This window comes from Falco punctatus (assembly GCF_963210335.1).
Source record: "Falco punctatus genome assembly, chromosome: 4".
NCBI lineage: Eukaryota > Metazoa > Chordata > Aves > Falconiformes > Falconidae > Falco > Falco punctatus.
Genome location: NC_137583.1, coordinates 60052154 through 60124242, shown reverse-complemented (window position 1 = coordinate 60124242; position 72089 = coordinate 60052154). Strand labels below are relative to the sequence as shown.

The following is a 72089-nucleotide window of genomic DNA, read 5'->3' as shown; positions in this document are numbered from 1 at the left end:
GAATTGGATAAGATCACTCTGGCTATGTTTCTAATATTTTAGAGTAGCGGTTGCCTGCTATGCTCAAGCCTTTGATCTCATAACTTTGCCAGCTGACAATGAGATAATGAGTGTTAAGGACAATACAGCAAGAATAAAAATGCATTTTCTAGGGAGGTGCTGAGATGTGATCAGAGAAGCCAAGTGTGTATGAAGGGAAAATTTTGCTTTCAATTGTCTAACGTACATGCAGAGTTCTGAAAATGGCCCGTTGCAGGAGGATCAGTTCAAAATGTTAATTCAGCAAATAAAGGAAAAAGCAGTTGTTCAACCTTGTTTTGTAATTCCCTGTGCTGATGGGACATGTTATGCACACCTCTTGCGGCATCTGTTTGTTAATCACAGAACATAGCTAACGCTGCCAACGGAGGACAGCAACTGTGTAACAAAACAACCCCAAAACTGTCCTCAAACTGAAGAAAAAGGTGGAAAACCAGACTCCCGTTTTATATGTTTTCTGGATTGAGTGAAACTAAAGCTCATCAGGTCCGTGAGATACCATTTCAGAGTTTGAGAAGGACCATGAAGCAGAGCTCTGTGAGCCACTGAGCCCGGAGAAGGCTTGGGAGTCCTAAGCCCTCCAGACCCTGGTGAGGCAGTCACAGTTGTGCCCAAAGTGGCCATGGAGGTTGAAGGTGGATGTGTAGCCATCTCAGCATCCTTTTCAGAAATTCTAAGCAGCCACAGATGAAGCAAAAGTGAGATGGTCTGCCAGAGGCCACAGAGAGCAACTGGGTAGCTTGCATCCAGGGAGCCCTTTGTAGCAACCAGTGGAAGCAGGACAGTCCCAGGCATGGGGAGGGAGAGCTCCTGTGTGGTTGCACAGACAGCACAGGCAGTCCCTGCCTGCATCTGCCCTCAATGCCTGTGACTAACTCAGGGCAGAATTTGGATCACAACCTGTGCACAGGTCCGAGCGGTGCAGAAACGCCAGTGGTCAGGGTCCCCCACCGCCTCTGCCTAGCTGTGCCCCTGCCTCAAAGACTGTGATGCAAATGTGACTGTGGCTCAGCCAAGAGGGGCAGCTGCTTTTTTCCCTTCAGCTCTAGGTCAAGTCAGGGATTATCTTACAGAGGAGCCACCTAGTTCATCTGCTGCTCCCTTCCTGGGGCTGTGAGCCTGCTCGGGTACTCCCAGATCCACCAGATTTTTGGAGTGAAAAGATAGATAGGAATCAGCAACAGAACAGCTGGTAAAATCAACTCTGCTCTCCTGCTTTACTACACTAACTGCAGCCAACTGGCTAAAATAAATGGATATTACTGGCCCCTCAGCTTGGTCAGTAGAGGAATACATTCTTCTGACTGACCTGCTTAAACACAGTCTTCTGTAGGTAGCACTGTACGTATAAGATGAATAAGAATAGGTTGAAAGGAATACACACATATCTTTCTAGCAGTATTATAGAAAAACAAAATTTCCTTTTTCTCCTACTAAATAAACACCAATGACACTCAAAGCCAATATTCAGCAAAGGCAGAATGAGTTCCAAATACCAAAGTCCTAGGACCCTGGTTTTTCACCCCTATGGGATTTTCCAACGGTGTGTGACCAAAGTTCAAAGTAGAACTTGGCCCTGGACCAAACCCAAGGCCAACAGAGCCTGAGTTTGTAGTTTTTTAAGAGATCCAATCCTGCCATATGTTTACCAGCGATATCATAATTGTCTGTGCAGTACTCAGTCTGCTATGGATTTTGCAGCAGCTGTCAATAGCACTCATTCATCACGGGCCCAAGATAATTGAAGCGCTCCATCTGCTGCAGGGCCACTATTATCAACAGTGATACTTGTGTCACTAACTTACTGAAGAAGGGCCTGAACTTGCTCCGAGTGAAAAATCAATAGAAGGATTCCTGTTGGCAGAAGTGGAGGCAGCCCTAACCCTTTCAGTACTGAAACCCTTCGTGGCTGCTCAGCATCCGACTGCACAGCACCCATCCCCGTTCTGCCCCCGCATCGCTGGGAGAAGCCGGCACAGGCAGAGCTCTGCTAGGATCACACAGCCTTTGCCAACTAGCCCGGCAAAGCACTTCAGAGCGTAAATCCCCACTGAGGGATAGAGCAGGCAAAGTAGAAAACTCAGAAATAGGCTAAAGAATCAGATGATGTCAGCTGACGTGCACAGGAAAGGCAGAATTCAAGTTATGCATTCAGTTTAAAGCCCCTGACTGTATAAACAGTCAGGCATGTTTACGGGAAAGTGCTAAAGGAATTAATCTGTTACTCAGCAACACTAATCAAGACTCCTACCCCATGCAGTTCATAAAGTCCTACATCCATGCATACCTTTATATTCATGTTCACAGGCAGCCCCATTCCATCTTCTGTCTACTGTGCAAAGGAAAAAAAACAAGTTCTGTGAAATAAAACTAGTTATTCCAATAAAGCATTATTTTTTTTCAAATAAAAAATTATTTTCTACCATTTGCAGTTCTCTTTTCCCCTATTTTTATTGACTTGTAAAAAAAAAAAACCAAACCCAAACGTTTTCCTTTTGCATTTTCTTCCAAGAACATAACATACTTTTGAAAACCGAAGCAAGTTATGACCTCTTTACCAAAGAGGGAAAACCAGAAGTTGTTGTCCTGCTGTTGTGAGTGGAGATGAGATCAAACTAGAACTTTAAATCAGAACACTATTGAAGTTTCAAGGTCAGGTTCACGTCTAAACTTTACTGCAAAGGCGAGTCAAAGCCTGTGCTCAGATAGCTGTGGATAGCTCCCACTGAGCTCAGGCACCATTTGTTGATTGTAACTTTTAATACTTTTGTTGAATTTCTTTACTCCAGTGAAGATTCTCAAGGATCTAACTTCATTCTTTCTTGTTAGTACTCAGTAGATAAGAAAGGACACTTTCTTGAGTACGTTTAGGTGCTCTTTAGGCACAGAACAAATTAATATTAGGAAAAGGAGAACTTCACTGAGGACAACTGTCCTTGCAGTGTCGCTTCAATGGCGAAACACAAAGAGTGCCAAAGGTTCAAAGAAGATAATACTGCAAGATCTCGAAATAGAAAGCAAAACCATGATTTCACTTTTAATCAGAGGAACACAGAACGTAAGGCACTCTTCTGCTGGGCAATGTTTTAGATGGTTTTTGAAATGTGTTGTTGTTTGGCACATGCCAGACCTGCAAGGTTTTAAGGGATGGGTAACATTTTTTGTCAGAGTGATGGGAATGGTTGGAAAGGGCAGTGTGTCTTTGAGTTTTCTGCCAGTGCAGGGATGGAGTCCTCCAGATTGTCTTACAGCATCACAAGATGGAGGAAGGTCATATAAGATGTCTGTATTGAGATGACTAGGAAAGCTGTAAAGGAAGTTTCCTATGTTATTGTCTTTTATCTTCTGTGGATGTCTCCTTACTTCCTCAAACACACAAGGAGTCAAGGTAGCTTTTTTTTTAAGCAAGATGGGCAGGGGCAAAGGAGAGATAAAAAAGCAACGATGAGGAATAGTTTGATGACTGTCTGATATCAAAATAGAGATGACCCCAAGAAACACATATTCCTTTGCTATAGAGCATCGTTTCATACCACAAGGAAGAGATGAGATTTTCTTTAATAAACTTTGATTTTTAGAAGAGACGCAAATATTCTGGCTTAAAAAGATATCTTTCTTTTCAATATTTAATGAGCCTTTATTTTTGTCCATCTACTTTCAGTACATGAAAACAAGCCTCTAATGCAGGAACACACTCTCCAGCTGCAGTGTAACAGATGTGCAAACCATTAGTATCTGCTACCCATTCCAAGTCATTAAATCCAAAACCCTGCAGGAGGAGTCAAAGGTACCATCAGGGGACCTGTGGCAGTTATGGTGTTTCTACTTAGCTGATCTCACTGGAAGGGCCAGTGTTTTACCTTCAGGCATAAAGAGTAAGGAACTCTGAGCTGGATTAACTGTGGACAAAATTACTATGGAAATGTATAGATTGAGTCATAAGAGTGGTTTCCCGAGTCCTTCACTACAGTGAAGGGGAAATGGATGGTGTCTCACTGACAAGGGGAGGTGTACCTAAGATCCAATGAACTTACAAACAGAGTGGAAGCAGAGAAGACCCTAGGCTAAAATGCTCCAGTGTTTGAGGAAAAAAGCAGTGCCAGAATTTCAGTTCATTAGAGGTTAGCTCCAGCAGTGTAGTGAATAATTCGGGTTGGACACCAACAGGGCAGCAAGGGAAACCAGTACAGAAAGTGGTAATTGTCCAGGCAGGGTCTCCATCCCCAGGGCGATGGATGTAGAGATCCAGGATTTGGGAACCACCCTGTCATTTGCATTCAGTGCTCCTGAAACAAGCGCCTCATCACAAGATAACCAGCACTGCAAAGGGACACTCCAAGGAGTGAATGGAAAGATGCACCTGCCTGTGAAAGCAGCGAAAGTGCAGGCTGGAGAGCTAAGGTGTCTTCTTCAGAAATCCTGCTGGCCCTGCCCACTGGGAACACAGACAGCCCTGGTGGGTCCTGAACCTGGACCTTGGCAGAACCTGCCTAGTCAAACAAGAGCAGAAACCTCATGCATCTTCCAGAAACCCAGGCATCTCAGTGTGGCTCAGGCATCCGAGTTCCCTTCCCTGTAGAGAAGACGCTGTTCCTTCTGGGACAGAATTTCTTGGCCTTAGAACGCCCCAAATTCACAGCATTTTTGTAGCCTGCATGGCATTCCGGCAGCCGGCTGACTTTCTGATGTTGCACGTGGGTGAGCTTTTGCTCACTCTTTTGCCATCTCTCAGCAAGCAGCGGGAGCTGGAGTGGGGCAAGTGTCACAGGCAATATTCAGAAGCAATTCCAGAAACTTTATTGCTCAGAAGTGGCACTAGGCCAGCAGAGGAGAAAGAGAAGAGCTTATAGTTGTGTGCTTCCACACACTGACAAAACTGCTACTGATGAATCAGAGAGAGAAATCTGGAGAGGTGACCTTGGGAGGTCACAGAAGACTCGTTTTTGCCAACAAATATGAACATTTGCAATCAGACTGTGGCCTGGTGCCAGTCACTGTTTTATGTGCTATCTCATCAAAACATATGAATTTTCAATAGCTGGTTTAGAGGCCTACTTGCTGCAGTATTATATCTCTCAAACTCCTACAGGTTTTGAATTGTACAGATACAAAAGCAGGGTATTGAGGAAAGCTGGCACTTGGATTTGCATTTTTCTCGATGAACATTTTCGTGCATTCTGAAAATCGCCAACTGGTCAAGTGCCGGAAGGTCACTAAGCAACATGGCAAATCTGATGACAGAAGGGAGGCAAAAAATCTCTGGAAAATGAAACTCCTCCATTGTCCGGCCTGGAAGGTCAAAAATTGCCATTTTAAGATTGCTTGTGCTAACGGAGGCTCACCCACCCTAGGTGTCAGCCCTTCAGAGACAACTACTGTAAATATCGCCATCTGTGATGTTCCTGGTGAAGGACTCTGCTGATGTAAAGGTTATTACTCATTTATAAACATATGGCTGTTGTAATCATTCGGTCCTCTGTTCATAGTGGGATATGTGTTTTGATGGAGCTCAATTTCAAAACAAAGATGTTTTTTCGCTGCTCAGGATTAAGGGGACATTATCAATTTAATTTATATTAATAAAAACAACAGCAGCCCACTGTGGCAAATTCTTCAATCAATAGATGTGATTTGACATTGAAAAAAAAAATTCCCATTGAAAGCAGTCGGTCTGAATGAGCACTACCCAGTGCAGCCTGAAATCAAATCTACAGTGACTGTGAAAAGGATTGTGAACAAAAATACAGAGGATTCTGCTGTTCGTCATTGTCCCAACTAAACAGATTAATAAAAGCTAACAGAAAATGTATGCCTTTTTTGGCATTATTTCCATTTTGAAAATCTTGTGAGGAAAAATACTGTTTACAGTACTTGTGCTGATGATATCTTTTTAGCAATACCGTGGTAGTGAAAGCTCTGAAAGTGTGTTTTCAAACTATGGATTTTATTGCCTCTGTCTGTGATGTGTGAATATTTGAGCATGTGCATTTGTGCATATACATGCCTTTCAAATGAGCCCTTTAGATCTAAGATCCCATTTCCTCCATATAGTCAACAAAGACCATAAAGCAATTTCTGAAGGAGCAAGAGTTCACCTAGAAGACCTGAAAGCTAAAAATTCCCACCAAACCAGTTCAGACACAATGCATAGCTTACCTGTTGTCTGTCTGCTTCCAGAAGCAAAGGGACCGGTTCATCAGACTTATTGTAAATGTCTAGCTCAGGCTGAGATGAATTGCTTCCTAACCTCCATTGACTTTGTAGAGAGTTTTTATTAGGCCCTTGATTACAAGTTTTGATGACAGTAGAGCCTGTGTTTGCATGGCTGCCCTAATATTATGCAAACTCTGCAAAAAAGAGTATTTTATTCATCGCTGTATTGAGATATCTTGCAGTAAACCACACCCTCATCCACAAATAGGCATGGCTGGATTGCACACACCAAGACATCTCTCTCCATACTGCTCACGAACAGATCAAATAAAGTAAGAATTACCAATACACCATCCTGTCTCCTCAGAAACATTTTTCCTGACAGGAGACTCATCTGCCGTATTTTAGATAATGTCTAAAAAACCTTGTCACTGATATTGCCTTGGATTACTCCAACACAATACTTTAACACCCAGCCCACATTTCGTCATTAATAATATTTATGTAATGTAGGTGCAAGTCTAAGCAGCACGTTACATCATCTCAGCTGAATGAAGAGCAAGTTGCACTTTCTAGAGCACAGTACTGGGATGTTTGCATTACATATGTTGAAATTCAAAAACGAAAAAAATAAAAATAGCGGAAACAGCTATATTGGCTTTGGGATTTTTAAAACTAAGCATGAGGAATGAAGATGAAGATGTACTTCAGCATCGGGGGGTTAACTTTTTTTATTTTAAATCAGCTTAAAAATCATTTTGGTTTTTGGAATGCTGAACAAGTTATTTGTATATACAGCCTTAGGGTAGAACTAATATGTGAGTCCCTGAAATACAGTGAAAATCCATTGGAATCCATTGGAGAATCTCCATATCCTCAAGAAAGCTTCTAGTATGGAGATCTGGAATTTTTTTATGTGAAAGTGTGGGAATATCCCTGATTTATGGCATCTGAACACCAAACCTTTATGGTCCTTCCCAGAGAGCTGTGGGACATTTGCACTACAGCAGAACTCCCTGCACTATCTTGTAGCAGAATTAAGTATATCGACACAGTTAGAAATTTCAGTTTCTAACCAAGTGTGTAAAACTTCCATGATTTGGAATTTTGTCAATGGTAACAGCTAGTATGTTGAAAAACTGCACCTGTACATGTTTATGGTTTTCCTCTAATACATGTCATTTGGTCTTTGAACAAATATGGTTTCACCCTTGCTACATGCCTGGCAGAGATATATTAATTACAGCTATTTGAACAGTAAAGAATAGAAGCACCGAGAGGATAAATCATTTTGCAGAGCCAGAAATAGAATCAAGATTTCCTAAAACCCGTTCCAGTGCCTCAGCCACAGACCCATTCCTTGGGAAAAGACCAGGAAATTTACCATACTTTTTTTCCCCTGGTTTATTCCTTTAAACCACCGCAAAAGGTCTGTGGACATTCTTGCTACAGTTTAAACAGTAGCTTAATTCAGTTTATCTTGAACCTGTTCCCAATAGGCTTGAGATAAATCAAAACATCTGTGCAATGCAGGTGTAAGTTTTATTTTTAAGCCCATTCTTTAGCTGTTGATTTCTCATAGCCCTGAGACATGGGTCAGAAGAACTCAGGTCTGCTTCTCACACTTCTGCAAAATTCAGAGATATTTGGGTTTAGGGACTTTTGTTCAATTAATAATTACAAGCAGACCATTCATTGCAGATCTGCTTCTCTGCGAATTAACATTAACATTAAGGTCTTAGCTATAACTACTCTCCCCAAAGCCCAGAAAATCATTTATTGCTTTAAAAAAATGCTTAAACTCCTTGTTCAAGAGTTTTTATAAAACAGCTCCAGAAGCAGTTTCATCGTTCCAAGGCATTGTGACGGGGAAAAATACCTGCAGTCCTTCTTTTACTTCTCTTCCCCAAAATTCCATAATAAACACTAGAAGTGAGTTTGCCAAGTCTGTACTTAGAGGCGTAATCTCCTATTGACACATGTGTAAATTACAAGGGGAGAAGCACTACCCAGTCACAGTGTAACGCTCTATCAGTGAGATTTCTGGGATTTTTGAGTAGTGTACTCTGTATATGGCAACTGCTGGCTAGTGTTTGCCTATTCTTCACTTGCTTAAAGCCTCTGGTTTTGTCTTGAGGGTCCACGTAAGGTCAACTTCCCACCCCCCAACAGTGGCATAGAAAACTGCTCTGAAGGTGGAAGAAAATGCCTCTCCTCACCGAGCAGGCAGTGTTGATAAAACAGCTCTCTGTTAGAACAGCTCTAAGGGCAAACAGTGAGGAGGTTTACCCATTCAAAGTTAAGAGTGAGCAAATTCTCTTAAAGATGTACCTATGTCTGAGATCTTCGTTTCGTTTTCAGTTACTTGATAGAAAATAAAGATAAAGCCAAGAGCAGACTGCAAGGAAAAAATCCTCTGTGCTCCTGAAAATATTTCCTTTGTTTTCAGGAGAGCAATATAGGAGAAGGCCACTTTAGCTAAACTGGCATTAATATGTTTTAAAAGATATGTAACAAACTCTTACAGATATTTTTTTTTAATCCCTTTTTAACCTTTGCTTTCTCATTTTTTTCTGGAAAAGAACAAGCAAAGGGAATGCACCTGTTTTGCCATGTCTAATTTACTTGCTTTTATGGGCTCAGAGCTTAAGAGGAAGCGATCAAAGGTGAGGCTGTGCAGTTTGTAAACATGAGACTGTGGTTATATTGTGAAATTTGCATATAATTCTGTCACCCGCTTCCGTTTGCTTGTCCTCTCCTCGAGATTCAGATGGCATCTCCACCAGGACTTCCCTAAAAAAGTATCCATTAATGAAGTAGGGCTATGAGGTTTTCTTAGGGGTTGTCTGGCTCAGGGATGGGATTTGACTGGTTGGTCCAGTTTCAAATTTAGACAAGGACCAAACTGGAAATTCAAGATGCTTTGAGGAGAGGACCACAAACGAGGAAGGAGTTGAGCCTGAAACGTGGGGGCAGCCCAGAACTGCCTTTGCCATTCTCACCAGGATCAAATAATGACTCAGAGCTCCCTGAAAGAGACATAAGTCAGGAGCCTGCCCCACACAAAACACACCTCCTCCCGCTTCCAGGGGTGCGTCCTTTGAAGTAGATGTCCTGAAATTCATGCATGCAGCACCAAGGATGATACATTGCCAGGATGTGGACAATGGCTTCACATACAGCTCCTGTTTAAAAGGGGAAGAAAAGAAAACCCTTGCATCTCCTCCAGCCTCAGCCGCAAATAGTTTTACATTTTCTGCTCCTGGGAGGTGGAGGGCTCGTCTCTGCTGTCTATGAACAGACTGGCCTTATGGCCAAACTCACACAAGGGTTCCCTTTTCTCACAGGATGGAACCTACTCTAAGTTATCTCTACTCAAGCATGTGGTGCTCAGCAGAACCCTGCTGCAGACTGCTTGTCCTGCTATCTGTGGGCCAGATCTTCAAATGCATGAAAAGGCTTTAGTAAACAGGCTTGTATAAAGGGTTTTGAGGTGACCTCGGGGCTGGCAGGGCAGCATCATCCTCTGTGCTATTCCCCGGTGGCTGCCCAGCCACAGGGAGGGAATGATCTCTGCTGCCTTTGCCTAAACACCAGCAAACCTGTGGTGATAGCCACAGTCTGAGATGTGCTCTGTGTTGTGTGCCTGGTCTCGCTCTGACCCTGCAGCCCTCCAACACATTTCCATGGACAGGTCCTGCACCATGTGCTGCTCCCCTTGCATCAAGCTCTCTTCAATGGAGCCCTTCCACAACTACATCTGCCCTGCCAGCCCAGCTCTCCCATAGCAGAAAAGCACACTATTGCCCTCCCGATGCATATTCTCGATTTAACAGGTTGTTATGGGACATGCCTATCTTTTTGACTCCTTCCTAGGTGGTATTTTCCATGGCAAAGAGCTCAGACCTGTTTAATGAGAGCAGGACCACATCAGAAAAGGCAGTGCAGACAGAGAACTTCACCTTCTTGAGAGCTATGAGCTCATTTGCAGAGATAGAGCACTTAAAATGAATTAGTGTATTCCAACACAGCAAAAGCTATAAATAGAGTGCTTATAAATAAACCAGTTTTGTCCCTCTCCCAGGCACCAATTCAGCAGTCTCTCCCTACGTGTCTAACGCAGCCATGTACTTACATCCCACTGATTGCAATGGGATAAGGCACTTGCTTTCAATTAGGCACATTTTGCTTAATGTAAGCCATAATGCTAAATCTATCCAGGTACCAACCCTTCTTTCCTGTCAAATCAATAGTGCTTAGGAGCCTATTCCCCCATTAATCCAGATCTTGTGTTTTAGGACAACTTCAATGTTTTATGAATGAGAGGTAGATATTTCCTCTATCCAATGCTTCTGTTCGCCGTTCCTAAGTGACTACCCTCCCTTGCATAAAGGAGTTACTATTTGCATAGGACATCTTTCTTATTCCAACACATAAGCAGCCTCCTTATGTTGTGAAAGAAAAAACATCACAACTGTTACAAATCTTCCAAAACAAGGCTTAATTTGAAAGCAAACGCGTGCAGTTATCGCATGTAAGCAACTCTAAACAGACAGAGCTATCGTATCAAACAGATTTTGGTAGGCCAAGCCAAAAAGCCCTGAACCTTTCAGAGATGTGCATTTCTGGATGAGCAAGAAGAGCTAGGACACATGGTTCAAACACATCTGCTTAGTCAAGCACCCTGAGGACAGGGGTGGCATGCTCAAGGAAGTGGTCAAACATTGATATTATCACATGCAAACTTGGATACAGGTCCATGCTGCTACCTTACACCAAGTAGGCACAGACTGAAAATAGCCACCGGCCGTGATTATGCAGAAATGTTTAAGATGCCCAAATTGATCTCTCTGAGCCTATAAGCAGGTTTTTATATAGCTCTCAAGAAGACCTCAGTGACTCAAGCAGGGAGCGTAATGTAAGCAGACAGGGTTTGCACCACAAGTTCTGCCCCAACATACCAGCTCTGCTAGCAGTATATGATTTTGCAGTTTGAGCCTAGCCTGAAAGCTTATGCTGACTCGCAGAAATACCCTGGGTAATAAACTAGCTTAAATACAGCTGTTATTTACCTGAAAATTGCAAACATGTTTTTGCCCTTGCCATGTTTGCCAGCTCAAGAAATATCAGGTGGATATGTGAGACACCTCTGAGTGCCTGCTGTCAGGTCACCAGCCTCTCCGATGAGTCTCGCTGCCTCTTTAACCATTTTCTCCTTGGCTGATCTTTACATCAGAGTGCAAAGCTTTTTCCTTGCAGAAGTGGTGTGTGTAGTCCCTACTACCCTGTGTGCATTTTAGGTTCTTTAAATTTAGCTGCAAGTTCATTTTCTTCACTTATTTTCTCATGCTTTCTGTACATGCACCAAAAATACAGTCATTAGTGCTTTATTTTGTTTTTGAATACAGCAGCTAGTTTCAGTATAAGCTGGCAAAAGCAAGTGAAAGATCCACCACATTGACACGAGCTGAGCATCAGGCCCAGAGGCTGAAGGCAAAGCAATGCCTGATACCAAGATAAGATACTGGCTTTTGAAATGGTCTTTTTACCCAGCCTTAAAAGCTAGCTCTTCTAATTGAACCATAGCACTGGGAAGAATTTTGTTGCTTTAAAGAATTCTGGCATAATTAAGGCCATATATTAAGCTTAATGGTGGGGCTGACTTTATATACTATGAAGTCATGCATTTGAAAAAGTTCAGTTCCCTTATGGAGATGCCAGAATATGTTGAACTTCAGGTGGCAGAGCAAGACCTTCATCAGGGCAAGTGAAGCAAATTCTGTATTATTAATTATTTCAGTCTCTTTAAATGACAAAATTCTGTGTATTTGTCAGTAGAAAGGGTAGGAATGATTGCAGTATCCCATGGACTGCCAAATGACCACTGCTGGACTCTTCCATTCTGCCTCTAAAACTTTATGAGGTTGCCACCAAAACTCTAAGCACAAAAGCTTCTGTGGAGCCCTCTTGTCTTCTGTAGGATCTGAAGCAGCTATTAAGTTCAACTGTGCACCCCACCATGCAGCATCAAGCCCATTTCTTGCAGGCGATGCTGAAGGTGGTTTCTGTCTCCTGGTAAAAAGTGAGGCAGAAAGCACTTGGGGGGGGGTCATTCACATCTGTGAGTCATTTCAGAGAAATCCGGTCTGCAACAATGGCAGAAAGTATTTCACACACTTAGGGTCCATGCTGATGGTGTCCCAGGATCTTCTGCACTCATGTTCTCTTTAAGAGCACACAGTCTTCTCATTTCTCCTCAAAAGGGAAGTAATTTCTTTGTGTAACTTCAGTTTTTTAATTTTCTTTAAGGAAAACGGTAAGAACATTGAAAATACATTTAATTTTGTCTTGGTCAATGCTAAAAATTCTTACACTTTAAAATATATTTATAGTATCTTCCAGCCATGGCGTCTAGAGATGCTAAAAGTCTGCCGATGTCACCTGGACCTTAAGAACAAACACATTCATCTTGAAAGAAGACAGATTAAAATAAAGGGCCGAACTCTGCTGCCACAGAAATTTACCCAGCAGAAACATTTCTAAGGCACTGAACAAACCCTGCAGTGGCTGAGTCCTCAAATATTCTGTATTAAGTACCATCTCTAGAGAGGTGCTTAAAAATTCATAATACGGTGTATCTATTGATGTATTTAACGGAACTCTGGAGTAGGAAAGTAGAACTCTCCACCACTGTCAAGATAACACTGCCAAATTTTCCTTTGGATCTGTACACCCTCAGATGAAAACCTGAGTTCCCTTGGGACCCAGATATTATAGTCAGAGCTGACAGCTTGGATCTTTATTGTGAGAAATTATTCATGGTATTAGCAGTTCTTTCCTCTTAAGGTAAGCATGTGAAATATTACATCTTCACTCAGATTTCCTGCAATAACCTGATACATAACTCAATATTAGGAGACATTCATCAGCAAGAACAAACGTGTAAGCGTTAGCACAGCAGTATAATATAACAAAACTCAATACCAGGATGTAGCTGTTGAAGTGAACTTTCAAAAAATAGCAACTATATAGACATTACATCAAGTCAGGAGCCTTTTAGGGAAGGCAGCTAGATACATGCACTGTGAGGCTTTCTCACTATATATCAAGTCCTCCCTCTGCATGAGAAGAACTCAGCTTTACAATAGAGCTGCACTCTCTGTTGCACTGTGAAAATATTTGCCCTTTTTTATCTGTTACCCTAGTCTAACACTGTCAATAACCTGTTTGTTGAATATATGGGAGTAAGCTGTGTGTTGCTATTGAAATGCGCCATCTGAAAGCTCTGATATTAGACATGCAAGAAACAAGAGGGAGGTTAAGCCCTGCTTTGGAATAGGGCGAAGCTTTCCTTTGAGCGTGGCTCCTTGGTTCATGGTTTCCTGCTCATGGGACTCCCAGTTCAGAATTATACCCTTCAGGAGTAGTGAGGCACCAGGGTAGGAGACATGCAAGGGATGTACACTGCACATACCTAAATGAAAGCAAATTTAAGCCATAAGGGAGTCTCAGCTTGAATAAAGTACAAATTAAATCAATCGGCATTATTCTCTACATTTGACCAAAAACTGACCGTCCCTAAAACGCTCAAATACTGCATTTTTTTGTCAGCTCCTCATTCTTAAATGTTGAATCCTGCTTTCCCCTGAGCAAATATACAGGGATGCAGTTGCTGATTTGATTTCAAAACTTTTGTTTCAGGTCTCACTGTGTATTCAACTTGCAAAGAGCAGGCGCTCTGCTCGCTCAGGCCCCAGTCATGCAGACTTTGAAACAAAAAGAGCAGTAAAGACTGAGTGCAACCCCTTCTAACTTCCACATCAGAGTGATCCTGTTCTCCTGAAAAGGAGATAGAGGTTTAAAGCAAATATTATCCCGTGGTCTATATATTTTTAAGTAATCATAGGCACATATAACAAGCAGCTGTAAAATCCTAACAAATGAAGGATCTTTTCCCACCCAAAGCCAAACAGTTCTACAGTGCTATTTAATTTATATTTTTGTTTGAATGTGTGCTTGAAAATGAGAGGCATAGTCCATAGCTCATCTCTGCACTACATAGCCTCATACAGCATCTGCTTTCCCAGAATGCAGCAATCCCTGAAGTACCCAGGCAAGTCTATGGTCTCAGGAGGTCACACACGCAAAAGAGTTTGCCTTAAATTAGCTCAAGGCTCCTCAGCACCACCTGTAAAATCAAATATTGCTGGATCAAGGATAAGGGGCAGGAGCACGGAGGCGGGAATGCCTTTGCATGGGAATTAGTGGTAGAGAAGCAGTGGATGTACCAGGGATGGGAGGAGACCTTGGCTTGTTGATCTACGATGGTGGAAGGAGCTGGGGAAGTTGTGCCTGTTGCTTCCTGAGAGGGATCTCCCCCTTTCCCAGCAGAAAAGCTGCTCTGGGCCAGGCCCCCATCCCACCATCAGAAGCAGCCAGGCTAGCTCTCTGGGACCCTGGCATAAGAAAGTGGGCAGTGGGGCCCTGGCAGCCCTTGGCAGCCCTTCCATAGACAAATAGATGCTTTCCTGGCCCCAGATGAATTCACAATACTGCTCTGAAGGGAGTAACATTTATTTCTTTCTTTTTCACAAAATTACAAATGGAAAGATTAAAGAAATTCCTTATGACTTATCTTGTGGCAAGTGGAAAGAACAAAATGTGCACTTCCTGCCTGAAAGCCATGCCTTTGCCCATAGGGCCACCCTTGCGTCCCACTGACATAGCTGAAGAATTACATTGAATGAGTCACCAGTAACTATTTATATTTGAGGGCTTAGAGCACATGCTGCTAACTAGAACACAGAAGTTACGCTGGGCTGCTGCAAAGAACAACTTGTGGATGCCCAGGGAAGGTCTCACTTGCATTTCCAATCCACCCTCCCACGCTATCTTTGTCATAGGGCAACAAGTAGCACAGTGGCATTTTTATGTGTTGCTTTTTTCCCCACCCACTCTGATTTCTGCCTCCAATTTGACCTTTTGTCTGCCACAGATGTCCACTGGAAAGCCAACTGGGTTGCCACATCACATAAGACCAACCACTACCCGTTTTGATGGGCAGAAGTTTAGTGGTCTCCCAGACACTTTTCTATGTCTTTTCCACTAGAGCGCAAAGATGCAACGAGGAGAGCTGAAAGGTTTGCATGGTCCATTGTATATTAAAAGGTCCCATGGATTCGTGCAACATTACGGTCCACAAAGAATGAATCTGGTAAAAGATGTTTCTGTTCTTCATGCAGCATACAGTGTAACACAACTTCATTAAGAGGTTTAAACAAGAACATGAGAAACAGGTAGGTACAGACATATTTGAATGGACTAGACCTTTGGGTGGTGTAAACCTGTATAATATTCTGTAATTCCCACCCACTGGCAGTACCGCCCTCTCCCAGTGTGGTATTTACTATGGCCTATGCATATTAAAAAGTTCAGATTCAAACGGAAAAATAAATAATTGACCATTAAGTTAAAAGCTATAATAAGGCTATGATCGATTATTAAGGTACGTTTAATAAATGGTGATTCAGTTGTTAAGAGTCCAACAGGTTTCATGTAACCAGAGCTCACAAACATCTATTACATTTCCTTTTGATGTGCTTATAACCATTTATAATAATTATGTATGTAACACACTCATAAATCCACTGACTCTATATTAAACCTCTCTGAACCCTTCCTAAATGGAATCTTAATACAAAGTGTGAAAAAGGTACTCCATTATGGAAATAGATCCAGAAAGCAAGAAACATGTAACGCTAACAATTTCAAGTGCATGTGAGGGAGCTACAGTATTTAGCCAGTTGTGTGCAACTATGTACACAAAACATATTCTAATCAAGACTGGAAAAATAATCAAGAAATATATTTTGAAAACAGTGAGTCATGGAGTAGTAGATATCTAACTGCTACCCTATTAATATCTACCTCGCCGTATATACGTAATAATATGTACTTCATATTTGTTCTTTCAAAGAAATGATCTTTTTCAGATATTATTTTTTTAGCTTCAAAAGCAATAAAGAAAAGATAAACATAAATGTGTATTTCTAAACATAAGACAAGGATTAGGCCAAATCCTGCTCTTCACTGCAGCCATTATCCTGAAAGAGAAATCTGAGCACAGAAAAAGCACAGTAATATCTTGGAGAGAAGTTTGCATGGCAGTAGCCATACTGCTTTAAAAAAATGCAAGTTTTGCTTCTACCACAGCAAAGCCATTGCCATAGACTTCAGTGACCAGAAGGTCTAACACAATTTGAGTATTTTAAAAAGAAACGGATGGATTAATGCAAAAGCGAAGCGCTTTGACACTTTTTCATAGGTTTGTATATGGAATTGTCTGCAGAAGCATTTCACCTTTCTTAATCCCCAGCTAAGGAAAAGAGGGATGCATTTTAATTTTTCAGAGATGCGTTTATACTGTGTAATCCTGTCCAAAGATCACCTAAGCTTGATTGTTTAATCATTTCTTTAAAACAATGCAAATGGAAGGCAAAGTTATTTTGATCCACCACCACAGGCTGAAAGGCCTTGGCTGAGATTTCATACCAGACAATAGAAGAAAGACTGCAAAGAGATAACAAGGAAAACATGATTAAATCACAGAAGTGACATAAAATCAATACAAGCAGGCAAGGATCAATAATTCTTTGCTCTGAGTAACAGTCAGTAGTGCTTGTACTCATTTTCAGATTTTTCCAAGATTATTTCCTATTTGATTTGTGTAGACAGAGACTTTCTTTACAATGTTGCTCTTTCAGCATTCTTATTAAGATTATTCTTTTGTAGGTATTTATTGCCTAAATCATTAGCTACATTGGCTTCATTTGTGCTGGCTTATACAGGAGCCTATGACTAATCACAAAATAGCAACGTATAGCAACTCTTTAGGAAAGTTGATGTGAATTTATAGCCATAGTAGAGAGGAATTTTCAGATTTTCATACCTGTATAGCAGGTTATAGTTCTTCCTTTAGTGTGTCAGTTCACAGTATTTGTTACTAAAAATCCAGAAGACAGTGACAATTCATCAGATCAAGATGTTCTGATTCAGAGCAGCTGAAGCAGAGAGATTCATTACCGTGGAGTCAGAAGGATCTATTGCATTTGTGCTGGGGTGAAATAGGAAGAGCATCAGACAAATTGCATTTTGCAAATTGCCTGAATCGTCCAAACACATCACAAATAAACCATTGAAGTCTATTTCTCAAGCTTTCCTAAAAATGCCTGCTACAAAGTAGCCCAAGCCCATACAGTACTTCAGCAGAAACAGCCAGACCTGTAACACCACTGATTCATCCCATGGTGGATCAAGACGAGAATATACATGGTCCTAGTCCTGGGTTAACAATTAACACAATGCTAAACCTCAGCCCCTGAGAACTGTTCATGTACCTGATTGCCACTGGGTCTAAGGGTATAACTGCTCCGCATGTTAGCCCTGCACTTTGTGGGCACTGCAAAGTCTTAAGGTGGTTGCCCAACATTCACAGACCCCAAGGTGGGGTCGCTCAGCCACTGATGTCAGTTTTCATAACTAGCCTCTGTGGAGCTATGGTACTGTATCAGCAGGCACAGGTGTTTAACAGTCACCAGTCAGGCTACAGCAAACCTAAGTCTGGCTTGCAAACCTCAGGAGGTTACGAAAAAGTACTTTTTCTTTGCAGTCTGACGCTTGTCCTGGTAGGCTTCATTCCAGTCTAGTTTCCCTTTGCATCATCCAAGTTTATTTCTTCCTCGTGGAGGAAAGAAAAGAAGTTCCTACCTAGACAACTCTCATAGCTGATATTTAAAACACCATCATACTCCACTGCAGTTGACCCATGTTTCAATATTTTGATCCCGGTGACACCAGGAGTTTGTCCCAAAGACTTGGTAAAAATCATGACAGTTGGTAATATCAAGCTGCTTCACGTCCTAGGAGAAGTTTAGCTCTTACATTTAAAACCTGTGAAGAGCCCCCTTAGTTCATATTAGCGGCTCTGTCTCATCACAGCAGAGTAATCAGAAGGGCTTCATTTCAGTTACAGCAGTATGAATTGGAATAACACTATGTCAAAAAAGTCCCCTAAAAAGGAGTGAGGGGTACAGAGGTATTGCCACCACTTATATCCTACCTGTTGTAGGATATAACCATCTTGGTGTTCCTTCCCTCAGGTGCTTTGATTTTAATTGTTTTCAAACACACCTGATAGTTTAACAATAACCTTACTTAAAGTGCCAAGTAAATGAGCTCTTCACAATCTGGCCTTGATCTTCTGGCCAGGTGAAACAGAAGGTCCCTCAAAAGAGCCCACTGAATTTGCTGGAGGTGGTGGCAGAAATCTAGAAAGAAAGATACGTGAAGGACAAGGAGAACACAACTCTGCAGATGGATATGAGGCTCAAACAGCTGTTCATCTTTGAATGTAAGGACTAGGGAGCCTTAACAACTCAGTCCACACATGTACTAGGTAGCTTCTACCTAAAGAGAGTACAGCAGCCATAGATCCTTCCTGGCTCAGTGATCATCACAAGGGAGGGGAAAAAGAAAACCATCTGAACCAATTGATAACCAAAATTCCCTATCAAGGTGAAGAAAAAAACTGAAAGACAGCTGAGGTGGTAGGACTGTCAGCTGTGTGCTAGTGTTGCCTATTTTAGGTAATAATTATATCCTCAAGGAAATTCACATTTCTGCATGTGCACGAGGCTCTGGAAGTCCTTGAACACTCACTCATCAGTAAATGGTCAATATCCAAGTACACACTAGCTGATCTGGTGCCTTAGGCACATGATATAGGTACCAGAGTTACAGAAAGCAGTATTCTCAAAACCAAAATCCTCATTTCAAAATATTTAACTCAGTAGGATGTTGTTCGTTATAGACAAGTAATAATTACCAACCCAAGCTAGTGAAAAACATCTTGTTAGACCTTGTAATCATCTCCTCTCAAGCCCATGTCCAGTGTTAGATATGGACCAGAAAAATGTGTAGGAGACACCACCAACTGCCAAATTTTGTTCTTTGGAAGCTCCCAAAAAAAGAGCACAAGTCGCCAAGGTGCAGAGGAGCTAAGCAGGTATTAACTTCATTTATCCTTCCCATTCAAGTCTACTCCTCTAGAGGTTAAAAGGCCTTTGAGAATGGGTAAAATAAATGTGCTACAGGGAAGACATGATACAATGCCTATATCAGAGTCAGGGATGCACCTTTAAAACCACAATTTCTTGTCTTTCATTTGCTTACACAGTAAATAAGGTGGAAGAAGTATGTATGTACTTTGGGGATATATAAGTCTTCTAGTGATCTTCTAAAAACAGAAAGAGACACAGTTCCAGCATATCCACTGTTTAGGCAGGACATTAGTATTTGGCAGGGAGATACCAAATTACACCAACCTGTGTGAAATCCCTATTGCAAGAGAACACGTAGAATTATGAGATTTAAGCAGAAGACAACACATGGAAAAGCTCGACCTCTTTATGCCTTTTTGGTCTGTTTCCAGATCAGAAGTGTCCATGTGCCCTAGCAAGAGCATTTCACAAACCACTGTAACGGTCAGGGCTAAAACTTTAGCCCTGTAGATTTCAAGGCTAGAATAATGCTGGCCAAACAGTACGGGACTGGATGGTTACAGTGCTCCTGTATCAACACATACTACAGGGTACACCAGCAAAAGGTTAAGGCAAATTCAAATTCAGCCTGCCTAACTACCCCTCTCATCTCTACCCCTCCCCATCCACGACCAAAGTCTTCGGTGGCCAACCCAGCTGGACCCGTGAGACAGAAGAGTAGGAAAAGTGATGAGTAAGATCATGCGTTCCCTGAAGACTCAGAAAATCCTAAACCATTTCACTTGTGAAGTATGTAACAAACAACATACAATTACATGACAACCTGTATAGCAGCTTCTTTTCACTGACAGTGGAAAAAATTCTTGAACAGTATAGAGTCATTGTCCCTCATATACCACACAGTGGTATGATGGTGTAACACATACTTACTTATCCATACATATACAAACACAAAGGTTTAAATGGCACTCCTAGACTGTCCTGCACCAGCTTGCACTGCTTACACCTTGTAAACTCAGCCCAAAATTGTTTCTATTTTGGCCAATGTAACCACATAACACATATTCAGGAGCATTTTGGAGGTACTCTTTTTCAGGTGTAGACAGTAACGTGTTGGGCTAATGCCGTACTGGGAAATACTACTAACTGATAGATATGGAAATACAATATTTGAGGAAACTAGCTTGGAGAACCTCAAAACGGAAAGATGCTCTTCCATTGTGACACCAAATAAAGTTATTTTCCTCTTCATAAGGCCCTGCAGGATTTACGTTGCCTCTTCAGCAAGGAGCACTCAGGAGCACTCCAAGTTGTTCTGTTGGTCCGTGGTTCTTCTGACAAAATGTGAGAAGAAGGTCTCTTTCTCTCAGCTGAGCACACACTGGGCATTTAAATAATCAGAAAAGAAATCTGTAGCTATTTAAAAGTGGTAGGGTAGCATATTTCTAAAATTGTCTTCCTGGAAAATCTGGGGGAAAAACAAACTTCTAGAAGTTTCCTTTGTTTTGTAGTACAAAAAGAGAAAAAAATAAAGCCAACTAGTTATTGATTATTTTTTTTTTCAAAATACCACATTTTAGTCCTTTATATCTTTCTGTGCTAAACAGACCCTGCCTTCAAGCTGGAAGTTTTCATTTAACTAGTTTTTAATTGCAATCAGAAGTTTATAGTCCAACTATATATAACCCTGTAAATCATCATTAAAATGCCTCCAGTCATGAAACAATGACGAGAGTAATAATCACAGAAGTGAGAAAAGTGAGAGATTTACACTCCAACCGAGACAACAGCACAACAAAGCAAATGTTTGCAGTCTTCAAGAATATCAATGTCATTTATAAAGTATGAGTAATAAAATCAATACTGTTGATATTAATCAGTATCTGGGTGGACCTTGTTCTTGGACTTGAGACAAGCTTTCTGATAAGATAGCTATTCGTATTCCTTTTTAGTAAATAAAAATATATTTCCTTGAAGATATAACTTTCCAGCTATATTAACATACCAGTATGCTGATGATTTATAAACACATTATAAAACACAGCAACACAACAGCTGTGGAAATAAAATAATCAACCTTCCACCTCTCTGTTACAGTAGGTCAAACCTCTTATTTGCCTGTAATGACAATAAGGAATAAATAAATACCCCGGTACCTGATGAGGGGGGTGAGGCTGGCTAGTCTCAAGTATGTGCTTTGCATCGCAATCAGTGATGTGTACTGAGGGAGCTGACTGACACATTTAACCACTCACTATTTATAGGACATGTAGAGGATGTCTGTTCCAGAGACTCTTACCTAGGCTGAACTAGAAAGGCACTTATAAAATTGAATCTGCTGCTCAGAGCTTGCACTCTGCTGTAAATTACAATCTATAGTTCTGCCTGACTGCTGAGCCACGATGAGCTCACCGAGCTGCTCGAATCCTCGCTGAGGCCGTGGTTTCGGTTTGCATTTTATGCAACTATCCTTCTTTGTCAGACGCACACAAGAAATAATAATCAGGAGGCAGAGAAACACGTCACAGGAAGAAAATATTTTGCAAGAGCATCTTCTAAAAGGATGCATTACTTTGTCTTTACAACACAGTCCTGGCTCAGCAGTCTTGCTGGAGTCTCATAGTAATGTTGGTCAAATTAATCCAAACTTGTCCCAGCGTTACGAAGAAAAGAGAGGAATAGATCCTTTGCAGGTTACAATCTTCCTCTCTGTTTTCCCTCTAGTTTGTACCTATTTTATGGGGCTCCATCATACCGTGGCATTTGCAGGTCACAGTAGCATTCATTGGGTGTAACACTTATTTAAGCTTATCTGCAGAAAAGAACCTGGCAATGATCTACCTGGAGCTCTTTTACTGCTGGAGATGATCCAGATTTTCCTTTCCTTCCTTATCCCCCCCTTCTCATCGCACGAAGTAAATACTCAACCTACCTTGCTGAGCCCTTCTTTTGCAGGAAGGGGACTGAAGGTCCAAGGTCAACAGAACAGAACTTCCTTCAAAATGATGGAATTATTTGGGCTTTTACATTGAATTACAGAGAGCGGGTTTCAACCCCGCAACCAGCACTGGAAATAAATCAGAATCATTCAGCTGTAGAGTGAGACACACAGCACACCAGGTAACGCAGCTGGCTAACAAGCTGCAGCACATTACACAACTTTGCGTCCAAAATTGAATTTGCATTACTGCCACTAAAATCAATTAGAGAATGGTTTATTCATTTCAATTCAGTTAAAAGTCTCACAGTAGGGCTTGCATGCTTCCTACCTTCTGATTAAAGTTGCTAAGAATTATCCCCGTTGTGTGGAGAGTAGCAAAGTAAAAGTAAAATATTAAAAACAGTTTGGTCTGCCAAGCACAAATAAGTGTTAAGCTGGCAGAGCCTGGAGCCTGCCAGAACGTCATGATTTCAGTACTTGTCTTTGTCCAATAAAAATAATTCTGAACATTTTAGATCTCAACACAGCAACTCACAGCATAAAAATAGAATGCTTTGGGATATCAGTTTTGCAGGCAGACATGCACTTTCATGGAAACCAGCTAGATCCAGCAGAGCTGGGACTGCTCCTGTGAAAAGTTCATGCTCATCTGAGTTCAGCAATCCAGAACACAGGCTGCTGAAGCGGTGATCTCAGTAGCAAGGTTTTTGTCTTCTCTCACCCCACCGAAATGGAAAATACTGTAGATCTGGAAAACCACTGATTCCAAGTGTGAATTGGCCTGGATGATTTAGAAAGAAATGAGACAGGTCCGCCTTTTTTATTGATGTGCCCTCAGAAATATAAATCTTGATAAGGGGCATGTGGATCTCTGTAGACATATGTACACACAGGTGTAATACATCCTATAACCCTAGAGGTACTTCAGTGGTCATGTGCCCAAAGCCTTTCCAAGTCAGAAATGTAGTCTTAAAGCCAGACAGATTTATTGTTGTCATCCTTGTTGTTTCTCTGAAAACAAATACATGCTTATCTTGTGCCACATTTTCCTCTGTACAGAAATTTTATCCAGGAAAGGTGATCAAAAATAGTGCTTAAGATCAAGAGGACAAGAAGTTACAATCCAGCTGGAAAATTAGGCACAACAAATCCAGCAATATGGCCGTGAGCTGGCAGGGAAGAGACCTTGGAGGACTCTCAGCCACAATTACCTTCTCTTGAATGATTCTGCAACAGGAACACCATTACCTCGGTGAGAAGAGCCGGTTTCTTCCTGGCTCCCCCTAGTGAACCCAGCAACTGGCTCCGGCTTCATCCCACTGAGATACCCTCAGCCTAGGCCAGGATTTACAACAAATTGATATTCTCCTTTAGTGTAGACACTCCTTACATGTAGACATGGACATTATTTTTTTCCCTGAGTCACTGATGTAAGAAGATGAGGCCTTAGGGAGTTAAGGGTGGGATCCAGTTATCCTACCTCTAACTATAGCACATGAGAAGTTGGACATTTACCTTAAACCAGTTGTCTGGGCTGCACCCCTAGTCAGCACAGAGAGACATAAATACCTCCACAAGGCCATTCACTGCAGCCTATCTCTTTTCACTGACAATAGGGAGACCCTAGACAACCCATTTAGATTAGATAACTAAGTGTCAAAGGTATAAATTTAAGCGAGATGAATCCCTTGTGATCTGACTTCTCAGTCTTGACAGGATCTTCACAACCTCACCATACCTGCCCCTTTGAAAAAGTATGTATTTGATTTGGCATGTCAAAACCTGGCCCTTCTGTTACTCTTCTTGTTAAAGCATGTTCTTCTCTAACAGAGTTTGTTCCTTTGAACAAAGCAGAAGCAGAAAAACCTTCTGAGAATGATGAGCCCAGCACCATCACAAAGCAGGCAGTAGGGTACCCACATCTCTCTTTGACAGAAAATAACTCTTGGATGAAAATACAGAACATTTGAGTCCACTGCAAGTTCAGACAACCTTTGAACCATTGACACAGAAGCGTAAATCTCCAAGAACTAAGCAAATAGTTGCTGGGATGAGCTCATCCTTTCTTCTTCTGTGAAGTATCCGCAGGAAAACATTTTCCTGAATATCTTCTTACTTTCACAGATTAGGTTTCTACATATACCTATTAGACTATTCATAAAAATTTCACTCTGAGAATTGAAACAAACAGATTATTAAAGGCTGCAATGCAGCAGCACCCAAAGGCACTGACCGAAACCGAGGTGCCATTGAGCGAGGGGGTGTGTAAGTACCTTGGGGCCAGACTCACGTACTTTTGCTCCCATTGGATAGTCCCAAATAGTCTCACAGAAGCCAGAGGGATTGCTCAAGGAGTATGTTACTCAATGGGAACAGATGTACCAAGATTTGGTTTACCCTGAGGATCTTGCAAGACTAAAGAATATGGGTGAAATATTTGGTGCCACTAAAGACAGTGGCAAAGAAAACAAAACAAAATAATTAATTTCCAACAGCAATATTTCACCCAAAGAATAGGCAAAGAGAGGAGGACACATCATCCACACGATGCAGTCAGAATGGCAGCAGCAAGCACTACTTGTCTACCTGGTTTTCATTCCCAAGAAAAAAACACAGAAACGTACAGAACTTGCAGTGAAATAAGCCATCAAAACATCTAAAAATGTTATTATTAGTAAATCATATATATGCACACGTATCTCCATTGTACACTTCTCCTTTAGTTTGCTTTCTAATTTGAAAACATGAATTACACTGGGTGGTTATATTACACGTCATGGCATTATTCTTCTTTCCTGATGGGATAAACATATCCATAGTCCGAAAGGGGTTTGATCAAAATATTTTCCATTGAAAACCTCCAGTTGGGTGAAAATAGTGCTTGTAAAAAAACCCACACTCATTTAGTAATGGCAAAATCCCAGAGCAGAGGTTCTGATCAAAACAAAATATGCATGCATGTGTATATGAGAAAGTAAAAGTCTTAATAACCTAATGGCTAGGACATAATGAGGGATTATTTAAATAAAATAAATAAAAAAAAAAGTGGGATACTGTCCCTATGGTGATGAATTATTTATACAAATGATCAAGTGCTCGCAGGAAAGGCTGTGAAAGTTCACTTCCAAAACAGCTCAGTGGTTAGGACACACACTGGAAATATGGGAAACCCAGTCCTCGGTCTCTGCTCCCCAGCAGCAAAGCAAGACCTTCCTGCGGTCTTCTGCATCCCGAGTGCAAACAGAGACCGCTGTCAAGTGTGCTTTTTCTGCCTTTTTTTTTTTTTTTTTTGTGAAAAGTCTCCTGGTTCTTGCTTTCACCCTGAGGTGGAAAGGGGTTGAAGTTTTCATTATGCTCTATGGTGGGAAAAATTTGGTCCAAGCTCTGCCACTGAGGTCTCATATCATTCAGACATTTGGGCTGACACCTGTTAGGGAAGCCAGCAGAGAAGCAAAGTTACTGCATTTTGGGAGGAAATCATGCCACTTCAGTATCATTCCTTTTAGAAAAAACAGCTCTAAACTCATCTGCGTAATGGCAATTTCCTCATTTAAACCTTCAGCAGGGCAGGTAGGAGCAGGGCCCAGGAGTGAGCAATACCCACTCTGGGTCATGGGGTGGGGAAAGGACAGAAGTGCACTACTCCAGGAAATACCTGGAAATGCTGGGACTCCTTTGAATATGAGCACTGTCTGATTGCACCATCGCACCTGCCAAAAACCAGCCTGACTCTCAAACAGAATGATGCAACTTTCTGTGCGAGTGCTACAAAGGTACCCTCTAATCCTCGTCTGGGTTAAGTGCCTTCATGTCAGGATTCTTAAAAGCAGCTTGCTGAATATTATCATTCGAACAGCGTTCTGTCCCGTATGAAATATACCACTCACAGCAGAAGTACCCAGGTGTGGGGAAAACACAACTCCCCACAAGGATTGCTATTTGAAATCCCCTTCACTGAAAATCAACCAAATATTTGTGGGTAAACATAAAGGGGACAGACAGAACAGGCTATACATAGCTGTTCTGTTTTGAATCTTCTTGGGTTTTGCAGCATTCACCCAGCGGTTTGTAGGTCATTGAGAAGATAAAGGCTCGCCAACCAGCTGTGGATAAGTTGGGAGAAAGCTGCAGATTTTAACTCTGTGTGTAGGTATGTGTGTGTGTACACGCACACCCTCACACGTTACACAGCAAAATCTTCTAGAGTTTGCAGAGTTCAGCTTTGTTACAGAAGAAGAATTTCAGTCAATGTTAGTGTTAGAATGATAACAGATTGCAGATTTTGATTCATAAACTGGGAAGTTACTGGGAACATTAATCAGGAACACAGTAGGGGAACACCTAGAAAGCTATTGTTTAATTAAAGATAGTTGACATAACTACAGAGAAATCATGTGTAATCGAATCAGAATTCTTGGCTTTTGGATATAGTGCCATCCAAAAGCATGACATCATACACAAGTATGGGCTGAAGGGCAAGCCACTCTTTTGATAAAGAACTGGCCTATAGATTAAGTCCATGTGAAATCAGGTCATGATAGGAGGGCAAAACTCAAGAGGGTTACTATTTGGACGAGAGTTGTTCGTATAGTTATGCCAGTGACATTAAAGAGTCAATGAACCAGGTGATTAAATTAACCAGACTGTACCTGTTTGGAAAGATGGTCATTAAAGAGTGCTCCAAACCTGGGATTAACTTCTTGAATTAAGAACATGAGATGAATGAGACAGAATGCTCATATAGAGGATATATAGACAGAGTGCTATAGAATAGAAGCTAATACTAAGGACAAGAAAGAAGTATTAAATAGAAGTGAAAATTCTTTCTGTTGACCTAACTCTTTCTTTCCAGTCGGGGTGAATTTTAGTACTGCCCTCAGTGGCAGCAGCTGTCAGTGCGATGCCATGTTAGATAATGAAGGACCAGGTTGCTGTAGTGGTTGGTGGCTGCAGAGTCAAGTTTCAGGACTGAATTCTGCAGGAAACTGGACAATACTAAAATGAAAACTAAGAAATAATAATAAAAAAAATCCATATAGCTCCAAGACTTCAAATCAAAGCAAACAGGTTTCAGACAGAAGAAATTATCTACAGTAGAGGTTGTAGAGATATAGAGATATATACAGGCCACAGAGCTCTGCCAACCTGAGACACAGACACAGCAGTGACCACTAAAGTGGACAGTAAAGTCCCAAATCAAAGGGAACTTTGTCACCTCCACCACTGTGCAAATGACTTCTGCACTTGAGTTACAGTAGCACCTTTCCCATGCTATGTTTGTTTAAATAACAAGGTAGAGAGCTGTTTGTGATCTCACACTTAAACGTAGCTCAAAAAAATTGGACCGTGATTTCATTGATGCTTTGTGGTTGTCATTATAATAGAAATAATAATCATAAAAGTTCATTTGGTTTTAAAAGGATGCAGCAGAAAGAGAAGCAATCCAGGGCACTGGGAGCAATGCAGGAAGTTCATCTGCATCAACTTGTTCAGGGAGGGTTGTCCCCACTCGTTCTAAAGGAAAGTAAACATACAGCACATGAGGGGCCTGATACTGTGTCTTTCAAAATGGCAAAGTTCTTCTGATATATTTTTTGTAAGGTTTGGGTGGTGAGAGCGTGTGTTAAAAAGGTCTAAACACACTAGGGATGACGGATGTCTCTGTTACTGCTAGACCTTTCCTGAAGACAAAAAACTTGAGAAGACAAGGCTGAAGGTGACTGCTGAAGGCATCCTCACCTTGACTACTTCTTTCAGAGCAGTTGTAAACAGGAGCTATAACTCACACCCCAGACAGGACGGATCCAGATGGGCCCTTTGGCTTCCTTCCATAATAAAATCTTTAATTTTCCTAAAGAAAATAGCAACTTCATGCACATGCTGCTTACTTCAGAGCAAAACCTCGTTTACAAACTCGAGTAGTTTAAGGATTAAAAAGTTTAGTCTATCTCTGCAAATGAACTTTATCAAAGTGCAGGTAAAATCGAGCCTTCAGGTAAACAGGAGCATTTGCCAAGTGGAAATCCCAGCTCTTTGTATATTTAGTAATGAGTGAAGATAAGATTTCTTTTTTTGACAGCATGATGGATACAATCATAAAAGGAATCATGCTGCTGTAACAGAGTATACTTGAAGAGTGAATTTGGTGGCTACAGCTTTATTCCCAAACATGTCTTACTTTTCTTTTATTTAAAGTACATGAAAGCTAGTTTTTCTGGCATGTGAAAATGTTAAAGCTTTGTTGGATTTTTTTCTTTACTTCCCCCACCCCAATATGGATGCATTATGTTTGTCAAACTCAGATCTGCTTCCCAGTTCAATAATCACTGACTCATTCAAGCATATTTATTTAATTGTTTTATAGATAGAAAGGAACAGTAAGCAAAGAAACACAAGCTCTTGGGCGAACACGAGCTCATAAATTGTTACATGCGATTCTGCTACTGTGGGTTAAAGGAGGGGGCAGCACCAAGAATGTGGTGAAACTAGCTGGTTTGAGCCCTGCTGTTTCAGTATAAAAGCCATGTTCAAATCTGCCATAGATTAAAAACGAAATGAGTTTATTGGTCTCGGCTTGTTACTTTTTGGATGTTTATCCACATCACAAAACCAATAAAACTTGATGTGACCGACTGTCTCTGCTCAGAGAAAAACCTTGTAGCTGCTAGCCACTTGTGACTGAAATCTAATGACCCAGCTCTACTGGAAAGCTAATGCAAAGATAAGTTCTACTGTACTTCACTCAAGAGGTACAGTAGCAAGATAACTATCTTCAATTAGTCTTAGCATTCATCCGAAACTCGAAGGTGCTTGAAGTACTCACACAGAGGACGTAGCTAAGCATAGGTTCCAAAAGGGTGGTGGGCATTCATCGTAAGGGATTCTTTAGTAATTTGTGTGAGATTCTCTTTTCCCTCAACAATCTGTTGAAGAAAGCCCAGGGCACTACAGTTCCTAACACTAATCCCACAAACTGCACAAGTAACAGAGGCATCTTCCAGTACACCGCCTTGGATCCTGTATGCATCAAGTCTTCCCAGCAGAAAGAAAATAAAAGCATGAAAACAGAACACCCCACAACACATTCTTAGTTATAGTCTCTTGTTCATGATTGGCCTCAAAATGAGGTTGTGAAGCTGAAATTAAATTTTAGCTGATGTCAGCGGGCTGAGAGAGTCCAATTTACCTACCTGGGAAAAGGTCAGTTACCTGTGCCTTCTTCTCTGCCCATGGAAGGAAAAGAACAACCTCATCTAAGCCAAGCCACATCCTTCCACCACGCTTAGATCATGCAACAGACATTTGCAAGTCTGAATTTATCTGTGTTTAATTTCTGATCAGAAGTAGATACAGGGCCCCAGTCCAAAATAAGATCCAGACCTCTATACTGCATTGCAGTCCCAACTGAGATCCTTCACAGTCTGGCAGTTGATGGTTTACAAATGAAGAAAAGGTTCCTATAGCAGCAAATGACCCTTTTCAGTCTCCAACTGTGAGAGAGTAAGTAAAATTTGCCATTCTGAAAGGAAAAATCAGACATGCTATTTTTTATTATATTCCTTTTCTAAATGTCTTGAAGTTAAAATCCTCTGCGTTTCTCAGCAATCAGGAACAGAGTTCTCAGAAAAAAATTAAGTTGTAAATGTAGATTTCCATTCATGAATACATGACAAATCACCCACAAAGGTACTCATTGCAGTTTGTTACCTGCAGACCTCTGTTGCTCCAGGAATGATGGTGAAGGAGGGCAACCCAGTGATGATGGGAGCTGAGATCACTGGTAGCAGCATCCCAAGCACTGGCAAGAAAATGGCCTCTCGTTGGCACCTAAGAGGTGCAAATTGTCTTGTCTAAAATGCGTTGGGTTGGGAGATTCCAGTCATTCCAATAACAACTTGAGAGAGGAAGGATTTGAGACAAACATATTTATGTAATTTATTTTTAAAAATATTCCCTCATTAATTTTAAACATTTCCTTTTAAAAAATGATCAGAGAAAAATCATTGGGTTTCTATGTCAGGAAAAAGAATTGCAAATTTTGATGAAAAATGTCTATGGCTTTGCTGCTTAGAAACAGGTCTTTTGAGTTGAGGTCTGTATTTTGGAAAAATTATGTATTTGTTTTGGGAACTTTTTATCAAATGCAAAAAATAAGTCAAGTTCATTGCAGAGGAAAAAAATTACTATTTCTCATAAACTATATCAGGCTCCTGTACCTCTCATGGGGGCATTCCATGGGCTGTGCAGGTATAGAAAATCTGGTCTAACAGTATCCTAATCAAACAGGTTTGTAAAGAGAGGTGTCCATAAGTTCAGTAGATACCGTTCCCACAAAGTGCTCTCCTCAGTGTGGTGAGTGGCATGAAGCAGACACTGTTTTTTCTTTCTAACCTGGAAAGAAACATGTTCCCTGGTAGTTTTGCTTTCATCTCCCTTGATCTCAAGCCCTAACTTTTTTGTTTTGTAGGTGTTCTATAGAAAATCAAGAGTAGGAATAACAACATACCTTAAATACTGTAGCATGGATCTTAGAAACTATGCATTAAGAGTGCTCCTCTGAAGTCATTGTGATATTTTATGGAAATCTACAGTACAAATGCTTTGTCAAGAAGATCTCTGCCTTCCTAGAGTCTGTCAATGCATCACGCTAACATAATCAGAGGTAAATCTTTGAGATGATATAGTACATGAATATGCCAGGTTAGGATATTACTCTTATAATTATTGACAGTATATGAACTAAAAGTGACTTCTATGGAGTCATTCCAGTGAATTCTGCCAATGCAGATCAGGAGTACTGTTCACAATTACTTTCTTCTGGAAGATATGAGTATATAATCTGCAATAGGAAGTTACACATTTTCCTTAGGGGAAAAAAGATTGCATAACCGGTCAAAGGCTGAGGAGGATATAGAAGAACCCTTCAGCCCTGCTCTAAGAGTGCCTAGTCAGCGGTTACCTGTGAAGTACCTGCTGCTGGGGAATCTGCAAAAGGGTTAAGAGATGTTGCAGTTCTCTCTCGATGAAGCACAAAAGAGGATGCACAATGTTGTAGCCAGTAACATGCGTTTGTTCCAAAATCTGCATGTTTAGCAGTGAAGCCATCTATATGTGCAAAAAGGTGCTCCTGGTCTAGCACAAGAAGCAAAGCTGCATGAACTTCTTGGGATCATTTCTGATTCTATCCCATAATTGTGCTAACCAGGTTTTTTTTATTTAATAGCGAATTTGAGGATTCTACTATTTTTTAACTTGGGGGGGGGGGGGGGAAAGACGACCAAGAAAAAAGCTGTCCTTAAGTTCAGGGTGTGAGATTAATTTAATATATTAAAAGGACTACAGTTAGAACTAGCAATTGAGGGCTTTCCAGCATCCAAGCCAGCTGGACGTCGCTTTGCAGGTCTCAGATTGCATGGATCCCAACAGAAGTATGTAGGTATAAACAAAGGCAGAATTTAATTACAAGTGCACATTTTATTGCACAATAGTCTCCCAAAAATGCCTACATGAAGTAGAAAGTTGACGCTTAGTTTGATCATTTGTTCAAGGCTCTTTGTTAAACAGAATGAGTGCAGTGTAATACATGTAATACGCTGACATCTTCTTATGGGTCTGAAATTTACTAAGGTAATAAAGCAATTATGTTAATGTATAATAAATGTATTCAACAGGAACTAAAAAGTGTACTGTGCAAGAACAAAAAAAAAGCAAACCCTTATTTTTCTAAATGCCTGTCATGTACAGAAGACTAAGATCTTAGCAGAGATTTTTTGGAGGCTGTTAATATCTTATAAGCATAACCTGAAATAATCCTTATTTCTAGTGAAAATGTAATTTAAGGTAATGAACTTCAAGACATCAGATTAGAAAATGGCAATACAAATGAAAGATAACCATTCTCCATGTGATGTTTGTGACATGAAGAAAGGCGTGGGGTTCCTTTGCTTCTTTCCTCTGTGGAAGACTTGCCATCCACGGTTCAATTCTTGGTTCACTGAACAACTTGGACATTTTCATACCTAAGTGGCATTTTCAAAAGCCACTTACAGATCTGCAGGATTGAAAGAAGTACTGCAGTGACAAGGCTGAACCAGTTACCACACTGCAGCTCACCTACCATAACTTGGCATGCATGGCCTCATAGCTTACTGCACCTACCAAGCAACATGAGCTTGCCTAGACTGTCCCATAAACCTCTTCTGGTACGTTCTCCACGAGTGAGGATGCCCCCTGGGACAGTCACCGTCAAATGACTTGTGAAGCGGTTGCAATTTGACCTTGTGCCAGAGCTTGCAGATGCACAAATCACTCCCGAAGAAGGGCCCCTGTGCCACCAGCTCACCAGGGGTCTTTAAAACCTTCCCCCCTTGGCCTCAGCCATGCCCAGTGACTACTGTTGGCTGACCCTCAGAATGGGCATTCACGTAACACCGTGCTTGAAGAGCGAGTTTCCTCCTGGCTCCTCGTAATTAATGGAACATTCTGTCAAAAATTACTAAATCTCACACATGATTTAAAACTGTCTGCTCAGCAGAGATACTCCAATTACGTAAGTATCCAGTCCTTTTAGAAACACTCCTAATATCATTGCCTCAGCAATATCTAGAGATGAGGTTGGCCAGAAAACTTTAAAATGTAGGGATGAGACCTTCAGCCAAGGCAAGTGAGGTGTTTTCTCACTCTATGTCCTATTAACAGCAGCTGAGGACTTCTATGAAGTTTCATTTTGCCATGTCAAACTGGCAATCTTAATACTCCTTGTTCTGTAAATTGTTCCCTCACTTCAATGGGTCTTCGCGCAGATAAGGTGAAGTACAAACAGTACAAATAAAAGGGTAGGTTCTGTGAAGGAGAGACCTTCTTGGATTTGTTTGGGTACAGCCTGGTAAAATGGTGCTTGATGCTCTCTTGGCATCTAAGCTCTGCCGCAATAAACAGAAATGAATAAAAATAGCAACACCAAGCTGCACCAGTGTCTGCAGCCTGCTCGACTTGCCCTGGGATTCAACTGGATACTAATAGCAAAAAAACACTGATTAAGGCTGAGTAATTTTGCCCCAAATTGAATTCATTTTAACAGCATAGAGGAAGGGGAAATATTATCCTGCTCTTTGCTCAGCATATTTAGATATAATGACATAATATGAACGCATTCCAAAAATTGCCTGTCTTCAGGTAGTGCATTTTGGAGTGATTTCAAAATTCCCTTAGGTTATATCAGCAAAACGTTTTCCCCTGCCTCAAAAATCACTAAGCTCTCAGTGACCAATTGTCTGTGTCACTTACCTTGTTTACATGGTGGGTTATTTTCTAGCCTATGGTCTGTGCCTTATTTTTTCAGGCTGCCCTTATGGTACTTCGTGATGATTTTGATTTTCAAGCCTCCATGCATAAATTATGATTTATTTTCCTTTCCGAAAGGAAGGCTGAGTGAAGTAATAGAGTGTAGGGGTTTTTGTTTGTTTTTTATTATGAATATTTCAAGAGTGTGGGTTTTTTCTTATGAAGAAAACTCTGCATTTCCAGAAAATTTAATTTTTTGTTCTATATATAAAAATATACACAAAGAAGAGCCGAGATGATGATGATGGTGATGGTGATGATGATAATAATAATAACAACAACAACAATAACAACAACAACCCAGTACCTTTTGTTCGAACCTTAAGAGATGCTAAGTTCTCGTAACTCCAGCACTGGAGTGAGAGGTACGTCATACTCCTCAAAAGTGGCCACCTTTGGTCATTAATGTTATTTTACATATAGCTGGGTACACTGCGCGCTACAATATCGTCAATGTGTTGTTACTCCATGCCCAGAGAGAAGCCATGTGCAGAAAACAGAGTTATATGAATAAAATAAGCATCAACTTCAAAACTGTCTGATTTTGAGCATTAGTGAGGCATATTACTCTTCAAAACTTGCTTAGCTGTTTTTACAATAGCAAGAGCCAAAAGATGAGGGCATAATTGAACTATTGCCCAAAGGCAATTACTGATTGAAATTGATTCATTCTACAAACAAATTTGACCAATAGGTTATTTGTCACGTTACGGCAGTTTGGGGCAATACTTCTGCAGTTGTGAAGGAGACATAACCATCTAGCATGAATAGTTAATACAGTTTGTTGCCCTGTAGAGTTGCTTGTTGAGTTACCCAAAGAAATCTCACCGGGGAACTGAGCAGGGCACGCTACTTTGATGCTATAAAACCATTGTGTTACCTCTCCGCTTTTATGTATGAATCTGAGGAATTGTTAACAGCACCAAAAGCAGTTTGCTCTGAGCAACACAAATGTAATGGACTTAACATCAAAGTGATGCAAAATCCACTGAAAACAACAGAAAGGGCCTGGCTGAATCCAGAGGACTTTAAATCAAGGCCTACCAGGGTCAAGCCTGCTGTCCTAATGGGTTTTCTAAGGGGATCCTGTGGGAAATTGGAAGAAGGATTCCAATTTCTTGAATCCAGGGATTAATGAGGCTTCAAGCTACTGCTTTTGTAAAACCATTGGTTCGGCTTCAGCTTCTTTCCCCTTCCAGCCCATGACACAACAGCACAGGAGCTCTGAGCTTCATGGTGGCACAAAGGACCCTTTGCACCCAAGAACCCTCCCTCCCTCTCCACCCCCCAACCACCCCCACCCCCCCCCCTTAGAAAGATGCTCCGGAAAGCCATTTGAGGTAAGAATGATTGATACTGCTACTGCGTGTCCAGGAAGAAGCTCCACTAAAGAGTTCCTTACACCATCACCTGTCAGAGGATGGTGGGGGTTAGATGCAAATCTTTCTGCAGTTATCCAGTGCTTCCTTGCTTGGAGGTTAAGCTGCTGAATTGGGCATTTTGTGACATTATTTCTGAAACCAGTCTGGAAACTGAACACGATATGGAGTGCGGCAGCCCGCTCCTCGTTCTGGCTTCACACTGATTTCACAACCATAATCGGTGACTCAGCTTCAATGGGTTTCTACACAAAATTCAAGGCTTCAATTTTGGCGTAGAAAGTCCCACGTGGCTTGAGATAGTGACTTCCTGAGCTGTCACACAATCCAGTTGGAGATGTGATCAATGAAAGATGTCCTTATGAGGTTTTCTGATTTTCATATAAGTAACTTCATTACTTGACTGTGTGGAGGACTGGGCCCTTCTCCATTCACGAGGACGTATTAGCTGATGGAGCATCCCACACATGATTTCCTGAGCTTTCATATCTGTGTCTTTCCTTGGAAAGGACAGGGTTTTGTTAAGCTTTCAGGAACACTTCAGAGCCCTTTTTTCTGCTATCAAGGTGTTTTAGAGAGAAAGGACATAAATGAGCAATGTGATAGATATGGGGAGCTCTTATTTTGGTTGGGCAACAGATGAGGCATATGGGTAATTTATTGCACTATAATTGCGTTATGTGATATCGATGCTGCAGTATTAATGACTGCAAAGTGCCCAGATTGATTCAGATGGCCATTTACTGTCATTATTACAAATCTAAATAAATAAATAAGAGCAACTGAATTGATGTATCTAAGAAGTGTTTCAAAGTCACCCGGTGACATATATGTAGGCGCTTGTGAACAGAGAGTGACTCAAACAGTATCAGCAACATTTTTTATTGGGGTCAGAAAGAAATAGAACAATTAAGTCATTTTCAGTCATATACAATATATTAGGAACTGTTTTAACAAGCACATTGCTGAACTGACTGGCATGAACAAAGCATTTTAAAAGCTGGGGTGTAAATATGCCAGGAAAAAAGAAAGAAAACATGTAAACTATGCTCAAAATAGTCTGCAAATGTAAGGAAACAAGAAAAACTAAAGACAATCATGCACATACCTCTCCTGCTACCATGGCCCAGTGAATACAGTGGTTACCATGGCTGGATCTGGCTATGAGGTGGACTTTAGAGGGCAAGCTTTGTTTCTGATCTCTGCCCAAACAGAGAGCCTTGATCCAGTCTGTTGGTTTGTGTACTTTGGGCAAGCCAACCTCACATTGCAAGAGCCAGCAAGTTAAGTTTGAATTTATCTCATGCCTTCAGGTTTCTCTTAGCATCCCCTGTCTGGCCATCATATCATACGGACCGAGAGAAGTATTATCACTCAATATTCCAAAATATGACTCTTCACTTTTTCCCTAAAATGCAACAAAAGTGCAAGTCAGACAGCTAGCATTACTTGCGCTTCACAATGTTATTTATGTATCTCACTCTTTTTTTTTTTTTCTTGAACAGAAAATAGTACCTTAAAACATAGTTATTGCTAAAAGGCAGTGCTTCCATTAACCATTTGTGGAGTATATTAATATATATCAAACATAGGCTCTTTTTTATGTTAAACACTTGTATTAACTTGAGTAATCATTGGTACTGAAAGCAATGAGAGCAAGTCTGTTAAAATAGATAGCTTCTTCATACTCAGAGGTACATTTGAGAATAAGTGGAACCCCAAGACAGCCAAGTAAGAATCTGCTAGTATTGATCTGTGTGGGAAAAAAAATCTATTTTGGCTCTTCATACACCCACAACCTCTAACGATCATTGACTCAGTCGCCCAGATAAATTCTTTAGATAAACAACCAAAACCCAAATTAACATACTAACCATTAGTAATCCAGTTAACAATTTTTATAACAACAACGACAAAAAGAAAAAGATATTATTTCTTTTGATGGTTTATTCTTAGTGATGTTTATGTGATGCAAACATTGGATCTAAGTCGCCTGCCAACGACCAGGAAAGCAAGTCAACATTACAACCAGGACTAAACACTGGATATTCTCATACTCATGGCTGGTGCTTAAGCAGCTGCAATTCAAGATCTCTTTATTTTATGGGTCATCAGAAACCTAAGAAATATGTGCCATGGTTACTTCTCACCTCCAGGCACTCGGGTAAGCTCACAGACACACACACAGACACACACAGCACAATTCAGCGTACAGAGGGACAAGAAAATAACTTTCAGATACTTGGTTATACAATTGCCTGTTATTAAAAAAAAATCACAAATTTTCCAAACTTGCCCATTTGGTATGTTGCTTATGGGTTTTTTTAAGCTTAACATTCACTTTCAAACTTCCACTCCTGGGGACTGCAGAAAGCTGTGTAAGCTGTGAGGAAGATGCTCGGAGGTTACTCCCGACGTGGAGCTCCCCTAGCGGCTGCTTCCTCCCGCCTTCCCGCGGGGACAGAGCCACCTCGGCGAGCACTTGCTCCACTCGTGACCAGGAGGAGGTGGCTGAAAAGGGATGCGGATCACAATCCAGGAAGGGGGGAAAAATTATAATCTTTCCTACCTTGGGCTTTTGGTATGGGAAAATACTGCATTGTTCAAGGAGAAGTGAAAGGATTTAAAAGTGAAATCAAAGGGTTTCTCTATAGATTTATTATCAGATACTATATATTGCCCTGCTGAGCATATAGGGAAACCCGTGGGAAACACTGCTTTAAAGTTTGGGTTAAGAGCAAATATATACACAAAACATAGATAACAATGGCTTATGAATTATGCTGCCTACGTATATTTTTGCATATACGATGGAAGGCTCTATTGACCGTATTCAAGCCAATGATTAGCATTAATCCACAAACAGATGGATATGAAAACTGCAAAATCAATGCATGTAGGCACAGTTATTCTGGAAAGCAACCATTTTCTGCCTCTTCATATGCACAGATATTTTTTTCCAGTAGCAGAAATGCTTGTAAGACCACTGCCAGACTAAGGGCGTATCGAAGCAGATACCAGCTTCAGCTGCCTGACTCCCTGAATTTTGCTGTCAAACTAAAATGGGTGGAAAAGCTTAATTTTTCTTGTTGGTGCCAGGGTTTGGGGGTTTTTTTGGAAGGACATTCCAAGGAACAAGGCTTGTCCTGCTCATCACTGTAAAGGTGTAGTTGCGAGCTAGCCAGTAATTCTGAACTGAAATTTCTAAGTTCATTTTTAAGATAGGTATTGCAATACCACCAAGATAGACAACAAGGGCTGTGTAAGGATTCCTTTAAATAAAATAGTTTAACATTGTCATGAAGGAGGGTGGGGTATATAAAAGAAATAAACAAAGCTTCAGACAAAACGCCTGCCTGAGTCTCCTTCCATTTACACCAGTTTTACTCTAGCTTAACCTCTGTTTTCACTGAAGTTATTCATGATCTACTTCTCTGTCAGTGATCGCTGTGGTCCCACATTTCTTGGGAAACACCACAGGTGCAAAGAGGCTACAAGAATGAAGCTTTAACACTCTGAAAATGGATAATTTATTACAAAACCATATATTAAGCATGAGTACAAATGGGGGCTATTAAGGGGGACAAGTAATTAGGATGCAGTTAAAAGCTACACAAACATTTACTTCTCCGGTTTTCTGAGAGAAACATCCTGTATTTGGGGATTCATCAACCAAAATATATCAGCACAAGAAAACTCGGGGAACTTAACATGGCCAACGAGCAACCTCACCTGTTCAATCTGAACCCTTCCCTGGCTTTATGCAGAACAAACAGATGGCAGCAAGTCCAGATTTTAAAGAAAAAAATGAAGACAAATAATAACTGAGATTCTTAAACAGCTTGTCCTGGGCCCGGGTGCACCCACTGCTGCTCCTCCTCAGCCTGGCCCCGTGGGCATGCCCCAGGCCAGTGTGGCCCCATGGCCCCATGCCTGGCCCTGCAAGGTGAGGGAAGCCTTGGAGCTGCCCCCAGGTTTGACAGAGCCGCTGGAAGAGCCCCTACACCAGCGAGGAAAGCCGGGCCGTGTGGTTGTGGTGGGTGCTTGCACAAGAACAAGAAAAAAAGGACTCTGTGGGTTCGGTAGTAGATGCTTCTGAGATTGTGGTGCTTGTTGCACCCAGGAGGACCAGGGGTCCAGATGACCCAAGAAGGTCTCCACCACCCCACCAGAGCTTTGGGGCCCAATAGGGAGCCTGATGGCAGCTCCAAGAGGGACCTGGCTGTGCAGACAGGGGTGGTGGAGCAAGTGAGCCTGCACTCAGGGGCCTTCCCCAGCACCCTCACCCTGGATAGCCTTGATGGGATCCTGGGGGTCACTCCTCATGGGGGGCAGCAGGAGTTTGGTTTGTGATGGCATAGGCAGAGGGGTGCAAAGCATCTTGTTTCCCCCACAGAAGACTGGGACAGCCCCAGCCTCCCTCCCCAGGGAGCAAAACAATGGCCTGCAAGTTTGGGGGACAACAGGACGCAACATTGATGTTTATAATCCACAGCCAAGGGATTCATCCCTCTAAAGAAGGCATCGGTGCCCGGCCAGGAGCTGTAGCCGTTGCTTGATTTGGGGGTTTTGCTGTTGTTCGAAGGGGAGAGCAGGCAGGGCCGGCGGTGTGTCGGGCACTGATGCTGCAGCAGCTCTGGGCTAGGGCTGCGGGTGCACACGGCCGGCGGGGACAGGGATAGAGACAGGGATAGGGACAGGGATAGGGATAGGGATAGGGACAGGGACAGGGACAGGGCACCCGTCGGAGGGAAAAGGAAAAGTGCTGCGGTGCCTTTTCCTTCTGGTGAGGGATTGCGGGCCGGGGGGGCGGGGAGGTGAGGCGGGGGGGGCGGGGGGTGGTGGTATTTTTTCCCAGACGCTGTGGTATTTAAAGGGGAAAGGAAAAAAAAAAAAAAAAAAAAAAAAAGAAAAAAGCTTAACGTGGGTAGGAGAGGCAGGGCGCATCCCGGAGGCCCGGGGAGCGGCGGGGCGGGAGGGAGCGGCGGCCCGGCCGCCCCCCCGCTGCTCCCTTTTCCCCCCGGCTCCCCCCTTTTCCCCCCGGCTCCCCCCTCTCCCCCCGGCTCCCCCCGCTGATCCCGGCTCCCCCCGGCTCCTCCCGCTCCCCCCGCCCGGCTCCCGGCGGGGCCGCGACCAGCCCCAGCCTGCGCTGAAACTGAGCAGACCCTCCCCGCACCCCCCAGCTCTGCTTTCTTTCACATCTAATTTGATAGGAGGGTGATTTCAAGCTTCCCACATTTACAACTTTTCTTGATTTCTCCCTTTGCCCCCTCCCTCCCCGAGCATTTATTACTTGCATTTAATTAATTCCTTCTTTGCGTTTCCTTTCCTGTTAATCTTTGGGTGACTGCTTTGTACATATGGCAATCTGATAATGAGGGAGTTTATCCTTATTCTCCATACTTCTTCATGGCGATGTCCACCCGTCTAGTGCCTGGGATATCGATCATCTTTCCTTGGGGAGGGGGACAAGGTAAGAGGGGTGATAAAAGATTTGCAGTATCCCACACCATTAAGAATAGCTTTTATTCCTTGGCACTGTTTAATCAACTGTTATATCAAGTCATGCTGTTTAAGCAACCACATCAAAAGAACATACCCTCTTTTGTATAAATTATATATTCCTTGTATCTGTCTTCTCACATGCACGCAGACGGGGAGATAAAACTTAAGTTTGTTTTTTAATAGCATGAAGCAGGTATTTAGCTGTTATACAACTTGTTTCTGCAACTAAGTTGGTTGATAAAAACCTAGAAGCCAAGTTGCTGACTTTCTAACTTTTTACCCATTCTCAAGTCAAAACTCCTAAATGTAAAGCTAGGAAAGATAAATCAATGATTCACCGAAACTCTACAAAGAAACAGAAATAGCAGAAGAAAAGTATAGGTTAAAAAAGAGGGAAGAGCACCAGTTAGAGTCGGCGTGGGAGCTTCTGATCCCTGTTTTCGGCTATTTTCTAAAGTCTACCTAAAAAGGCTACTTTGTCCCTTGAAAAGTCCTGTCCTGCTTGTTACAGTTTATGGATATACAACTGTTTTACCACTAAAGAACTAATTTTAAAGTCCATTTTCACATGGTTTAAGTTGATTACGACTCAGCTCGATGTCACAGACTGGAAAACTCCCATATAATTGCTCGCCCCAAAGAGCTTTTATATATATATATATATATATATATATATATATATATACCCCAAAAAAACCCAAGAACCAAAACCAACAACCTTAAATAAAGTTGATTTTTTCCTGTTTTTCTGAGAGAGTGGACTTTGAATTGCTTCAGCATATAGTCCTGACATTTTTAAGAACTCCTAAAAAACTCCTCAAAGTTTCTAGATCCTGGGACAAACTGTATTCCCTCAGGAGCAAAAGTAACCGGGCTGTTCAGAGGCAGAGAAGTGTTTGTTCATAGGGGATTCTGCTTTTCTGTCTAACCTGCTCTATCAGCCCCATCTCTGCAATTTTGCTCGTCTCTCAACACCTTTGTCTGATTAGTAGCTTTTGGAGATCGGGATAAAGACATCACTTGCCACGCTGCATGAGATAACAATTAATTTAACATTAAACTTATCCTCTTTCCATTCACTTTGCTTGGATCGATCTCTGTTAATTGTGTTTGCGGATGCTTTCAACACTATGCTTTTCTTAAAAACTTAATGACACCCCGCAAGGAGGTGTAAGAGTCTAAAACGCTCCTCTTCGGCCAAGGCAACAAAGAATACAGCCCCAGCGTGCTCAGGGGACCACCTATTTTTAAACAGTTGACTTTTCATGCACTTCTGAAGATATCACGTTATTTTCAACTGGGTGATAGTCCTGGGTTTATTAAAAAAAAAAAAAAAAAAAAAAAAAAGGTGCCATTGCAGTTGTGTGGTACGCAAGTCATACACGCTAACTTCATATACCTGCCGCCTCGCATCAGAGTGACTTGTTTCTGCTTTCAAAGTAGTCATTTATCAGCTAAAAGGGGAGCGTGTTTAAAAATGTATGCCTTCAGGAGGGAGAGCAATCTCCCTTTTCAGGGGGCAGAAACCTATTACAAAACCACTTAGGTGGGTGCGCTCCTAAATGGCATTATTCGCCCCCCACCCCCCATCCCCTCCCAGGCGTTAATATTTCCCCACTACATTTCTATTTGCACGGCTCCCCGATAATTCGGCATTTTATTTAACCGCAACTGCCCTTAGAAACTTGACTTGCACCGAGGCAGCCTGCTGATCTTATTTATTTTTTTTCCCTCTTTCACAGAGGCATCTGTTCCTCTTGCTGACAAATATACCATTCTGCCAAGAAAGTTTTTGAAAAAAAAAATAAAAAAAAAAATCAGCGTGTAATTGATGTTATCCCAAGAAAGCGTGATCTCCACCCCTCTCAGCTCCAAGCCCTTCAGGTAAAAGGAGAAAAAAAAATCTTTCAAGAATTTGTTGCCTTTTTGAGGGTTAAAACATCAGAAGACAAGCTTGTCTCGCCTTGGCCAATCAGCTTGCGGCCCTGGCAGCTATAATATAGAACTAAAGGCAGACTCCTCTCACAAGCGTCTTGCTTTGCTACCATTAAAATCAGACCCTTTTTTTGTCTCTCGATTGCTGTCTCCCGACCAAACTCCGATGTGTTCCGTTATCAGCGACCTAAAGCCTGCCATTCCAGCACCTGTCTTGCTAGGGATCGGTGGATAGTATACGATTCAGAAAGCAGACAAGGACATAGGAGGAGAGAGAGCTCTAGAGACAGCCAGGGATAGGCACAGAGAGCTTTGAAGTAATTGGATTCAATGGACGAAATGCTGCTGTTGACAAGAATTCTTTTGGTGGGCTTCATCTGCGCTCTTTTAGTCTCCTCTGGGCTGACTTGTGGACCAGGCAGGGGCATTGGAAAAAGGAGACACCCCAAAAAGCTGACCCCTTTAGCCTATAAGCAGTTTATTCCCAATGTGGCAGAGAAGACCCTAGGGGCCAGTGGAAGATATGAAGGGAAGATCACAAGAAACTCCGAGAGATTTAAAGAACTAACCCCAAATTACAACCCTGACATTATTTTTAAGGATGAAGAGAACACGGGAGCTGACAGACTGATGACTCAGGTAGAGCCACAGAGATACCTGTATTTGTGTTTGTTAACCTCTCTGAGCAATCCTAAAGGACGCATCTGTCTTAGTATTTTTGAAAGCCCCCCCCCCCCTCCTTTCCCTCTCCCCCTCCTCCCCCCGCCCCTCCAAACTCGGCTAGTTTCCCCCATTGAATGTAAATACCATCTATCCAGACAAGTTAGCAGGGGCTGGAGCTGCAGCTATCTAGATATTTGGTGGGGGAATCTGTGTGATACTTACAGTCATTACCGTGCCATGGCGTTCCCTTAACTTGCTTAGAGATTGCTGTTTGCATTTGTCCCCAAGGATGCACTTTGATCAAACGAATTGCATACAGCTCAGAGGACCCCAAGTGTATAGTGACCGCCAGGCCACTCACTCATTATTACAAACGTAGTCCTCGGTTGCTACGCCTGGTGACTCGGTTTTATATATATATATTATTTTATTTCTTTTTTTTTTTTTTGCTTCATTTCATTTTAGCCTTCATTATTATTATTATTATTATTTATCCCTAGCGAGCATATTCTAAATTTAGTAGGCATGCAGTCGTGCACTCACAAAAGGCAGCTGAAGCCTGATCGACCATTCCTCTCCTGATTCCGTATTATATAGCTCGTATTGCAATACCATCATTTGCAATTGTGCCCATCAGAGCGTAAATATATTGATATTTCTTTAAGGATGCTCGCCGCCAATGCTCTGGTACTTCCATAGGGGAGGGACTTGCAACTTATCGGCATTGCATCACCTTCTGTTTTAAAAAATCTGATGGCACAAGGTTTACAACTGGGTAAATATTGGATCTCGGGTGGAATCAGATTGCGGAACCATTTTATGCAGAGAGAGAGAGAGAGAGAGAGAACCTCTCCGAGAGTCACCTCATAATTATTATTCATGCTCAACAGAGAGCTCGGTGAAGTCAATTGCTCTGCCAATCCCGGAGTTTCTGAAACTACATGCAATCTAGACACTGGAAATGGGTTTCCTCCAAATATAGGTCAACAGCTCTTTTTTAATATTAATACATTTAAGCCCCACCTTCAGTGCTAGAACAGGACTCGCCTGGAAGGACTAGGCGGGGAGTGGACGCGGGGAAGGGGGGTGGGGGGTGGAATTTCCCAAACTCTCCCCGTTCCTCGGCCTGATTTTCCGCACGTTTGCCGGGTCTCCCGGGGCGAGGGACCGGCGGCCGCCACCATCTCCTCCCGACCACCTTAAATCGCACCGTACCTCGGAGCGCGGCGGCGCGCGCTGCCCGGCTCCGCCGCGCGCTGCCCGCCGCTGCCCCGCACACGGGTGCGGAGCGGTGCCGGGCCCCTCTGCGCACCCGCGGCCCTCCGCCCTCGCTGCCGCCGGTGCGGGGCTGCGGCGAGCCAGCCGCATCTCTCGCATTTTCAGCTCCACTTACTCCCCTCGCGTATCGATCGCGGCGGCTCGAGTTTCGCCCTTCCCTCCGCAGCCCGGCGGCGGCGGCGGCTCCGCGGGAGACGGGCTCCCGCCGGGGCTCGGCGCATCGCTCCCTGCGCGGCTGCGCCGGTGCGTGTGCGCGGCGGAGCGGGGCGAGGGGGGGAGCTGGGAGACGGCCGGGAGAGGTGGGCTGCGGTCGGGGCTGGCGTGAGGGCTGACCCCGGCCCCGCGGCTCTCCCGGGGCACGGCGCGCCGGCTACGCGGCTGGCCGCTCCCGCTGCATTAACTGGCAGCGTCTGAACTCCTGACCTTCTGTCAACTTCCCTCAGACGAACGAAACGAAAGCAAATACTTTTTTCCGTCCGTCGTCCCGTCCGTCCCCGTCCCCCCCCCTTCAGTGCTTATTCCCGTGCCTTGGACACAAAGGGGGGGAGGTGGGCTGAGGGCGGCGGGGACCCGGAGGCCGCAACGCCGGGGACCCGGCGACGAAGAGGGGAGCGAGGTGGGGGACCGAGCCGGGCGCCGGCAGCCCTGGGCGAGGCGGAGGGGTGGGGGGGGTGGAGGGGCCGCTCTTGCCCACCCGCCCCCGGGCACGGCCGGGGCCGCAGCACCCCGAGGTGCCGTCCTGCCGCCGGCCTCTCTGCCCCGCTTCTCCCTCCTTCCCTCTCCCCCTCGGCCGGCACCCGCCCGGTAAACCCCAGCCTGTAAGCGCCTGCTTCGCGAGCCTTTCAACCATGGAGAGATCTTTCCTGAACAGAATCGCTCAACTTGCAGGCTAGTTGCCGAATGCATTAGCCGCTAGTTAATATTAACTCCGGGGTGGGGGGGTGGAGGGGAACGCAAACAGTGGTAGGTAAGTCAGGTTCTCAACTTTGCAGGTGACAACAGCAGTTTGCTGAAGGCTCCCCCCTTTCTTCCCCCCCTCCTCCCCACCGCAGCCATTGGCTGGATTCGGGGCAGAGATAAGGAGGCCAGGTCAGTATGATAAAGCTGGAATTTGTATGAAATAAATTAGCGATCTCGCGTAATGCAGGCACACAACCGGTGCGTGATGTGAGGAATTTAGAGATCAACTTGGCATTTAGGAAGCCCACCAGGTTGTTTACACTGACAGGTACCTGTTAAGTGTTTCCTTCAAGCAATTCATTTGTGAAGAGATTAGGAGCTGGCAGGAGAGGGCTTGTTGAACAACTTTGCCTCCACACAAAGCGTTAGTGGAGGCAGCCCTGCTGAGCTTCACGGTGGCTGAACAGAATTGGGCTTGATTTGTGGCACACGACCCAATGAATTAATAAATAGTCTGGGCTTCACGGCTTTTGACTCTGACAATCCAGCTCAGGCAGTATAAAAGGGAGGAAAGTCCTTTAGGAGGTCGTTTCTTCTTCTTTATTTCGCCTGAAGCCGGGAGCTGAGGCTGGCAGGGCCAGAGCAGCGAGAGCACCTCGGCGCTGCCCGCACCCTGCCCGCACCCTGCCCGCCTCTCCACGATGCTCTGGATGCACGGGAGGCAGCGGGCGGGCAGAGCATCGCCGTGTCGCCCAGGGCTCTCCCCTTATCAGTAGCTGAGACGTTTGATCCTTCGCTCCCTTCCCCCTGTCAATCCGTGGAGGAGCGTATCCATCCTCTCAGGTGTGCGAGGGAGAGGGAAGCAAAACAAAACAAAACAAAACAAATCAAACTCAACTTCCTTGTGCTGCTGCGCTTTGCTGCCGGGAAGGGTGCCGAAACCCAGACAGCCGGCTCTTTCTATAAAACTACAGGCCAGAGAGTCCAAAGTGAGCTCCCGATTGCCTCTTATATCTCTCGGGGACCTGTGTATTGCTGGAATTGCTTTTTATGGCTTTTGATAGACACACGGAAACTTTCTTGTTGTGCAACCTCGTCACGTCCCGAAAAGTAGCGTCGTCGGGGTAATGGGGGGGCTTCGCCTTTCGGGGAGCTGTGAAGGGGGCTTTTGAGGTCTGTTACTGGGCGTGCTGGGAGCACGCTGGGGACAATGGTCCTGCTGCAAATGGCCAAGCATCCCAGTCAGGCCAGCAAAAGTGAGGGAAGAGCAGTTTACCGCATCCTGCCGTGGCTTTAATCCGCATCGATGTTTGCATCAAGCGAGCCACATCGTGTATATCCGCGAGTTATTTTCCACTCCAAAAAATGTGGGTGTGGGGGGGAAGTTGGCGACGTGTGTTTTTCTAACTCTGTACCTTTAGTCAAGCGCTTTTCAATGCTGTCGGTGCTGATTTCCTATTTCTGGGGGGCTGCGAGTCCTCTTCCCCTACCTCCGGCGTGTCTATTCCCTCCTCCCCCTTGGCTAAGATAGGAATCATCTCTCCTCCGAAACTTGCAGGGTTTCACGACGAGCTCACCTCCTCCTCGCTGCAGCCCCCCTTCCCCTCCATCCCCCTCCCCTCCCCACCCCCCACCCCACCCCCACCCCTCCGCTCGGGCCGGTGCTGCAGGGCCCGCTCCGGTCCCGGGCAAGGCCGGTGGCTCCGGAGGGGTGATGGCCAACCCCGTAGTGCTTCTGCACGGAGTTGGAAACGTTTCACTCCACACAAAAGGTCTCCTAGCTTGCATAGCATCCCTGCTTCGCTTAACTTCCCTCCTTGGCCCTCCCTTGCTTTTCATCTTCCCACTAAGAGCTATATTATTGTATGGATTTGCTCGGCTTTGTAGGCGAGCGCCGATGTATGTTTGAAGCGGAGTGAATGCTCCCAGCCCATGCTGCTTTGAGGGCTCTAATGAGTGATGGGCGAAGGGAGAGAAAAAAAACCCCACCCCTCCCTCCAGCACATAAAGGCTGTTAACATGTATTGAGACCCCTTTCAACACAGAATTAAGCTGAAAAGACCCGGAGAGACATTCCGGGGGGGAATCCGTGACTCCGAGATACATGGCGAGTGTTTGTTCTCGGCAGAAACTTTGCTCTCGGGAAGGGGACAGGGCACTTAGCGGCAGGAATTTGCTCCGTGCAGGTGGCTTTGAACCGACGCCCTCACAGCCCAGCGCCGGGGGTGCGGCGGGGGGGTCCCCCTGTCCCTGCAGCAGGTGTCGGGGGAGGGGGCGGCTCCGTCCCAGTGGGTCTTCGTAGTGCTTCACCCCTTCTTCCTCCCGTGGCCCCAGGTTTCACTCCCCTCTCCTCCTCACCTGCCTCCCCGTCCCTCCCTGGCAGCGGGGGCGAAGACGCTCAGCCCTGGCTCGGCCCATCCCGCGGCGCCTTTGGGGGGGAGGGGGGGGGGTTTGCGGCCCATTTGCAGGGGAGGGAGGGCAGGATGAGGCCCTGGGGGGGTGGGGGGTGGGAATGTAGGTGGTGAAGGGGGGGGTGCCCCTGGCTGCAGCACCCCCCGCAATGCGCCCTTCCCCGTGTGCCCGTGTCCCCGCAGCGCTGCAAGGACAAGCTGAACGCCCTGGCGATCTCGGTGATGAACCAGTGGCCCGGGGTGAAACTGCGCGTGACCGAGGGCTGGGACGAGGATGGCCACCACTCCGAGGAGTCCCTGCACTACGAGGGCCGCGCCGTGGACATCACCACCTCGGACCGGGACCGCAGCAAGTACGGCATGCTGGCCCGCCTGGCCGTCGAGGCTGGGTTCGACTGGGTCTACTACGAGTCCAAGGCGCACATCCACTGCTCCGTCAAAGCAGGTAAGGCAGGCAGCCTGCCCAGGGACACGCCAGGGGGGACACCCCCGAGCCACGGCTCAGCCCCCCAGAGCCTCGTCCGGCCTGCCCGATGCCGCCCGGGCTCCCTCCTCCCCGTCCCCGCAGGGTCCCCATCAGCCCTGTCCGCCCCGTCTGGGCTCCTCCGAGGGTGCGGGGATCCCAGCGGCGCAGGGGCGGGGGAAAGGAAGGAGGGGGAGGGGGGCAAAAAGGGTGAGAAGGGGTTGCGTCGGGAAGCCCAGCCAGCTGCAGCACTTAGTGACAGCATTTTAATACGGGTGATCCTTGCCCAGCCTGTCCAGGAGCGCTGCGCCGCAGCCACACACCCTCGTCCTCCCCTCGTGGGACCCGATGCTTTCCCCATCCCAAAAGCACGCTCAACACAAGCACTGGGGGCCGGCCCCAGCCGCCCCGCTGGCTGCACGCCTTACTCGCGATCGCTAATCTCCGAGTGGGAGCCAGCCAGGAAAATAAATAAAGAACGTGGTCCCCTGCCTTCTTCAGCGGTAGCCGCTCGGAAATTCCCAGATAGGGATACACATACATAATAATTTTTTTCCCTCCCCTCCCCTGTGCTTACAACGCCACACGCTGTCTCAACCCGGGAACAGCTCGCAAGAAATCCCCGACTCGCCGAGTGCATTTTCTTGACACTTGACACTTTTTGGGGGGAGCAAAACGGTTGGCAAGTGCCACCCCCCCACACCACCCCTCCTCCTTCCACCCGGCTGCACGGCAGCTCCAGCGCTTTTGAATAGCATCCTCTAGCCCAGCAGCCCTCTGGAAGTGTCAAGAAACACTTGGTTGCAAAAAAAAAAATAGTGGGCTTTCTTTAAATATAGCTGTATGCTTCAAAACCAGCAGCCCCATGGCAAGGAAGTCAACCTGGCCTCACCATGCAAGAGGGGTTCACCCCCCCAGCTCCAGCCTGAAGCTGCCCAGGGGCTGAACCAGGATAGCATCTCTCCCGGCCCATGTGGGCTTTGTCCTGAGAGCCTGCTACCGCTTTTGTTCAGCAAGCCAGCTCTTTCTAGCCGAAAGGAGGCCCTGCAAAGCTGCCAGCCGTGCGGTGATACGAAACATCCCTTTCAATAGCGAAGATGGGCTTTACAGCGCGAGGTGTCTGATTGTGGCATGTGATGACCTTCGCCCAAGCGCACCCCCTAATCCACCCCCACGGGTATTTCATAGGAGAGGAGTAACCCCAAGCTGCTCATTGAGATTCGGCACACACAGACTGGGGGGCAATATTTAGAGGGTGTCAGGCAGGGTCGTGTGACTGTACCACGCGAGCTGCAAGGGAGCAGGCTTGAATTCCACCCGCTCAGCCTGATTTCAAACTATCCAAACCTCATTTCATGACAGAGCATCTTATGAGAAGATTAAACCCCATAATACCAGGCAGGAAGATTCTTTATCTACATCTCTGTTTGCAAAAAGTATGATCCCAGAGACTGGAATGCAAAGAAGAGTTCCAAGGCCTGAATTATTGTCACCAGGACAGAGGAGGGAGAGGCAGGGGTGGTAAAAGGGACATTGATAATGCGCTGCAGCAAGTATTTAGAGCAAGCTTCTACATTTAAAATTCAAATACAGATCTTGAGTGCCTTGGAAAAGTGGCTCTGCTGTGCAAATATTGCTTGGAAGGTCCTGGGTTTTTTGGAGAGTATGTGTGTGAATTGGCACATAGGGTTTCTGCACCTGAACAAATAGGGAGGGGGAGAAAAGGGGGGGAAGAAGCTGGGAAAAAAATGGAAGTGTCCTCTCTTCCAAGAGTGTCTGCATTTATTACATGAATCAGAATGACAATGCTGATCCTTTATTGGATTTTAATTAGAGAACCCAAACAAGCACTGCTCAAAGAAGCAGATTTTCACACCTCTGCCAATTCACTGGTATGTTTGTAGAGCTGCTACACTACTAGATCTATTCATCAAGCCCTGAATATGCAAACAAAGCTCTAGCCAGACCTTTACCACCAGCTTGTAGGAAGGTGTAGTTTGCTAGCGGAGGGCTCCACATAAAGCACATAGCTTGTTTGTTGCCATGTCCTCCCTGAAGAGGCGTTGGAGATCTTGCTGCTTCATTTCTGAAGGAGAAGTGATAAAGTCATTAGCAAATCAATAACGGTCTAATTTTCGCCCTTCCTGTCCTTCCTGGGAAAGTCATTAGGAGACACTCCAAGGATTTATTTAAATCGTAAGAGCTTCAGTACCAGCCACAGAGGCAAAATATAAAATCTGACTGCCTTTAGGAGATAAATCACCGGGACTCTCAACTGGTGTAGGGAGTAACTGGGAGAAACCAGGGGAAGGCAAGGGAGGGCTGAGGAATGTCAACAGCTGTAGCAAAGACACTTGCTACTGTGACATACCGTGGGCTACTACCCAATATATAGAAAACCAGAGATTTTAGGAACACCGCAGAGTCCCTCAGTTAAGTCAGAGACCAGCCTGGAAGAGGACAGAGGTCCTCTCCCACCACCCTGCATGTGGCTAGAGCCTCCAGAAAGGGATTTCAAGAGAGATTTAAAGTCCCATCACTTTTTCTACCTCCTTTAAACCTACAATTTCTCTTCTTGGTAGCATTGGAAAGCAGCAGCGGTTGGCAACAGCATTTAGTATCTAAACTCTGAGTAACTCCAAGAGCTGGAGAAGGTGAAGGAGAGATATGCTTGGGTCTGGCACAGGTGTGGGGCTGCCTGGGGACCACATGCCCTGGGACTGGGAACAGGATCCTCCTTCCAATGGGGTGGGAGAACTGAAGGAGACGTTTTTTGTTTGCAAAGAGAAGTGAACTGGAGTGGTGGGGATATCAGACAGGGGTATTATGAGGGGTGGCGTGTGCCCCAGCAGGTGCTGTGCCAAGCAGGAGGGCAGAGAAGGGTGGGGACAGCACAGGGTGATGGAGGGGGCTCGGGAAATCTGGGCTTTTGCTTTCCAATGGCATGATGGGCAAATTCATGTGCTCCTCGGGGCAAAGCCTCCTCCTGCTCTGTGCTGTTTGCTGTCCTAGATGGGCTCCTTGAGTAAAAGCTGAGTGGGGACCACTTGCCTAGAAGAGAAACCTCATGCCAGCAAGACCGCTTTGAAAGCCTGCGAGTTATTTGGCATCAAGTGCCAGTGCAGGGCAAACGGTAGCCCAGTAGGAAGCTCTTCCAGAAGAGATTCGTTCTGGTACAGCTTTCTCAGTGGAAATATTTTGGCCCGTTTCCTTGATAAGACAATCTACCCTTGTAACTCCTAACCCAGAGGGAGATGCACTGGTTCAAATCCGGTGGGAAGAGGACTCTCACTTGACCCGCTGAGTGCAAACAGGGAGTGTTTGTAGATGAGGATGGAAGAATTTTGGAGAGGAGCGAGGCTGCATCCTGCACCTGTGCCTCTGAAGGGAGTCGGGGGTAGCTGGGGAAGTGGCATGTCCCCTTGTGCCTCCATGTCCCAGCCTGGTGGGTGCCCCCTCTAACCCTGCTGTGCCTCTCTCCTTGCACAGAAAACTCGGTGGCGGCCAAATCGGGGGGCTGCTTCCCCGGCTCGGCCACGGTGCACCTGGAGCAAGGCGGCACCAAGCTGGTGAAGGACCTGAGCCCCGGGGACCGGGTGCTGGTGGCCGACGCAGAGGGCCGACTGCTCTACAGCGACTTCCTCGCTTTCCTCGACCGGGAGGATGGCTCCCACAAGCTCTTCTATGTCATCGAGACACGGCAGCCCCGAGCCCGGCTGCTGCTGACGGCTGCCCACCTCCTCTTCGTGGCCCCACAACACAACCAGTCGCAGGCAGGGACCCCCAGCAGCCGGGCGCTCTTCGCCAGCCGCGTACGGCCGGGCCAGCGGGTCTACGTGTTGGGCGAGGGCGGGCAGCAGCTCCTGCCAGCAGCCGTGCACAGCGTCTCACTGCGGGAGGAGGCTTCAGGGGCGTACGCCCCGCTCACCGCCCAGGGCACCATCCTCATCAACCGGGTGCTGGCCTCTTGCTACGCCGTCATCGAGGAGCACAGCTGGGCGCACTGGGCGTTCGCTCCCTTCCGCCTGCTCCAGGGGATGCTGGCCACCCTCTGCCCCTCTGGCGGGGGGGCCCCCATGGCTGCCCCCACCACCCCTGGCATCCACTGGTACTCTCGCCTCCTCTACCGCATCGGCAGCTGGGTGCTGGATAGTGACTCTCTGCACCCACTGGGCATGGTGGTGCCGTCCAGCTGAGAGCATCCCGCGCCACCCCGGTCCCCTGCCAGCCTCCAAGGGAGAGACAGAGACACAGAGAGAGAGAGAGAGGAGAGAGAGAGAGAGAGAGAGGAGAAAAAAAGGAAAAAAAAAAAAGAAAAAAAACTAAAAGAAAAAAAAAGGAAAAAAAATACATATTTTTAAAAGAGAGCACGGATTAAGACTTAAAAATAATAATAATAAAATAATAATAATTAAGTAGGACAGTCCAAAGTAGACTTTAAGGGAAACAAAGACCCCGGGAAGTTCTGTTCTGTTTAGTTTATAAATATATATATATTTTTATTTGTTCTTTTGTTTTGTTTTGTTTGTTGGTTTTTTTTTCCTCCTCTCCTGGATATTTATTTCTTTGGTATTTTGAATAGATGTTTTAAATGATATGAACCGGACCTTCAAGAGCCTTAAATAGTTTCTTTGATAATTTATTATCATGTGAACTGTACTCACAGGGGAAAAAAATTATTTCGTGAGGCCAAGCAAAACTGCGCAGAGTCTATTTTTCTACATGTCATGAGTGTCCTGACTTTCAGACAGCAAAATTCTGTACTTTCCCATCTCTCCATTACATTGCTCCTTCATTTCCGCAAGTCTAAAACCTAAGCAAACAAACAAACACACACAAAAAAGACAAACTTCATGGGGGTCCGTAAATTATATTTTTATACACAGAATTGTAAATTAGATTTTTTTGAGAGATCAATACTTAACTGATTCACATTTCGTTTTTTGAAATAGTGTAAAATATGAGAATATATTATTTTAATTTAAATAGTTTCAAATGTAACGTCATTTCCTGTATTGTTTTCCATGTTTGCTTTGTAAAAACACCATTTGGCCACGTTCATGGAAGTCAAGACTGTTACACAAACTTTATTTGCAAAAACCATAAGAAACTTTGTTATTTTTAACTTCAAAAAAAAGTTTATTAGAAAATAATATTTTTTAAAAAGCGCACATGGCGGCAATTCTGTGATGATGGAGACAGTAGTTTGTACAGAGGGGAGAAAAGGATGTTTTGCATTAATAAATTGAGAAATAACTGCTGTAAATTTACTAAAATGTATTTTTGAATATTTTGTAATAGTTTTAATAGTTTTATAGAAATAAAATGTGCCATGCACAGTCTGGTTAGTATATAATAACTAAGAGTTCCTGGTGCATCCCATTTTTTTTTTCCTTTTTGCTTATTGGTTTAGGAAACATGATGCCTAAAGGAGTGCCCGTTATTTTATTTAGATGTGTTGCTTATGACTTTTAATTTTGGTACGTTAATTAAGGAAACAAATCCATCACATCCGCGCTTAACCTGGAATCTCTTGTACTAACAGTAGAACCTCACTTATTTGCACGAGCGACCGGGATACGTGGTTTCCCTTCACCGGAGCCCTGGCTCCCCGTCCATGCTCAGGCAATGCTCCCCTCTTCCAGTTCCAGCCCTGGTTCCGTGTCCACCTCCTGGTCTGGTCTGGAGACCACACAGAGCTCTCAAAATTGATTTCTAAGGACATTAAATCAAGTTTGGCCTTTGAAGCACATTGATCTGAAGGCAGGCGGCTGCCTTCACCTTGCGGTGGCACCAGGGTCTTAATCAGCTTTGGTTTGAGTGCCTGGAAGATGGAAATCTGGGGGAAGGACACTGCTTTGGTGAATTACCAGGGATTCATGCGGCTGATGCTGGAAGAAGGAGATGGCCACCAGATTTCACTGGTCACCTTGCCTGAGTAACTTGGTGGCTTGGGGTCACCAAGAAAAGAACAAAACACTCTTGGCAAAACAAAAAAATAAAAGGGGGGTAAAAATTTGTTCATTTATTCTGAGAGATGTTCCTTAGTTGTAACGCATCAGAGTCCATCCTGAGCCATCGATGAGTGAACATATTGGAGATGTGTTTTAGGAGCCGAGTGGTGGGGCCAGTGCTGCATCCCCTGCCTGGTCCCAGCCCAAGCCCCGCTGAGAGGCTCGTCCTCAACAGGTGCTGATGAGTGAGGTTCTGCTGCGCCATGTGCTCCTCCCCGGAGGGTTTCCAGGATCCCTTTAAAAATTTTGCAAAACATTATGTGTGCGTGTGTGTGCGCGTCTGCGACAGGACCGTGCCGGAAGGGAGCTTTCCTTGAATGTCTTCTCACCTTTTCTTCGGTTTCCATTACTCGCCAGTCAAGGACGTTCATCCATCAGGCAGCCTTTTGCTCCAGAGATGCAGCCACGTCCTCCACTGCTGGGATGGACGGTAGCTTCAGGTGGCCTCCAGGGACGTCCCTGCTTGGGGCCACCTCCAGAGAGCACAGACCATGCTCTTCCACACTGAAAGCCTGGGAGCTTCCGGAGCGGTGCTGGGAGCTGGTGGCCAAGCTCTGGGCACGATCACTCCCATGTCATGCCCTAACAGATGGATGTGGTCTCTCCTTCCCGGCAGCTTCTAGTCCAGGGCCACTTCCACTCTCTGAAGCTTGGACATGGCTGGTGTGGTGAGACTTCAGTGCGACCGCCGCCGGCATGCTGCAGTGCCTGTGTGGACTGCCGGGATAGGAACCAAGCCACCCTAATGCCCACGCAATGCTGGGCATCGTGGGGGACTGTGGAATGCCCCGGTGGGGGCCGGGGACCTGCTGCCCACCCTGGCTCAGACTCTGCCGCCTCTGTGTCTTTGGGGTCTGCTGGTGCATCAGGGGCTGCAAATGCAGCTGGTTTGGGGCATGTAAAAATGTGATCGTGGAACAAATGAGTCTGTGCTGTAAGAGTCTGGCCTTTGCACAGCGGTGTCGGGGCATCTGAGCTCTCTTACCCCAATCTCTGAACAGTGGCTGGCATTTTGTAAAGTCTTTATGCTCAAAAAATGACCCTGTTAGAGCCTACCTTCTCCAGAGGTCAGATGGTGGAGGTGTTCAGGGATGTCAGTGATCAAACTTAAAGCCATTGGCTTGGGGGCTTCAGTCTGAATTGTAACTGCGATGAAAAAGACCCGCTAGACCAGAGCCCACGCTTGTGTCAGGGGAGGGCACATGCCCTGTGGGGACCATTTCAGACACTGCTGCGTTTAAACTTCACCGAAAGGCTGAGATGAGCTCAGAGCTTTGTGGTGTGAGAGAAGCTAAGATGCTGTCTTATACTAGGATCAACCTGTTTCACCAAGCAAAGAAATGCTGTGCCGTGTTCTCCATCGCACATATTTTGAGTGACTATATGCCTCCCCCTTACCGTATATTTATTACATCTCTTCCTTCGGCGCCTCACTTCCAGATCACCCCTCCGTGGTATGCATTAGAAGTGCTTAATTAGATGGACCGATCCAACCTATAGCGACAGCTCTCGTATGAAGGATGTACTGTCATAACATTGTGCAAAATGTCTAGGAGATGTCACTGTCCATTTTCAGGGTCCAAGTATGGCAATAGTTTGTATAAAATGTACACATAGTGGTGGCTACAGAATAGCTTATGACTAAATACATATCTATTACTGTTAAAATAATGTATAAGAATGTACTTGAAGTTATTATCCTTGTGCTCTGTTGTCTGAATAATTAAAGAAATTACAGAGACTTGCTGAAATGTCTGTTATATGATGGCATTCGTATCACACACTCCCAGCTCTGCATTTTTTTCCCCTGGTGACATTGAAACGGGGTGTGGGTAGCCCAGCGCTTGGTCCTGTGGGATTTGGCAAGGGACCCTTCAAACATGGCAGGAACTGTGCCCGTGCCACTTCATGTGATGGTGGCAACCTCCCTCTTCTCCCACCTAAAGCCACGTAGACAGTCTATCATTTACCTGCGAAATACCACAGGGCTCTGCAAAGCCAACTCATTTGGCAGGGTTTTGTGGGGAGACAGAGATACCCTGAAGGTCAGCCCATCAGCAGCTGCCTGTCCTCCCCACCCCGCCGTGTGAGCCAACATGACAAGTGACTCTAATGAGACTGGGGCCAGTTCATGTTTACCTGACTGGTCTTTCGACCAGTGCCACAGTGCTCAGACAACAGGTAAACCAATCGAAGGGAAGTAAAAGATGATCACATCCACCGTGCAATTAAAATCCAAGCCAAGCGCTGGAGTAAACCAGGTCTTTCACAGCCAGATAGCCGTGCCACAGCCAGCAGCAATTTGTGCCCTCACATATGAAAGTTTACTTAGCTATATCTTTAGAGAGAGAGATATGCACATATATATATGTATACATGTATAATATTATCCCTATATTAAGAGCCCAGCATTTCCAACTGGGCTATAAATATGTTTACATTGGTCCTCCTGAGCATTTCACATGACCCCAAGGTTGAGCAGGCAATGTAAATCGGCCCAGTTGGGTGATAATCGGGCAGCAGTTTTGCAGCTCCAGTACGACATCTATTTCAATTACAGGGGGAAGGAAATCAGAAAGAACATTTTATTTTACTCATTACTGCAAGCCATAAGGGACCACTGGATTTCCTAAGCTTTTGAAATTCTCTCTTCAGCAGTTTCTGCCTAAAAACTAGTGCAAACTTGACTGAAAAAAAAGGTCAATTTTCCATGTACAGAACGTGTCAGAGCTTTCGATGGAGCAATGTTACTGCCATCCTTGGCCTACACAGGCTGAAAGGGGAAAAAATCATCTTTAATAAGTGCATCTTTACAAACAATGGGATTTTCTCAGATTCTGATGGGAGCAGGATGAGACCCGTAGGCACTGTTTGCGCCAAGATTGCTAAATACATTTTTTAATACTTTGCATTTGGGGTGTTTAGGCTTACATATTTAAAAAATGTTGGTTTTCAAGACTGAAAAGAAGTGAGAAAATCCAGGAAATATGAGTTTAATAATCCTGTCCTGGTCGCAGTGAAATGAAGAGTAGCAACCAGAGCTGATCCGAGAGCACAGGGTGTTGTGCTGTTACTTTAAATCCTGGTGCAGAACCCTATATAACTTCTTTTCCTCCCATTTTTAAGCAAGAGCAAGCCAGCTCTTTGGACAAATATTGCTGCAAATCAGGAGTGAAACCACGAGGTCAGGAAATGTGTTTGGGGTAAAAATATTTGTTCTGATGTCCTGTGACCTAAATGTGAAATAAATATTAGATCTGCTCAGTTTGGTGTAAACAAATGTCCATTCGTATTACTGAGGAGGAGAGGTGACAAGGGATGCTCTGTGTGGCGTGACCGCAAAGGGTCCCTTGGCCACCAAACACGCATCTGGCTGCTGCCCAAGGGCAGGAGGGCTTGGACTGGGCAGGGGAGCAGGGATGCTGTGGGAGCACCGTGTGCTTTGTGCAGCTCTGCCCAGCTTGCTCGGCTCCAGGGACAGCACGGGGACCCCTTCATCACCCCATCGCTGCAGCAATGCTTGTCTGGGCCAGCTCTCTGGGACATCACGATGTCTCCCTTGGAAAGGGGATATGCTCACAGGAAAATATACTTGGGAATGCTGTATCATTCCAAACCTTGAACCTTTTGATGGCATTCGCTGCAAGGGAATGGATGATAAATCTGTAAGCAATTACAGCAACATCCTTTTGGTATCATCACACACAAGCACTATGTCACAGACCTGTCATAGGGTTTTGCTGGTTTACAAGCAGGGTACAGCTCAGGCTTTGCTTGGCTTGGAGCACTAGAGTATTTTATGAGCTTTTTTTTGAACATTTTAGGCTGGAAGGGGGCTCTGGTGGTCCTGGGTCCAACCCTGGCCCATATGGGGCCAGCTGAGAGCAGGCTGCTGGAGGCCATCTTCTGTCAGGTCCCACGTGTCACCAAGGATGGAGAGCCAGCATCCCTCTGGGTAACTGACATCATTATATAAGCTAACACTTTGCCTGAATACTGCAGTATAGCGTTCCATCTGCCAAGAGTCTTCCTTTATACACACTTTGTATTTCTTCTGGGGGAAAAGAGACCTAAGAGTTAAAACAAGATTAGGTTTAAGAAATCCCAGGTTCAAAATCTGGGATGTTCTTAGTTTTGCTGAGCTCTGCTCCTGCTCCTGCAGCCCACACCGAGCAGATATAGATGAAACATTACTCGCCAGCCAGCCTCTTCTCCGTAAGTCAGTCCCGTCCTGTTTGCTACAGCAGTAAGCACTGTTTTTAATTATTAGACTGTGATCGATGCAAATAAGTATTAGTCTCAGGATTGCTCATGAACAATTCTCTTGGAATAGTCACCAGTTTGGTGTAAGCTTTGTTGACTTTGCCAAACGATGCCCTTTCTGCTCTGCAAAGGTTTTCTAGAAACAGGAGCGTAATAAAACGTGCAGTATCAAACAAGTCTGTTCTGGCACAGTCTTTGTATGAATAACCATTCTGTGCTAACACTGGTGGAAGCTACGGGGTTCACAGGCATCAGAAAGTCCAACTGCCATTCAAATATTCGCAAATAATGAATCATGTGATCCCACAAATAACAACAAACCAACTTGGTTGCTTTCATTGAGGAAAATGATTATGAATCACTGTGTACTGTGGGCTCAATCCAACAACCACCAGCGTCAAAAGGAGTCTTTCCACAACTTCAAACAGGCAGGCAGTTGAGCTGTGTTTGCTCAGCTTTACTCGGTGTGTCCCTTGCTTTCATATTGCATGATTCAATAATAGAATTTATCAGGCAAGCAGGAATTTCTTAGAACAGCCAAGAGTGGGCAAATGTCATCTCCTGACTGCATATGTGCAGCTCCCACTGATGTCAGTAGGGTTATGTATGGGCAAAATGAGGTCAGGCTGTGTTGTCCTACTTTATGTGCCCTGTGGTATTACACTCAATTAAGTTTTGTCTCCCAGGACGCAGCCTCCCTCCCACTTAAGTCACCAGGAACTTTGTCACTACACAACAGTGCAGGAGAAGGCGTGAAATACTAGTCTTTGATCTAGAGTGCAGTAAGGCTTAACTCATGTATTTAGGAGCATGCAGCTGCACTTTGAAAAGGGGAAAAACTAGTAGAAAAAAAATTCCATTAAATCCCAAGGTGGGGCATCTTCAGGAGAAGGTAAGAGCTTTGCAAGCTCCCGCACAGCCTTGCAGAGCATGGTGGCCTCAGCAAGACCTTCTTCCCAAGGCAGCAGGGCATCTTCCTTGCCCCTCTGCCAACAGCGTCCCACAGTCCCTCGCAGAAAGATCCTGAATATCACGGGCAACACTTTTTAGGCAGTGCAGGAGAATCAGCCACATCTTCTGTGTGGGTGACCACATGCTAGACTGCTTTGAAAATATTAACCACTGGTTATGAAGAGAAACTATAAATAGCTGTAGGAATGCCAGCTGAAGGAGAAAGCAGTCAAAAAAACTCCCTCATTACAGACAAACAAGTTGCCAGAACCATGCTGTGCTTTGGGCGAACCGGGTTTGGTCCTTGCTCTTTGATGGGGTTTCTTCTGATTTGGAGCAAGTAGCTTGTTGTCTCTCTGCCTTCATCAGAGATGTGCAGAAAAACACCTCTGAGGATAATTTTCCGTGGTCTATGTGGTCTCCATGATGAGAAGCACAGTGATTCAGATAACATCGACTGCCTGTGTGTCACTGAGGGATCTCCTCTGTGTGTATGTGGTGAAACCCAAGGACGAACCAGAACCTTTACATGGCAGCCTATTTGAAAGCCCTCTTATTTATATATTGGTTAACAAATTGCATTTAATTTTTAAATCTCTCACAACTGCCATTATTAAGTATTTTTATACATAAAATAAGCATGTTTCTTATGGGATTTTTCAGTCCTTTCTAAAAACCTTTGGAAAAGAGGACCGCTGGCTTTTTACACGATATTAAAATTTGCAGTGCACGCGTAAGTCACAAGAAGGACCCACGAGGCAGTAGTGTCCATGTGTCCCAGTGCTATCAGTGCGGCCCAGTGGGCCGTTTGGTTCCCCCTGAAGTAGGTACCCACTGGCTGGCTGAAGGGTCTGGGTGGCCAAGATGTCCAAGGGCTAATGAGGGAGCTGAGACACCAAGAGCTCACACAGACACCTGCAATTATGTGTCTGAATGCAGGTGTCCTAACGTAGAGCTGAATCCTGACCAAAATGTCACTTCAGCCCTCTGTTTTTTGCAGAGGCTCCCAATGAGGTGCTAGGTTACATTTGGGGCGTTCTTGATTCATCCAGTGGTCCTGGTATAGGGTACTTATAGACTTTCCATAACTCTGCTGTGTCAAAGCCCTGGACATTGACATATTTGCTCCCCCTCTGTGTCCACACCGGAGTAAGCCCAGTGTAGTCCAAAGCTAGAGATTCCTCTGGGGCTGGTCCTCCACTGTGGGAACAGCTCAGGACTTCAGAGCGGCCACAAACCTCATCACCTCTCTTTCCAAGAGTGAGGCACACTTGTTCAGCCTTGCCTGCGTTGGTATAAACACCATGCACGTACAGTGTAGTTAATTAAAACTATTCCCACTCGATTTTCCCCTAGGGGAAGGAAAGGAGAAGAGATAGATGCTCATGGGAGAAGTGCTCGTCACATTGCTTAATGTGATCTGGAGGGGGACACGCAGTGCTGTGGGGATAAAAAGCTGTGGAGGGCTGAGGGAACAATACGGGACGAATGGCGATCTGTCCCTGGAAAGAAATTTCCCTTGATCTGTGCACGGTTGAAGGAAGGAAGTGCTGTGCTCCTAGGAGAAAAAACAAGAAACAAGAGAATGAAACACCATCCACTCTCCAAGGCAAGGAGGCATGGATAGAGGCTCGCCCTGACACTCACCCCATGCTGACTTCTTGCTTGGGACCTTTTGGGATCTTGGGAACCTCCTGTGTTCCAAAGCCCAGTTTTTGGGCAGCAGTTCTGGGAGAAGTCACAGGCGGCTGGGTGTGGGCATGACACAGCTGGGTCTGCTCGCGGAAGCTCTGTCTCGGTGACTCAGCCCTGACGCCAGGAGCCGTCCTGGGCATCAGGCACAGGAGAAGAACAGCCTACAGCTCTCCTGTGTCCTGCTCCCAAGTTACTCATGGAGACACCAGGGAGTCGCTTGGGCTTTTATTTTGTGGTGTGTGGATGCAAAAGAGCTCGTTTATGGAAAGTGAGTGCCCTGGTCTCTGCAACTGACGCTGTGACTTGCAGGGCTGTTTTCCATCTCTGGGAGAGGCTTGGTTCCCAAGCACAAGGGCAGGTGTCCTCTGCACCAAGCAGAGGACATGGGACAAGCCTTTCTGAAGCATCTTCATTTCAAATTGGCTCTAGTGTCTTGCTTTTGTCTGTGCTGATTAGCTTGGCACTGAGCTGGTGGTGCCATGGTGGGAGGGATGCAACTGGTACCCACCGATGCATGAGGTTATGCCACCTCATTGGGTCCCCTGGTGCCTTCCAGCCAGTGTTGGATAATATTGAGTGCAGAAGAAAAAGTGAAGCTTGGTTGGATCTTGCCAATGGGCCCTGCAGATGCTGCAGTGGTTTGCAGCAAAAGCTGAAGTATGCACAGCCAGAAGGACCTAAGCACCATCAAGGGATTTCTACCTCCCTGGATAAAGATCCTGGAGGTGCAAGGGGGTTTTGCTTTTCCTAAAACAGGAATAAACCAACTGCACTTAGCAATGGGCAGGATGCTGGCGCTTAGCAGGGCAAGGGGGTTGTTTCCACACAGCCCCTGCCCCATCAGGGACTGAGTAGGCAGGCTGCTGGGCAGCAGCAATGCCATTTCAGAGGGAGCTGTGGCATGGGTTCCTCACCTGGGGCTCAGCTGCTTGTGACCCCACAACAGAAGGAGCCAGCAGGGTAAAGCCCAAGTGAGTCCAGATGTCCAAAATGAAAGAAAAGTCAGATTTCATGCTATAAGTTCTGAAGGAGGCAAATTGTCACTTTACAAATGTAAAAGAAGTCAAGTTTGGGCTCCCCTTGAAGTTGTTTTTTGCAGCAAATGTTTCTCCTGATCCTGAGGTGTTCAGTTTTAGGGCTTTTTTCTCTCATCAAGGAAATGTCTGCACTTTGGTTATCAATCGAAGCTGAGAATGAAACACACCAAAATACTATTTCACCTTTGGGTGTAACAGAATAAGCAGCAAAAATAGAGTATCTCCTTGCAGATTTATACATCAGAGATGTTCTTTCCCTGTTTATAGGGACCCTGACAGGACAGAACTATTTATTGAGAGTTAAATAATGACATCTGTTATCATGAATATCAAATCCAGTGGAAGCTGTTTCATATTAAAAAAGAAACTCGGGGCCAAATTTCCTCTTGATGAATATAGACGCAGCTTTATAAACTTCTTTAAAGTTTTACTCTTTACACCAGAATAAAATTCACCCCAAGGAGTTGAATATAAAGAAGTACTATACACATGTGCAAAACCAGTTTGCTTTTAAAAAATGCCTCACTGAAAAAAAAGCAGAAACAAAACCCCAGACCTTATAGGATTTGTTCCTTTAGGTGGAATCAAAGTGACCTCTAGTGATTCCCTGTTAATCGTGCAGCTTGGCAGCCGCCGGCACAGAGCTGCTCTCTCAACTGGTATAGATGCAATCGATATCTGATTAAAGCTAAATTATAGCAATTAATGACTGTTACGATGACCATTCCTACAATTCAAGTACAAAGTATTTTCCCAAACTCTACCATTTATTTTCATGCCAGTGGCACACTGTTAGAAGAAGAGGATTGTTTTTATTAGCCCATTAAAAAAAATAAGCAACACAATGAATTTATTAGTAACTTATCATCCATGTGTCTTCTGGCACTGCTGACGTGCTGTTCTTTGGGAATAGGCAGGATAGGAAGTGCGCTAGATTTGTGATTTGACTCGTTTGTTCCTACTTTTTGGAACAGTCACAGGCTGATCACAAAATTATTACCAGTTGTGTAGCAGGCGTGGAGTGCCTCTGCGGGGCTAAGCCATACCCATCCCTGGGTTCAACCAGGCTGGACAACAGAAGGGAGGTTTTTACCTCTCTCTGCAAGGTCATCTTTTCCCTTGTAAATGATCAAGTTTAAAAAACCAAAACAGCAAAGAGGGAGGAGGTTACAATTCATCGGCAGCGAGGGAAACTAAAAATATGTATCAGCCAAATTATGTTGGTTTACCATGAAAATCAATAGGGAAGAGGGTTAGGAATGGGATGTACTCTCATTCAGAGGCAATGTAGGAGAAGCTCAGTCAAGAGCGAGACAGTTGCATGCTCTGGCCTAATATTCTCTAGGGGTATTTAAGGTTGAGAAAGGCAGCAAAAATTGTCGATTCCTTTGGCACAGGAGGTAGGGACAGGCACAAAGGAGTTGCTGAGCTCTGCTGAGACTCAGAATGCAGGTATTTTAAAAAAACATTATCTTCCATAGGTTAGATGTGTCAGTCTCTGAACCAGAGCTGGGGGAGAAAACAGAACACTAGTCCTGCCAGGAAAAAAAAAAAAAAAACCACCTAACTGCTTTGGTTTCGTGCATGTTTCAAAGGCATTCATCTCTGACCTCTGGCTCTTTCCTGCCCTGTCTCCATGTTCATTAAAGACCATGGGGTTTGGCACCTACAGGAAGAAGGACAAGAACACTGCTTCCCTCTTGCTCTCTTTCCCTGTTGCCGACTCTCCATGATGGTCATGCCGAGAGCAAACTTCTGTTTGAATCCTTTCCAGGGCTGCTTTAGCATTCCCTGTAATTTTCACGGAGGCTCTGCCGTAGCCACTGTAATGAAACGTGCTCCCTTGTTGTGGTCAGTGCTACTTTCATCACCCACTTGCAATAAAGCTCCTTTTTTTTTTTCCGCCCCCCACCCCCCTGGATTTGTCAGCACCTTCCACTCCCACTAGCAAGTATTATTTAGGACATTCCCAAGAAACGCTTCAGAAGGATTTCTCATGGAAATGAGAAGTTTTGCAGCTGATGTCACTTGATTGGATGGCTCTGTCCACCTCACCAGCCCTGTGAGAGATGCTATGGGACCTTCCTGGCGCTCTGGGGGCTCCATGGTGTAAATCAGGGCCATATTCCTAATAACTGCTGCTCTCCACCCCCAAAATGCCCAGGTTGGACCTGGATGCTGGGCTGTTATTATCAACCTGTGGTTTCACCTGTCGCTGCTCAGAGCCTCCTTCATCCTGGGGCATGAAGCAACTTGAATGAGTAAAATTATGCACATGTTTGTCCAAGGCTTAGAAATTAGCCAAAGAAGATGGATTTGTCATCAAATGATGAACCCAGGTAGCAGAGAGACCAGCCCAGGCTCTCTGCTCTGCCTGGGTAAGCCTTATCCAGAGCCACAGCTGGGGCGACCAAGTAACAGGTCCTACCAACGTTTCTGTATTAACTCATACGTGCTTGACCTGTGTTTGTGTTTAAGGCTTAGAGACTGGAGGAAAATATTTTTATTTGTGGTGAGAAGCAAAGCCAATAAAAACAGGCAGGTAAGAAGCAGCAGGGTGCTCAGCGCAGGATGGTCTGGTGCTAACTCTGAATTATCTTTTAGACCTAGATATCTTAGTTGGTGTTAAACCAAACAAGCATCTTTCTGTATTTTGGTTCATTTCTTTCTCACAGAAACTTGCACATTTTATTAAGATCCTTATAAATTTTGTTTTCATTTTGGATAAAATGATATAATTTTAATGAAAGGCAGCAGCTAGAAAAATGCTTTTTGTCTTGAAAGAGTTGCTTTCTGGTAGAGAACCATTTCCCTATTTCTAAAGGCAGGGCTGTGATAATCTGAAATACTTGCACAGCCTTTGAGTCCCAAACCTGAAAGCTGTAAAAATATGATTTATCTTATACATGCATGCTGTGGGTTTATTTTTCCAGCTAAGGAACGACAATACAGAAGCTGGTTTCACTTTTGTGGTCTAATAGGTCAGTGCAGATTTACCATTTTAAACATGTGCAGCCATAAGTACACAACAAAACAAATTGTTGCTGCTGCTGCGATCCAAACCCCAAATTAAAAACAAATACAAATTAGAAATCCCCTTTAGAAATCTCATCTGTCTAAAGCTGCTGAAATATCATCTTGATGACAGAACTTCTCAGATAACAACAGTGCATAATAGTTGGACTTTTTTAGAGTAGTTTTACTAAACCTCTTTGTTTGTTTTGAATATCCTAATACTTAGGGGCATTTTAAAATTTCTGACTCCGTGAGCCATGTGATTGCATGCGCATTTCAGATTCTGTTGGTTTTTTTCAAGGTAGCTTCCAGCCTTCATTGTTTGCAGCAAAGATGTTAAGAAGGTGAACCTGAAATCTTGAAGACCTGGAGGCAAAGAAAAAGAAAATAAAATAAAACTTGAGATAAAAATGATCTTGTATTTATGTCATGGTAAAGTTTGCACAGTTGAATTTGGCATTAGGAGACAAGTCAAAAGTAGCTCAGTGGAACATTTAAATTCTTTGATGCTGAAAGGTACAGAGAAGTAAAAACCAGCCAGCTGGATGCCAGCCCACCCAGCTCAGCCTGTCTACAAGACAACAGGTCATCCTGGTCCTCCATGGACACTCATTTGAAGTAGGTGAAACATGGTGGTATTGCGTATTTTATAAAAGGTTCACCACTGTCTGAAGGAAGGTTGTCCTAAGGAAAGTAGGTTTGACAGCCTGTTCCTTAGAAAAGGCCTCATCAGGTTTATTGGGAAGGAAAACAATGGTGGAGCGCAGAAGAAGACTCCCCAAACAGCCTGCAAAAATAAGTGGTGCAGACCCCTCACACTATGTGGAGTTTTGTTTTTCCTGCCCCAGCACCCAAGTGGATTTAGAAATGCCAGAGGAGGAAGCGAGTGAGAGGAAGGGCTAACACTGGGGCTGGGGACATCCCCTCTGCTCCCACTTCCCCAGCGCCTCCTGACTTGGAGTTCCAAACGGAGCCAACCTCCCCGACGTCCCTTGTACCAGAGAGGAGCAAGTCATCAAATGAGAACAACACAAGGCTTTCTGGCGCCAGTGGGGTTGCACAAGCGGCCAAGCACATTTTGGGGCCAAAAGCAAAAACCAAGAGTTTGCTAACAAAACCTTGTGTTATCTGAACCGACAACGTCCTGACGCACTGCCCGAATGCATCGTGAAGCCCTTCAGAGGTATTGAAGGTAACAGCTATTCTCCCTGCATCTGCCTGGCCTTTCTCTGTGTTTTAGATGATTTTGTGATACCACTAAAGTGTTGAAAATGCTTTGCTAGTCCTTTTCAGGCACTCTTGCGCAACCAGAGACTGACAGAACTGCAGGCCAATCACACTCCTGCAGACAAGCTGGCAAGCCAACGACCAGCAAAGAAACCAATCTTCTTGAAGATTTACAAGGAAAATTGCCAGAAGTCAGGTTTTGTAGCTCAGCTTTGCATAGGCAAAAGCTAAAGGTCTTTGAAACATCCAGATAAAGATGAAGCTGTGCAAGGATAACTTTGTTCACCCTGGGGGAGTCAAAGATAACTGAGGTGTGACTTAAAAAGTACCTTGCCCTGGTTTGGAGGAGGATGCTGATATTGAACATGGGAGGAACAGAAAAATGGCTCATGGTAACAAGGCTGTATGCAAAATGACTGCATCCACAATGGAAATTAAACTTGTTCTTTTATGCCTTTAAAACAAGAAGCCTTGCTGCTCTCCATCCAAGAGCAGGAGGGAACCAACATGTGAGATGACGTATCCAGGAAAGATGGTGTTAAACACACCCACCAAAATAGCTGTGTTGGCAGGTGACAAGGCAACTGCAAAGGCAGAAACTCTAATTTGTGGTAGGGAGGAGGGGGCCTGAGCAAGCACAGGGCAAATATCTGAACCCCAGCATTGCACAGGAAAACACAACAGGTTTTAGATGAAAGAAGGATCAAAGATAGAGAGCCAAACAGAAAATAGGATATATAGTACCGGATTGATTGGATCGGTTAATGTAGGACAGTTCTTTAATAAAGTCAGCAATTTTATTTTTAGGCAGAACAATTGATCTAAGAAGAATTTGCAGTGATGTTACATTAGCATACGCTGCCTAAGCCCAAGAAGATGGAAACAAGTGTGTGAGCTGAAAGGCTTGGCAACGAGGGGCTGTGAAAGGCTCATTGTGAAAATGGAAGGAAAAGACAAACGGACGTCTTCAAGGACTGATCATTTCACTCATCTAATACCCCTGGCAAAAATTTTGGAGTATGCTGTGGTGGGTGACAAGACGAGAGCGGCCATGGTCAATAAAGGTGACCAAAATGCTGGTCAGGAAGCACGAGATGACCTTGACTAGATAACAGAAATGATGTGAAAATAAATAATAGAAAGTGCTCCTTGTGCAAATAAGAAGTAAAACCAGTTAATTCGTATCAGAAACTGGAGGTAAGAGAGGAGAAATGGGTCCTACAGGCATTAGCCACCTCCATGTAACCATCATGAACGTGGCACACCCATGCAGAAAGTTAGTAGGATGCTAGGAGCTATCAGGAGAGGTATTTCCACCAGAATTAGGGGAAAAGCTTTGGGAAGGAGCACATATGTGTAGGAAGGAAGGGGGTTTGAAGCTGAAGTTTTTGCTTAGGATTAGAGTGAGTCTGGATGATGACAGAGATGTAGGAAGAAACCCAGGGGTTGTGAACTCTGAACGATGAAGGCTCGGAGATGGGTCCTCTGCTGAAATGTTGCCCATCCTTCAAGTACATTAACATATGGTCAGCCATAACAGTTATGGAAAAATAAGCACTCAGCTGTAGAGGAATTACAGAGGAATGAAGGCAGGTTAATTAACATTGATAACATACAGCTGGGGGCTGGCTTCAGGGGCGGTGGGTTGGCTGATGTGGACAATGTGCAGCTGTGGCTGGTTCCTGCTGAGTAGTTAAATAGCTCTAAGGGGGAAGGAAGAGGAGTTCTGGAAGAAGGAGATGGAGGAGAGAGAGTGCCCTGGATGTAGGAGAGACCAGCTGGAAGAGGAGCCCAGTGGAAGAAGAACATGGATGCAGCAGAGGTAAGAAGCAGGGTGGACTGGTCTGAAGAGGATGAAGAAACAGCACAAACAGTAGATGAACTTTTGAAACCTTGTGGGGCTTTGGTGGCTGTGCTGGGGCAAGGTGGGGGAACAACTTACTGAAGTTAACGTGGTATGGGATCGTGAAAGCCTTGTAGCAGCCCACTAGTTTTGATAGTGCTGCAACACTCAGCAATACGTCATGTCTCTCCAGGAACTTCATCAGGTTTCACAGATAGCTCTACAGCTAATTGCACCTTATTTAAAGCAGTGTTTAGTACCGCTATGTCAGAACAGTTTTTTGGGACTGTCACACCTAACCTAGAGGTGTAGGAACAGTGGTTGAGAGATGGATAGATCCATAGGTCACACTGAAGGTATCTGTTTGGATTTAAGCACTAGTAAATTGGGCATGTCAACCCCGGAGGTTAGGTGTTTGGCAGGAAAGAGCTCCAGGCTCAGCTGCAGGGCAGGTGTGCAGAGCCACAGCCCTGGCTGGGCACGTCCAGGTGAGATGCCCTGGAGGGCTCGCTTATGGCTGTTACTATTTTTGGTGGCTGCAATGAAAGGGCTGGTGTGATGTGGGTTAGGAAGTGATGACCTCTCAGCGTGGGCAAAGGCCAACTCTGCTCCTGTTGAGGAGCATCACCCCACCACAAAAGGGTGTACAGTGCAGTGCCCAATGGAGGGCCCGGTTTTGGGCTGTTCCTGCATGGAGAAAGAGAGTGCACTGGTCAGAGCAGAGCCCAGCTTCACTCCAGTGTGATGAAGGGACCTTTGTCTGTCTAAACCTTCAAGTGTAAAACTACCACCCCAGATATCTGCCCCCAGCCCTGAGCAGGTGTCTGAGCTCAGCAGCATCCCTGCCTGCCCCATGTCCTGCCCACGCCACAGCCTGCTGTGGGACCCGCCGAGCCTGGGAATGCTCTGAAGCAGCTGACTGAGAGCTGAGACTGCAAACCCATAATTATTTAAGTTGAATTTGCATGTCATGCTGGCACTTCATTTTCTGTTAGATTTGCTGGGTTAGTGCTTTGCTTGGAGGGCAGGGCACTTCCAGGGCAAGCACAGGCTCTGTGTTGGCTTTTCCCTGGCTCTGCATCCTTCCAAGGACTGATGTGACAGGTCCAGTGATGTTAATGGGCACCCCAGCCCCTGCCTATGAGGAACAGGGATCTTCCATGCTGACCACACAACAGGCGTCCATCCTTGGCAGGGATGCGGGTGGCTGCCCACCGAGGGTGCCCTCTCCAGCCCTGGAGCCCACGCTGCTTACAGCTGCTCTGCTCTCTAACTCTCATTTTTCTCAAAGTGAGTTTCCCTCTGTTCAACAGCCTGCTTTTCTTTCATATATCCACAGTTGTTACTGAATCAAAACCTTCCCTTTTTCAGCTTCACTCCAGGTAAAGAAAATGACAATTAACCTGATTTGGTTGCGAGTTAATTTATTTAATCTCCAGGTGCCCTTAGTCTTGAAATTAATACCCTTAAAACACTGCTAAATAGCATTCAAATTCCTTCCTTTAATTATGTGTATAATGAAGCTCATTTAGAAAGGAGCCAGCAGGATGGAAACCACATTGCAGGCTTTACACCTCTTTCCCCACTACCATCCACATCCCTTTTCCAGGTTAGGCTGACACTCAGGGCTTTGCTGCTCTGCCCTGGATGCAGCAGCTGTGCCAGCAGCCCAGGGATGCTCTGCCACCCTGCCCAGCCTCCCAGCACCGCCTGCTGACGCCAGCCCTAGAAACAGCCTGACACAGCAGCAGGGCTGGGGAATTTTAAGCTTTGCCAAATACCGAGAAGTAGCCTCGACAAACTCTGTTTGTGGTGTGTTATGTTTTCCCTGCCATCCACCAGGAGTAAAGATGTTTCACTGTCAGCAATTGCTTCTCACTGCTCCCACCTCCCCCTGCATCAGCCTTCCCCTATGCTGCACGTCAGCCAGGCTCCCACATCCCTCAAACACTGTAATCTAGCAACAAAATCGAGTTAAACCATTGTTTTCCACCTGATCTCCTCTATAAGTTTGGAGAAAAGGAGGTTCAGGGGAGACCTCATTGCTCTCTGCAGCCTCCTGTCAGGAGGCTGCAGGCGGGTGGGGGTTCACCTCTCCCAAGTAACAAGTGACAGGACAAGAGAAGGAGGCCTCGCGTCCCACCAGGGGAGGTTTAGATTGGATATAAGGAAAAATTTCTTCACCAGAAGGGTTGTCAAACACTGGAACAGGCTGCCCAGGAAAATGGTTCAGCCACCACCCCTGGAGGTATTTAAAAGGTGTGTGAATGCAGCGCTGAGGGATGTGGTTTAGTGGTGGGCTTGGTAGTATGAGGTTAGTGGCTGGACTTGATGATCTTTAAGGTCTTTTGCAACATAAATGAATCCACAATTCTGTGATTTCCTACCTGGAGGAGAGGTGTGAGCTGGACAATGTTTCCACAGAGTCCTCCAGCAAAGTGCTTGCTTCCATCAGCAAGGATGACACTAGAACCTGAGTAATGTTCTCCCCTGAGGCTAAAACCCAGTAAAAGGTCTGAGGATACACAAATCTTGTGGTGGCCTCCTCTGGCCACAGCAATGATGGTGACAGGGAGGGCCAAACACCCGCGGTGGGCAGCAGGGAAGCATGGGGGGCGAGGCTGACCCTGGATGCCCTCACGCTGGGGGGTTTGAGCCCCTCTGCCATTGTGGGGTGGCATGCATGGGGTACCTGGGCTCACACACCCTGATGCAATACTTAACTTGGCATTCGTTTTTTTGGCAAGTTGAATATTTTCCTCCAAGGTTATTTGGGATGAGCATCTCAAGGCTGGCTGCCTCTCCTGTGCAGGTCACCAGGTGCGAGCCCACTGCCCCTTCCAGTGCCAGCAGTCAAGTCACTGGCTTCTCTGGGTGTTTTGCTTGGTCGCAGCTGCCCAGCTCCTGGCATGGAGCATGAGCGCAGCTGGCTCGGGGCCACCCTACAGCATGGAGATGTGTCCTGCAAGGAGCATCCTCCCCACCACCCCATGCTGCAGCGTGCTGCCTTTCCAGAGCTGGTTGCTTCCTTGTCTGTTCTTCACGCGTCTGTCTAAAGACTTTGCTGGGGATGCCAGGGGAAAAAAGCCTCCAAAAAACAAAACAACACCCAACCCTCTTGTAATTAGTTCCTGTAAATGGTTTCGAGCCTGGCTACACCTCTGGCTCAGTCTGACCTAAGGTTTTTTTCGCACCCTTTCCAAAATCACGTGTTAAAACTGGTTCTCTGAGAATATTCTGGGGTATTTGGTATAAACAACACTGGTTTAAAATGGCAACAAGGGGTTCTTTGGGTATTTTTTGCATTTCCCTGGGGCGTTTCTAATAATGGCACAAGGATCATATTCCTGTGGGAAACGCGGTCTTGCTCTCCCTGTGTGCTGCCAGCCCCTGGGGAGCTTGGCAGCGCCTGGCTGGGCAGCCCATCCACCCTCCCCCTGGGCACACCAGCCCCTGCCCAGACCCCTCCCCCAGCACCTCTGGGCTTGGCGTGGCAGGCAGAACTCCGGCACAACCAACACCACGTTCGGCATCGCTCCTCCCCAGTGGCCTGGCAGCGCTTCTGCCCACCCCATTGCTCTGTGTAGGTCCATGTCCCTCCATCATGAAGTCTTACTGTAGAGACAGGCAGTGGCAGGGGGAGGTAAGCACTTCAAATGGGTCTCTGATCCACCAAATGGATTAGAGACTGGCCTCAGGCTCTCCTTTGGAAGGAGGGACCCCTTCCCAGGGAGGAAGGCTTCCCCCATCCCACTGCCTGTACTAGAAGAAGCAGCACGAGCAGGGCAGAAGGCTCAGGAGGGGAGCGGGATGTGCTGGGGGAAGAATTTCTCCCCGTGCCTATGGGAATTGCATCATGGATTGCTGGCCTGGGGATGGGCCAAGGTGTGGCTGAAGGACATATTCCAGACTTAATTATTTAACTTCATGAGGTTAAAGAAGAAGAAAAGCCCTTGTACTATCATGCCCAGCATGA

General features: G+C 44.9%; 1 protein-coding gene across 1 annotated transcript; it reads left to right on the top strand.

Moving 5' to 3' along the window:
* The first annotated feature begins 41088 nt into the window (after window positions 1-41088).
* SHH (sonic hedgehog signaling molecule) lies at window positions 41089-70709 on the top strand. The gene is made up of 3 exons (XM_080383700.1): window positions 41089-42992; window positions 47789-48050; window positions 51558-70709. The coding sequence occupies exons 1-3, from the start codon at window positions 42684-42686 to the stop codon at window positions 52262-52264; spliced, it is 1278 nt and encodes a 425-aa protein (XP_080239826.1). The 5' UTR covers window positions 41089-42683; the 3' UTR covers window positions 52265-70709.
* Window positions 70710-72089: the final 1380 nt, after the last annotated feature.

Bases quoted from the DNA above. Each gene is read 5' to 3' on its own strand.
- SHH (XM_080383700.1), top strand. From the start codon at position 42,684: ATGGACGAAATGCTGCTGTTGACAAGAATTCTTTTGGTGGGCTTCATC. The intron at 42,993-47,788 runs GTAGAGCCACAG...GTGTCCCCGCAG, and splicing joins CTGACAGACTGATGACTCAG to CGCTGCAAGGACAAGCTGAA. The intron at 48,051-51,557 runs GTAAGGCAGGCA...CTCCTTGCACAG, and splicing joins CCACTGCTCCGTCAAAGCAG to AAAACTCGGTGGCGGCCAAA.